Source organism: Strongylocentrotus purpuratus, unplaced genomic scaffold, assembly GCF_000002235.5.
Source record: "Strongylocentrotus purpuratus isolate Spur 01 unplaced genomic scaffold, Spur_5.0 spur5_scaffold_2, whole genome shotgun sequence".
NCBI classification, from domain to species: domain Eukaryota; kingdom Metazoa; phylum Echinodermata; class Echinoidea; order Camarodonta; family Strongylocentrotidae; genus Strongylocentrotus; species Strongylocentrotus purpuratus.
The window spans coordinates 7,017,089-7,071,293 of NW_022145605.1; the positions used below are offsets into that span (position 1 = coordinate 7,017,089).

Below are 54,205 nucleotides of genomic sequence, written 5' to 3' on the forward strand. Positions count from 1 at the left end.
GAAAGATAAACAGAGGAATAAACACTTAAAGACTAAAGAAAGGACAAAATAAGATTTAAAGGTAAAGACCAGTTATGGTCATGCGATTGCATTGTGAAAGAAACGTTGTGGAATCGATAAGAAAAGGTTGATCATCTAGCATCTAGCATCTGCAAGGTTCTGGAATCATCAAAATGATAAGAAATTTGGCCCATTCTTCGTAAAGTTAAAAGCACTATACACATAAAGAGGTATATGGGACTACCCTATATCTCTCACAGACCATGAGAGAAACAAATTTACCAAATATATGAATTAGTAGGCGGTTTCCCGGCAAATTTTTTATCATCATGTTTCAGTCAAAACGTATTCTTTCACATGATTGGTAATGAGAGCTTCCATTTCATTTTTTTAAATTGGAGCGTTTCCAATACTGGTCTTTACCTTTAACGGTTAGCATCATTACATGTTTTATGTCATTGGAAAGACCATTAACGTTTGAAATGCTGCAAAGGCTTAAACTGTTTGATCATAACAGCAGGTAGATTCAATGAATCGTCGAAAAATACAGTATCTTCTAAAGTAGAAGTTTTTCGAAAAGGAAGGTAAAAGTTTTTATTGCAGGGCCCTCAGAAAGAACAGTACTGATGAGGCTACCCTGTGAAGTAGACATGTTATCGTCATTATATTGTAATTATCATTATCATCCTTGTTATTGTGATTATATATTTTTACAATGTTTTTGTTTTGTAATTTAAATAGAATAAAATATTCATTAACATTCGTGCCATTTAATAGAGCCACTTCAATAAAAACTCATCAGTCCGTGTTTACTATTCACACAATTAAATAAAGATGGTATACACAACTCTCAATTTTTCCCTTGCACACTCTAATATTGTACATGATCTATGGTACAACTAATTGAATTGACCATTGCAGTAATGCTAAATATTGTGACATATATATGAATAACTATACTTTACAAAATGCAAACCAAATTGAAAAATGGAACGAAAGGACAATTAGAAATAATATTCTACTTCAGCACCATCTTAAAATAGTGTAAACATATAACATTCTGTTTCAGCTGTACAGTCGATTACAGTCATAGACGAACACAAATATCGCTATGCAATGAAATGATATACATTTTGTGAAATAAGCCTCAGAGGATGATATTGAATAATAATGGCTCTTTTAGAGAAACAATCATTTACAACAAACATACAGACAAACTACAACAAATGACGTAGGTTTCATTGCAAATTTACCAACTGTTCTATCATTTAAAAGGAAAGAATTGAAAACGTTACACTTTCAACTTACTCTACACTTCCTACTTGATGACCCGCTTTCCTTCCCCATTAATTTACTCTATTATTCCTGAATTTGAATTGAAAGATTCTTTTTAAAATCTGATACTATTGAAGTAGCCATCATGATAGAAGAATAATTTACACGATATCTTTTAGATATCTTTCATGTCATGCAAGGAATTTCCGCTGTTCTCGTTGCTTCTACCACTGTCAACGTCAACTTTTGATTTTCGACAGCAACAGTAAATAAGGCAACATGTTCCCTGTGGCCCGGATACGTAGCAAAGTGGCAAAAAGAAGAAGGTTCCAAATGACCAACTTACGGCGATGACAACTTCTAGTGCGATCCCGAGTTGATAGAATATCAAGACATTAGCTGGTAGCATCATGGCTCCTATCATAAAACTGGACAAGGCAGCCATGGTGTTTGCAGAAGCTAGGGTTGATAAAGAGTATTGAGCCCGATTCCGCCGGTCGTCATGCGGTGCTAGTCGGTAGGCGACCCCGTAATGAATGGTAAAATCAGTGGCTAGACCGACTGTGAGGATGATCAAAACAGACTCGAAGACTTTGAGCTCCCATCCAATCAAAACAAAGATGGCCACCGACGTGACTACAGAACCACCGATAGACAATGCAGCGTAGAAGGCAATTAGAACGTTCCTGTTAGTGATGAGCAAAACTATCATAGCGATGATCAGGGATAAACCAAGTGCAAGAGGCGTGTCTCGCTTGAGCTGGATGATAAGATCCACGTAAAATGGTTGAGCCAAACTTAATGTTCCAAACCAGCCGCCTTGTAAGCCAACGGGTGCCGTTTTTACCTTTTCCTCGACCCAAGCAAGAGCTGTGTCGTAGTATTCCTTGGCAGGAGCGAACTCCAACTGTGAAATTGCTGTGCTCTGGAACTGTATAAGGAAGGCATTGATGTTGTTTTCTGAGTCGAATCGGAAACCTGGAATAGCTGTAGGACAGCCACCACTGATGAATTCACAGGTGTACGCCGCGTACTTTGGCGCGCACAATTTCAATAAGTCCGCTGAATATGGAAAAGATGTCTGACCGCAACAGGGCGAGAGATCAGTTCCAATGCTGGAAGGAATACATGGAGTTTCCATGAAAATCTTCATCTTTTCAATAAAGCAGTCTTCATAAACAACCGATGGTGAGTTATAAAACCCTTGCTGCCGTACTTCCGAACAGAAATCGAGTAACCAGACCTGAGATTCAGGGTCGTCAAGATTAAAGGAATCATCCAACTGAACGTGTCCCCGACTACCTGGATCGAAGGGGTCTCCATTATCAACAGGAACAGTACCCCAGACAACAATGAACGGTAAAGGTGTCAACTTTGCTCTCTCTATATCGAATGTTGATCTAAACACCTGGTCATACCTCTCAAGAGGATGTTTCAATGTAAAGATTTGGAACTCTGTGTTTGCAGTGGATGCCCTTAGTTGAGGTTTCCAGAATACCACCATGAGAGCGCCAATGGATAAACCAGTAAAAAGAAGAATCCAAAGACAACGAAGTTTGAATGCAAGCATCGGAAGGTACACTTCAAAGATACGCCGAAGGAAATTCCGCAACGTGTGCCAGTGATTCCTCATTTTATGAAAACGTCTTTCCTTGCTAGCAGATGATGCCTGGAATAGAAGCCTTAGATGCCTATCATAGATGATGGCAGTTGCTGGAGACCAGGTCATTGTAAATAGGAAATTACACAACACCACTGTCCCAGAATAAATGCCGTAGAGGCGAATATTTGTTACGGAGCTGGCAACATTGACAAACAAAGCAGAGGCTGTGGTGAGACTTGTGACAAACATGGTAGGAAAGGCATGCTTCATTGTTTCCACCAAGATGAACTCTTGTTTGGCATCTGGATGCTTTCTCCGCGTATTTTCAAATATGTCATAGAAGATAAAAGCATCATCCGCTCCCACCCCCAATATCAGCACGATAGCAAGCATGTTTCCAAATGCAAAAAAGGTGAGCCGGAACACAACATAATAGAAGAAGTAGGCCAACGCCACAGAAAATATGATCTCAAAGATCACCATGATTGCAATGAAAAGTGAACTCAAATACACCCATATTAGCAGGATCATAATCGCACCTCCTACTCCAGCGTAAATTAGATCCTGCATAAGTGGTTCTGATATGAGGAAGTATTTAGCGAGTCTGTTCGTACCAATTGCTTCAATCTTAGTGATACCATTGTCCACGTTGCGTCTATTTACCGCGTCATTGTAGAGCGTGCGATCTCCAGCAGCTACTAAGGGGTTCAACGATACGATCTGTAAGGATGTAGTCAAGGTAAGGTCACCGGTCTCTGCAACCTGGATTGAAAAGTCACTCGGTGAGTTCGCAAAGAACATGAAGTAGATGGCGTTGTAAGTCGTGCAGTTTGAAGGCACCCCTGTGCAGTTAGTACCTGATCCACACTCGGCGGATAACGCACCAGAAGTGTAATATGGGGCACACTCCAACAGAAGCAACCTCGCGAAGGCAATGTCCTCAGCCGTCAGGTCGTAACAGGAAGACCTCCCGTTGAGGGCGCTGATGTAGTTTGGGATGGACCAAGAAGGGCAGCATTGGGATGAGGAATCAGATTGCTTTGTGCATACTGTCTTGAATGTTGAACTGTTACGTACAAATGTATCATCCTGCTGGCACATTGACAGAAGGGAGTCGAGCGTTAAGAGTTCCACTGCGGAAGAGGATGGCGCGTATACAGCTCTGAAGCTACTTGCACCTGCAGTCACTGTGATAAATTTTACGAACATCGATGTCAGACATATCCCTCTTGAAAATACTGTAATGTACAGTTCGTATAAAAAGTGTACCCAAATGTGTGAGTTTCTAATTATACGTGATAACATAATTATAAGGATGACTAAATAGCAGGCTTTTCTAAAAAGAAAACTCTCAAAAACCTCTTGTATGAAGTTTAGGATGAAGCAATGATTGAAGGTAAAAAGCCAAAAAAAAACTGCTCAATTATTAAAATTATTGACTGTTCGGCAGTTGAAGAAAAAAAGGTTCTTATATCAAGCAAAATGTATGATTTTCTCTTCGTTATGATGAGTAAAATCTTGACTTCATTCGCATCCCTTGTCTAAGTTAACCCTTCTTATTGAGTGATACAACATGGATAAAGTATATCTGGGATGTTATCTTTTTTTTAAATGAAAGTCTGCTGTTAATTTATTTCATGTTTATAGTCATATGTGTTTATTCTTGCATTTGGGCTTAGTAACTTTTCAGTATTCACACGCCATTCGACTTAAACACCTTGGGCTCCTTACGTATGTGAAATGGCGCGGTGGAAAAGTGAACAGAGATAACTGAGATATCATGAGACAAGAAGTAAGGAGGCTGTTTAAAATAAGTAAGGTTATCTAGAGACATTGCATCATTTTAAACAATGTAGCACTAAAGCTAGAGGCACAATATAATGTTTAAAAGGCTCCGGTGGCTTTGAAAATATTATAAATAGGGTATTATTGGACAGCAAATAGTTTAATCTTCCTTATGAACTCAATTTCAAAGCCATATTGGTTATTACTTTCTAATTAGGAGCTACGAAATTTGGGTACACTGTTTTGATATGTACTTTATAGAGCGTATTTACATAAAGATGTATAATCTGTGACGCAATTTACAACTACAGTAAATGGTTCCCATGAATAGCATTTTTCCAGATGGACAGAGTGGCAATTCCTGTACTACTATACTACTACTACCACTACTACTACTACTACTACTAATACTCTACTACTACGACTACTGCTGCTGCTGCTGCTACTAATAATAATATTACTACTTCTAGATACTTTTGCATCGTTTCACTGTTTTGAATTTACATTTTAAGAAAGTGATCGGAGTAAATTTGTAGTCACACTTTAACTGAAACTGCATCTATCTATCAAACCCTACGAATGTACTCACTTGGATTGCCACATATAGGTATTGAGGGCGTCCCTGCGGTATAAACCGTTGTTGAGTCCGTGGTCGAAGCGGTGTCACTGAGATTCAATACTAGATTCAACGACAGGTTCGGAGTTGGAGAGAAAACGACGTCCCCACGTTGAAAGCTTTCAAGTGGAATGATGCGATCATGGATGGGTGTTCCACGAGCTTCGATCCCCTATCAAATCACAAGTATTATGGCTTTATTCAGTAAACAAAGGAAATACGTAATATTGTGTATTCAAAAGTATGGCAGGACCCAACAAAAAAAAAACATTATTCAGCACATAAAACACGTAAAGCGTTTTCCCTATAAACACATTATGATTAAACTTTGAATAATGTTAAAATGCATGTAGCTGTAATGAGGGAAATCTCTTACGAGGAGCATTGACATTTTGTTTGTGCAATCTGTATCAAAATGGGGGTATAATATGTATTATACTCACACTGGAAGCATCTTCAAATGTTGGTGGTCCATGGATGTAAACAGTTAGGAAGGTTAGAAGAACGATCATTATGACTTGGAGGAGAATCATGATAAACGGAAACCTCGTGAAGAGACGAGCATGTCTGTAGTAAGAATAAGAACGAACGAATTGATAAACATTTCATAATGACATCTTATGTTTTATCTTGTCCTGATATGAATTGTTTTGTCATGTTTTATCATATGATGTCAGTTTACTGTTCTTTTTGTCACTTCTTGTCATTCTTTCATTTAATAATAAGACACTTTAAAATGGTTTATGAAAATATGTAATTATATTATATCTATTTTACTGTGATTATTAAGACACTTTAAAATGATTGATGAAAACAATGTTCATATCATATTTATTCTCTGGAAGCTACAAAAACAAGCTATGCTTTCCAATAGGTTCCTGTTTCATTTCATAATTTCGAACTTACTTTGTCAACTTATTCTTTATTGTGCAAACAATTGATATGAAATGGAATAAATTCGAATCAATCAATTAATCAATGTATATGATGCAAAAATATTTTTTTCCAGAACTCTTAGTGATGAATTATTCATGTTTTAGGTCTATGTATTTATTGATAATGATGATGATTATGTCGCATGTTTTTCATAATTATGGCACCAGGTTCCTGCTAAACTTCTTGTTATCGTTTTTTTCTTTTCTTTCTGCATATACTTATTTCTGGAGGTTGTGAATGTCCACTTTGTATATACACACATGATCTACTAATTTCTATCGAAACTATTTCACATGAAATACGGTTTTTGGATGGTGACGTTAAAGGTCGGTCCCCAGGCGTAAATAATCATATCTGATTGATACACATCTGTACACACACGCACACACACACACCCACACACACAGACGCGCGCACACATACACACATTCCATTATGGGACATATTGACGAACACCAACTTCTTCCCAAGAACACTCCGGGACTGGGATGAGCTCCCTACCAACTTCATTGAACTGCCCTCTGTGGAGAAGTTCAAGGGAGCCATCAGTGCCTAAATCATAGGAGGAACTGTTTTTACTCGCACAACTTGTATATACGCACTATGCACTAATCAATCATGACCACTATGAGAGACACCACATCACAATATTGGTAAATCAATAATGATAAATCAAAATCGATTTTAGCAACTGTCCACCAAAAAAAGTATATTCTATTCTCAATTGCATTAACTTCATCACATAGATCACTTGAAGTGAGTTTAAGAATATCCTAGGCGTTGTGGCGTGCGCCTGTAATCCAGCTAACAGTGGAAGTTACAAACTGATTCAGCCGAGAACGCAGGTTCGAAACTGAGTCACGTCTTTCGGATGGTGACGTTAAAAGTCGGTCCCCAGACGTAAATAATCATATCTGATTGATACACGTCTGTAAAAACCCAAATACACATACACACACACATCCTCGTTTAGTTGCTGAAAAGGCTTTTGACGAGTACCAGCATAGACATAGACATAGACACGCACGAACACATACCCACATACACACAGTTTGCATTATTTAGGCCAATGCATTTCAAGCCCACTCACCCAATAAAGTAGCAATCGGCCATAGGCTTATGACATAATTTGCGCCATGACAGAATAAGTTCGACGGCATATTCAAACAGACTTACATGATTGCAGGATTATAACAGAACCAGGTCCTTGAGGATTCCTTGGTCAATGGCTTTGGTCTGGCCTCTAAATTCATGGCGTCCATTTCCATTGCCATGACTACTACTAGAGAAAGTTCAGTTCTTCAGAATCATCAATTAGAATATGATATGATATACTTTCCGTATTATGTTTGATTCAGTGTGACGCCCTAATTTGATGTTGAATTCAAATTGAATCGTTGGAACGCTTATTCACGAATCCTCAAAATAATTTCATTTTTACTAAACGTCACCGTAGCCTTCACTACGACAAACAATGATAACAAGCCTACACCACTTGTTTCGGTCTTGAATGGCTGTATGCATGACCCGTATTGCAACCGCAGTATCGTTGTGACCAAATACAACAAAATGACCTTTTTTCAATTCTAAGGCACGATGCAAGTATTTAGTCATGCATGGCACACACCTCACTATTGTAACGGAAAATTGCCTTAAGGGCATATGCATACTGAGTATGGGGAGGGGCGGTGGCCATCACGATTACCAATTTTCGGGCAATTGCTACCTAATATACAGGCAGCGAGTTGACTTATATATTATTATTGTTATTATTATTATTATTATTATTATTATTATTATTATTATTATTATTATTATTATTATTATTATTACTATTATTATTATTATTATTATTATTATTATTATTATTATTATTATTATTGTTATCATTGTTATTATTATTATTATTATTGCTGTAGTATGGCGATACAATAAATGAGGCCAAAGAGACGTTGGTTACCGTAATTCTGACTATTTATTCATAAACCATTGATTCTCAGTATTCACGCAGAAATGAAAGCCCTGGAATTTCAATCATTTATAAATGTCATCTTCACAAAAACATGATTATCTTGATGAAATAAACATGAGTGGTATCATTTGAAAAGCTTTTCATGTACTTTTTTGTATTAAATCGACGTATCAACCTTGTCCTAAATTAGATTCTTACGACCTTTGTGATTGTAAATTTTAGTGCTATTGAACTAAAGTAGAGTCATTATGTCTCATCGTTTACGACACAATAGAATATCGCCTACGCATAATCGTCAGGTACACCGCTGTCTCCGATTTCACACCCACCGACTCCTGAGCAGGGTTTTACGAATCCGTCAAGTACAAATTCGCCGACAACCCATTGAAACGCGTGTTAGGTTTTCAGTGCGTTTCAATGGGTTGTCGGCGAATTTGTACAGTTTGCATTATTTAGGCCAATGCATTTCAAGCCCACTCACCCAATAAAGTAGCAATCGGCCATAGGCTTATGAAATAATTTGCGCCATGACAGAATAAGTTCGACGGCATATTCAAACAGACTTACATGATTGCAGGATTATAACAGAACCAGGTCCTAGAGGATTCCTTGGTCAATGGCTTTGGTCTGGCCTCTGAATTCATGGCGTCCATTTCCATTGCCATGACTATTACTAGAGAAAGTTCAGTTCTTCAGAATCATCAATTAGGGTACTCTCATGAGACGACGGTAAACAAGAACACATGCAGAGTGTTGTGAGTGAATCTCAGGAAAAGTAACGTCTGTTTGATGATATACTTTCCGTATTATGTTTGATTCAGTGTGACGCACTAATTTGATGATGAATTCAAATTGAATCGTTGGAACGCTTATTCACGAATCCTCAAAATAATTTCATTTTTACTAAACGTCAACGTAGCCTTCACTACGACAAACAATGATAACAAGCCTACACCACTTGTTTCGGTCTTGAATGGTTGTATGCATATAACCCGTATTGCAACCGCAGTATTGTTGTGACCAAATACAACAAAAAGACCTTTTTTCAATTCTAAGGCACGATGCAAGTATTTAGTCATGCATGGCACACACCTCACTATTGTAACGGAACATTGCCTTAAGGGCATATGCATAGTGAGTATGGGGAGGGGGCGGTGGCCATTACGATTACCAATTTTCGGGCAATTGCTACCTAATATACACGCAGCGAGTTGACTTATATATTATTATTATTAATATTATTATTATTATTATTGCTATTATTATTATTATTATTATTATTATTATTGTTATCATTATTATTATTATTATTGCTGTAGTATGACGAGACAATAAATGAGGTCAAAGAGACGTTGGTAACCGTAATTCTGACTATTTATTCATAAACCATTGATTCTCAGTGTTCACGCAAAAAAAAAGCCTTGGAATTTCAATCATTTATAAATGTCATCTTCACAAAAACATGATTATCTTGATGAAATAAAACATAGTAATTAATTAAATATCATGTAAAGTATTTCATATTGATCTACAAATCAAATCTGTTTCATCTGGATCTGGTTGGTCAATGAAATCAAATGTCATGAAAACAGCTGATGCTGATGAAGCTTACATGGGTAAACAAAATCATTATTATTATTATTATTCTCATTATTATTATTAGTCATGTAATTATTATAATAATTCTGAAGATATTATGATCATACGAATGGTTCTAGGACACCTACCCCCTGGACATCCATCCCGGATAACCACCCCAGTCAACTCCTAGGGCAACCACCCTCTAGGACGACTACCCCCGGGACAACTACCCTCGGACAACTACCCCCGGACAACTACCCCCGGACAACTACCCCCAGACGACTACTCCCTACGACAACCATCCTCTAGGACAGCTACCCCGGGACAACTATCCCAGGGGGTAGTTTTTCGGGGGTAGTTGTCCTAGGAGGTAGTTGTCCGGGGTAGTTCTCCTAGGGGGTAGTTGTCTGGGGTAGTTGTCCTAGAAGGTGGTTGCCCTAGGGGGTAGTTGTCCAAGGGGGTAGTTGACTGGGTGGTTATCCGGGGTGGATGTCCAGGGGTAGGTGTCCGGATACGCATACGAAAATATGCTATAGGAGCGTGGGGGTACTGAGGCCCATTCCCTCAGTGGCATCTGAATAATCACCTCCGTATCTTTCACAGCAAGAACTCCTTTCCGCATGAGTGGTATCATTTGAAAAGCTTTTCATGTCCTTTTTTTTATTAAATCGACGTATCAACCTTGTCCTAAATTAGATTCTCACGACCTTTGTGATTGTAAATTTTAGTGCTATTGAACTAAAGTAGAGTCATTATGTCTCATCGTTTACGACACAATAGAATATCGCCTACGCTCATAATCGTCAGGTACACCGCTGTCTCCGATTTCACACCCACCGACTCCTGAGCAGGGTTTTACGAATCCGTCAAGTACAAATTCGCCGACAACCCATTGAAACGCACTGAAAACCTAACACGCGTTTCAATGGGATGTCGGTGAACTTGCAATTTGACGGTTTCGTGAAACAATGGCAATGCTAATGACTTCCATTATAATTCAAATGTTTCGTTTGGTCTTGTCGGTCTAGTTTTATTTCGTCGGTGTGACTGTAATAAGCCAGTTTGCATGTTAATAGCTTCGGAACTCGATCATGACCCCCAAATTCGGATCTTTTACACAACCGATACGTCCCACTAGCTTGCGCATTTTAGAATAATCACTGTCGAAGTGATGGAGGTGCTTCATGAATACCATTTGTTTGCCCTCTTGGGAAGAATACTTCCACCTGTGTATCAGAAAAATGTACTGTCGGTACATAAATGAATACTAATTACAAAACTTTCATGAGCACGATACGAGTATTCGTCTCAATGGTTGACCTTTATCTGCACATGAGCAAATCCTAATTACGAACTCGCTTATACTCCTCGAACTTTTTAGGTCAATTCAACGACATTACGAAACAGTTTCTGATCTCAGGGGTGACGATAGTCCAGAATCTGGCCTATTTAATTTTGATCTCCACCACACCAACGCTAACCTCTCCCTACTTATTTGCTACCAGCCGATGATGGCGTGATCATTAAATTAAGGCGCCGGCTGGCTGGGCTGGTGAGCATAATTATGAGTTTGTTGATAAAGCCATCTTCGACGGCTTGAATCAAGTGTAGGGAAATTATAAAGGACCGTGCAGATTCTGGACTAGGGTGACGACTGTGTGTATCATTTATTATCCTATTAAAATGCAATCAAATATCTCCACATTATACCTGTCACCTATATCTTGCCATTCTGTTGTTTATGCATGCCATACACTCCATTGCTACTATGTCTCCATCTTCCCCTTTTCTCTCCTCTCTCGCTCTCTCTGACACACGCTCACATACGCACACACACACACACACACACGCACACACACACTGACACACACGCAAAGTTTCTCTCTATTCCCCTTCCCTCTTGTTACCCCTCTCTCTATAATTATATCTCTTTCTCGATATCACATTTGTTTACCCCTATATCTATGCCCCTTGGCTTTTCTCTACCGCAATTTATTCTCCCTCTCCCTCTCCCTCCCTCTCTCTCTGTCTCTCTGCCTCTCTCTCTCTCTCTCTCTCTGTCTGTCTCACTATTTCTTTCTTTTCCCGTTCCTTTGACCGTCTTCCTCTATATCTCTTTCACACTCTCTTTCCTATACGGACATTTACAATACAGGTCATGGCGTAAATGATTTTATTGATTTTAATTTTATTTTTAAAAAGAATTGCTCCTGAAATGAAGACTGTTTGTGAGAAAACGGACTGGAACTAATGTAATACTTGAAAGAAAGAAATATAAATAAATCCGTTTTTTTTTGTAAACAGATAAATTTGGATTCATGCTCAATTTCACCGTCAGGATGGGAATCGAATTCCAACAAATTGCTTTTCACTAATTCAAATTCATTAATTAGAATCCAAACATGTAGGATTGTTCTCAATTTTCTTTTTTACTAAGGTTAACAAAAATCATAATTTTTAAGTTGAGTGCAAAATGTCAAAATTACAATTGACAAAAATATGGCCAGCAAAAAAGTACGTTCTACTTCATTTACACAATCACTAAAAGATACAAATTCTACGAACTTTAAATAAAGATATTGATAAAGTATAATAATGCACAAAACTTATAAAATGTAGAAGAACATTAGGCCTATGATGTAACAATCCATAAGTCTAAAATACGAAAATTATCTATGTACGAAAATAATATAATATGGTCAAACGAAAGCGTAATTTAAAGCAAGGAGGACAAGACGAAAGAAAGGAAGATGAAAGAATCTAGTGCTTATTACTATATTTTCCGATTGTTTCCTATAATGGGACTCTTTTGGGAAACCATAGAAAGTTCGTTTCGTTTCGTTTATTTTATTTTAGCACGGTGGCATACTTCAGCCATGTGGCTGTTCTTCAGAATGGCCGTGAATATATAAAAGCAATCACAATTTTACTTTACATAGAAACATACATTAGATTAATATGGTTTACATACAGTATTGTACAAAGGTAAATAAAACATACACATTCATATATACATATTATGGTCAGAAGGCGAGAAATATTCCAAACAGGCCCTAATTAAGAAAAACAAAGAAAAGGAACAGAAAAAAGAGAACAATAAAAAAGAGAAGAAAAATAAATCAGTTATTTTGTTACCTAAAGTCAAACATGATATCACAAATATCATAAACTTCTTTTTAAAGCAAAGTAAGTTGGTTTACAGTTAGTTTCTACCGGCAATTCATTCCATAGTTTTTTAGCATAATAACTTAAACTTTTCTAATAACTTAACTTTTCTTTATTCAGGTATAGTGCGAATCTTTATGGCACATTTCATAGAGCTTAATGATTTCCAGGTATTCATATTAGTGATATTAAATAAAGTCCATGGAATCAGAGTCAAGTCAGGCTTGAAGACATGATGATTTTTCCTCTAGGTCGTCCATTCCAATATCATCGTCTCTTTCTTTATCCAATAACGAATATGAGGCGCCATTTCCCGACGTCAACGACCGACCCTGACGAACAATCAACGCAGTCACATTGTATACTACGATGAGAAGGAGGATGTTTACGAAGAGGTGCCATGAGAAGAACACCGCAGCATATTCGTGATCTATTGCTTCATCACCCCAAGGGTTCTTGAAAAGGATACAGGCCATCTGCATGAACCAGGTTCCTTGCTGGAGGATCGCAACTGTCCGGATGTAGGAGAGTTCGAGTAGATGATTCTTTGTAAACACTTCACACAATGTCGCAAAGAAGCACACGAATATGGGGATAAGAAGAAGAACGTGAGGAACCATTCCCTTCTTGGCCTTATTATCTGGTAAGACAATATGGCAAACAAATATGAATCCTTCGACACCAAATGCCAGGGATGCGATTAGCATTTCAAACTTGGCGGCGGAGGGTAGGCACGTGTGTTTTAAGAGGTTAACAACAGAATATAAACCAAAGAACATGGCCATCGAGCAGTGCAGCCAAACGTTACCGTACGGCTCCCAATTTCCGGATTCGTCGACGATTCGCCATTTCAGAACAGGGTGAACATTTTCGCCGACGATGAGTCCGATGCAACAAGCAAGCATGAACGCCATTCCAAGGATTGGTAGACGCCGTGCGTGTTTACACTGAGAAGTTTTACCATGACGCAAACTAGCCGAAGCCTGAAGATATGCATGGTGTATCATCCATATTATCGCGTACCCGATGAAAAAAACACCATTAGCAGCATGCCCCAAAAAGCTACCCATCCTTCAAAAGGTCTGCTCGCACTGTGATCACAACGCCGTGAGATGCAAACTCGCGTGAACCGCAAGTGAGTGTTTCGATACAATAGTTTTAATTGAATGCAATATAGCTTGCATTCAGTCTAATATCAACATAAACTTTACAGTTTTGTTCTCCATATATGTATCAGTGGACAATCTGAAGACTTTGCAAACTCTTGTGACGGAAGTTATTAATAACCGTAACACACTTTACTGCTCAGCTCTTATGGGATCAGAGTTACTGTTTACATACAGCGATATAGAGGCGGTTTCTGGTCCATTCTAAGGAGCCACGACGATGTTACGGTTGAGTTGTTTTGGAGTCCCGTGTCGGGATCACAGAACTGGAGAGAAAATATATGCTGAACCAGCTTTACATTGTAGTCGTTTATTTATATTGCGAACTTGAATTGTTTTGGGAAACAATAAACATGGAACTTAACAATAATATCGAGTCTATCAAATTTTATTTCAGGATTACATGCCTACATGGAACAGTCTGTATTACGTGTAATTTCCCTACTTCTCTCTTCTTTGTATACTTTTTCCCCCTTATTGTTTGTTTGTTTGTTTGTTTTTTGTTGCTGTTGTTGTATTATGTAAATACATGAAGGTGATTGAGTAGACATGTGCTAGCGTTTTGTGACATGCTTACATGTGTGCGTATGTTTGTGTGGAAGGGGCTTGTGCTTTAAAGTTTAAAGTTTCCATCAGTACGAGAATACACCCGATGGTGGCCTGTACTTATAGCGAAGAAGAAGAAGAAGGACGCATTCAGGAAGGAAATCGTGTCAATGTTCCTTGTACATTAGAATGGAACCGATGGAGAGGCCATATGAAGTTTGAAAGTGGGAGGGTGGGGGTTGAGCATGTAAATGATAAGACAATACTGCTGGAGTGCGTAATGTGACTCAGAAAGTTTCTAAAAACATTAAATGAAATTAAACAAATATTTTTTTCACTCTTTCTCTCCTCTTACAACATGTCAATTTCCTAGTATCTCTCCTATTACTCTCTCAATATCACCGTAGCCTACACTACGACAAACAATGATAACAAGCCTACATCACTTGTTTCGGTCTTGAAGGGTTGTATGCATAACCCGTATTGCAACCGCAGTATTTTTGTCCCTAAATAAAAAAATGACCTTTTTTCAATTCTAAGGCATGATGCTATTAAAATGACCTTTTTCAATTGTAAGGCATCATGCTATTATTTAGTCATGCATGGCACACACCTTACAACATGTCAATGTCCAAGTATCTCTCCCAGGCGCGTACGCAGGGGGGGGGGGGGGGGTTGGGGTTAAACCCCCCCCCTTCATTTTTTTTGTATGTGTATCTTTTTTGAGAACCCCCCCCCCCCCTATGAATTTAGAATTTTTTTTTTTTTGAAATCCTAATGGACGGCCTAAAAAAGATGACCTTACCCCCCCCCCCCCCCCCCCCAACTTCGGATTGATTGATTGATTGATTTTTATTCGACAAGCTTCCAACATACAACAATATACAATAATAACAGATCAAAAATAAGTCAGCTTGAACAGGATAACCCACGAAAGCTCGAGAGCTTATTTCCAGTGGGGTCCCTTATAGACATGTATAAAATTAATAACTTAAAATAGTAATAATTATTTACAGACAGATAAGAAAAATAAAAGAATTACTTATTAAAGATAATAATAATAAAAACATTAAACTGACGATAGAAATGATAATAAGTACAATAAGAAAAGGAAGAAGGAGAAGAAGAAAAAGAGGCGGAGGAAGAAGAGGAAAATAATGATGAATTTGTAGAATTTCTAAAACGTACGAAAACATAAGTATATACAAAATGAGAAAGTATGAACCGGCAGAAGAATACAAATTTCAATCATATAACATGTCATTTACTTCTCTTATCTGACTGTCAAGTATTAGGTATTCCTTTAATTTCCTCTTAAAATGAGCATAGTTTTCTATTTCCTTTACACCATTGGGAAGGGAATTCCAATGTTTTATGGCATTGTAATAAAACGAATTTCCAATACTACCTACTCTTTCTGGTAAGTTAAAGTTGAATCGGCTATTTCTTGTATTATAATCATGTAAGTCAGTAACAAGATCGAAGTTGGATCGAATATAATGATTCGACCTAGTATGATATATTTTATGCACGTGATGCAATACGAGTTGTTTTGATCTTTGGTCGACTTCAAGAAAACCAGCTTTAGAAAGTTCGCTATAGCCAACATGAGTTCTTGGACCAGAAAAGTTGATAAATCTCACCATTTTGTTCTGTATAATCTTCAACTTCTTTTGATCTGACTTGTTTATGTTACTATACCATGCAGGGTTAGCATAGTCAAATAAACATTGAATAAGAGCAAAACAGAGTGTACGTCTTGCTTTTAAATCCATACAACTTTGATACCTGTACACAAATTTCAGACGAGAATTTGCTTTTTTTACAACTGATTCTACTAAAGATGAAAATGAAATTGCGCTAGCCAACTCAATGCCTAAATACTTCACAGAATCTTTTCTCTTGATTACTTGATTATTGTGTGTCACTTTGTATTCAAATGACTTTTTAGAACTACTTTTAGAACAAAACAAAATGCTTTCTGTTTTCCCAAGTGTAAAGAAAGCTTATTATCAGTCATCCAATCGACACACGTAGACAGCTGTTCACTGAGCTTTTCCTCAATATATTTAGGATCAGGATTTGAATAGAGTAGTACGCTGTCATCTGCGTACAATAATAGTCTAAAGTCTTTTATACAAATACACATATCATTTATATAACTTGAAAATAGATTTGGGCCTAAAATGCTTCCCTGAGGAACACCGCATGTTATAGGCATTAGTTTGGAACGAATATCATGAATGGCCACTACTTGGTGTCGATTAGATAAGTAGGATCTGAACCAATCTAAACTTGCCTTATTAAAACCCATTAGTTGTAACTTCTTCAATAAGACGCAATGATTAACTGTATCAAAAGCTTTTTGCAGATCAAGGAGCATCATACCAACAAAGCGCCCTTGGGAAGTTTCTGTCCTCAAATAATCAGTCAAATGAATTAGACATGTTTCAGTCGAATAATCATGTCGAAAACCAGATTGAAATTCATAAATTATATCATTTTCTTTGAAGTATCTTTCAATTTGAACACAGAGCGATTTTCTAGAATCTTTGATGCTACGCTTAAAACACTAATAGGTCTATAGTTGCTAACATCAGTTTTATCTTTCTTTTTATAAAGTGGAGTCACTTTTGCTATTTTCATATCCTCTGGAAAAGTACTCGTCAAGATAGATAGGTTCATCAAGTAACTTAGAGGCTTAAATAAAACCTTCGCACCATCTTTTAGGAATTTAGCTGGAATCATGTCTAACCCAGTACTTTTTGATACATTCAACTTACGTAACTCTTTGAAAACAAATTGTTCACTGATTGGTAATAACTCGAAGCTGTTTTCACGTACACCTTTTCTTTCGTAATAATCACGAATACAATCATTGTCTGCGCTGAAAAAGTCTTTGGAAGGGGGGAGTTTGTCTACTAATTTGGCAGCCACATTTGTGAAATGAGAATTGAATTCATCAGCGATGGCCATCTTATCATGACATAATTCCCCATCAATTTTAATGACAGATTCTTGTTCTTTTCGCTTCTTATTTTTTAATCCTAAGCTGTTTAGATTCTGCCAAATTGTAGGGACCCCCCATAAAATAAATGTCCTCACACCCCCCCCCCCCCCGCTTATTCAGCGGCTGGTTGAGTCGTTGCGAAATTTTTGGCCCGATTTCAAAATGTTAACCCCCCCCCCCTCTTGAAAAAATCCTGTGTACGCCACTGATCTCTTCTATTACTCTCTCTACTCCCCCTTTCCTTAAATTCTTATTTTCCCGCTTTAGTTCCCCCTTGCCTCTTCTTTTTCCGTTGTCTTCTCTCTCTCTCCCTCTACCTAATTATATGTATTTTTTCTTTCCACCCCCCTCTCTCTCTCTCTATCCTTCTCTGTCTCTGCCATTTTTTCCTCTCTCCAGTTTTTCTTTTATCTCAGTGGGGTGAATTTAATCGGTTTTGAAGTAACAAATGTATTGTTATCCTTGCATTTTCAAACCACGTGATTCCTGCAATTTTTCTGTGACATGTTATACGGCTATTGTGATTTTAATATTTTCATATCTATTTGATCATTTTGCGCCTCGGGGTCATATCAGGTTGTAACGTCCCAGTGAGCCTATAGAAACAGCGATGCCTCTCATAACTATATGTAATATGTGTGCATTCGAGCGTATCCCCCAGCGCGTTTGACGTCCCTATCTGTGGTCCGGATCTGCGCTCTTCTAACCACAAAAAGGAAGGAAAAAACAAGTGTCATGTAAAAAAAATATGAACAATGTAATGTGAACAAAAACTAAATCACATTTCAAGGTACGTTTTACGTTGTAGGCCTTTTTTAAAGACACCCTGCGACTCACCATTGAATGTTCTGTTAGCCACCTGTACCTTGAAAGCTCTGTAAATATTTTTAACACATGGAATATGATTGATTACGATATCGCATGTTTCTTTTTATCTTGATACGAATTTGTATTCCCTGATGTACACAGTTCAAGATTGTGGGCTTTCTGCATAAGATTCATTCATGTCAATATTATCATGGCAATCGTTATCTTTTTAATTTTGTTAACGATTTCTCTTCCAGGAACATGATTTTCAGCCTTTTCATGAATACGTATGACCCACAACACACTCACTAATTGTAATTTTCTCTTTAAACTAAAATATAACTTTACAGGGAAAACTTTATCTCAAATTTTTTAGTTAATCATATTCAGATGTTACCTAGAAGGTTGATTCCATTTATTTCGGATGTTAACCGATGACCAAGACTAAACTACATCAGTGCGATATAAAAAAAAAATTAAAAAAAATATTATATGGCAAAATTGTTCCCTGCATCGGGAACATTAACGAAGATCTAGAGCAAAGGTTCTCTGTCATCGTCTCGTCGTAGATGGCGTAATTCTTGAGTTGCAACAATGACACATCCAACGATGACTCTAGTCGACAAAGCAGAGCCCTGTTTCACATGACTTAATTAAGTCCAAAAATTATTAAGTTATTTAGTACCAAAATTCATAGTTTTTAATACGAAGTGCCAACATTCAATCACAAATTTGCTTGAAGTCAATGAGATGCAGTTATTTCAGTATATTATAACAGTTTTTGTAAGTTGTTCTTGATAGCAATTTAACTAAAACGGGACCTAATGGGGATACCATCAGAGCAAGAGGCTAATTCTTCAATAACATTGTTATCCGCAAATTTCAACTGTGCAACCTTTGTCTCTTTTCAATTATGGTAAAACATTCACGGCTCCGCCCCCCCCCCCCCTCCCCTGCCCGATTCAAATTGTTAGGGGAAGCAGCAAATGTGCAATTATTACAACAATATACGCAATGAATTCGAGGGCCCGGTAGTTTCCCAGGGGTCATTAGAGGTTGCTGTAGAGTGAGAGGGTTAACAGACTAGAAATTACCTAATCAAAGAATGACACGTCAGGCCTATACATGATGATTTCAAAGTCGTGACATCGTGGGATAAACGCTATCTGATCATACTCCAATTATTCAAAAGGTAAATATGAAATGTCAACAGCTGCGTGTACTTTTCAGCGAGTCTTATATTTAACTAATTGATAAAACCCTGGTATAAAGACAATGATAGATGATGTGCATGTATGCCTACGTGCCTAGTTAAAGGGAAAATGCTTTGCATGCAATTTTTTAATCAATATAGTATCATAGGTCAAGAAGGAAAAAAGTGTTTTCTGGGTCAAACCAGTTTTTTGTTGACGTAAGGGATTGATTTTTGAAGTATAATTTAATAAATGATTACAGGCGTCGAGGGGTGGTCTTGCGGTGCGGTCAGCTCTCTGCTTTCGCTTCCAAACTAACTTTGACGGACCCCGGTTTTTTCGGGCGGTGACGTTAATGGCTGGTCCCCAGATCGACGTCAATGATGCACATCTATAAAATAGTGATTGCGAGTGGTCTGTATAGGAAATCAACGGACTGTGGATTACAAGGACGGTGGATCGAATCCTAGCCGTTGCACTTACATTCTTATTTCCTGTGCCATATGCTCTGCATGCACGAATGGGAACACTGCAAATTATAGAAGGCATTCTCCCCCATGGATTGGAAAAAAGGTGCACAGTTGGGCTCTGGCGGATGGGGGCACCCCCAGCCTGTGCCCCCTGAAAAAACCAAAGTGCCCCATTTAAAAGCAATGCTTTAAAACTAGGCGTTGTGGCGTACGCCTGTAATCCAGCTAACAATGGAAGTTACAAACTGATTTAGCCGATGACGCAGGTTCGAAACTGAATCACGTTTTCAGATGGTGACGTTTAAAGGTCGATCCCCAGACGTAAATAATCATATCCAATACACACACACTCACACTAAACACTGCTTAAGAAACAAAGACGGAAAAAATGTCCCCCCTCTCAAATGGTCGTCCCATATGTTTTGGTTTTTTTTTACTTGTTGTTGCTTGTAAGAAATTATTATTTTTGATGGTAACCCCTCCCCCTCCCCCCTCCCCCCCCCCTCCCCCCTCCCCCTCCCCCCCTCCCCCCTCCCCCCCTCCCCCCCCCCCCCCCATTTCCCTTCAAGTCTAATGCATATCGTACAAATAATCATTAGGGTAGCTATTTCTTTAATTCTATATACTGTATGCATAGATCACATTTCATAATCGGTTTAGAGGAGTAGATATCAATTAGAGGACCATCAATCGATGCTTTTCAATATGTTGGTGAAACACTCAATGATATCAAGCCTAAAAATCATAATGAAATGTTTCTGAGAAGTTATCTGTTATCCTTTGAAAAGAAAAACAGAATCTGTTAAATAATCATTTCAATAGGTAGATGGAAGCAAAATCATATGGATAACGAGAATAATTTGGAATGCCTTACAAGTAATTCTATCAATGATCGGAATCTTATTTCTATTTAAGATTTTGGGTCATTCATTTTGTACCGGGGTTAGAAGGAAACTCCTATTACATGTGGTTTTAAAACTAATTTTCCTCTGCTAAATATTGATCAGATTTCTTCAGATTTCTTCTTTTTTTGTCTTACATTCTAAATTCCGTAAATGAGAACTCAACACATTTGAAGTTAGCGAATGTCGAATTAGTTTAATAAAAGCATATTGATTTTCAATTTTCAAAGGCTTCGTTCAATGAAAGGAAGAGACTACTTTAATTGCTTTTTGTATCATCTTTGCCAGTCATGTTTAAAATATTCCATCTATAAATGTATTCAAAAGTCAATAAAATCAATCAATAACTTCATCCCAATCTAAAAACCATATGTTAGGTCTGTTTGCTAGAACTTGACAAGTTCAATTAGCAAAAAACAAAACCCTTTTAGATGATCATTTATGACAATGTTATCTATCTATGATTGGGCTATATCTGTTTTCTACCATGTTTAATCACCTGCTACAACTCTCACGAATGCCCTAAGTTTTCCTAATAAAATACAACACGCTGGCAAGAGACAAATCATCTTCTCCTTGGCTTCTGACCTAAAGAGGTGAGTCTTTTTGTTCTAACGAAATTCACTAGGTAGGAAAATTGTAATTAGTAAAAAGACAAGGTGTTTTCTAATAGAATTTAATTCTTAAAGTTATAACTTATTCATACAAATATACAGTCGAAATTAATACGATAATATATAAAAGTAATTTATTTCATTGTCGTATTTGTTTATTTATTTTCGACCAAAATGTAAGATTAGAATATAGATACAAATTTTAGAGAGATACATAACAATTATGAAATGATTTACACAATGAACTCATATCGGGGCAGAGCCTGTGTGATATGCGGTTACAGCATTCAAATCATATTCTTTATCAAATGTTAATAATGACTTTCTATATGAAGCTTATATTTATTTGCTTTATTTTCTCCACTGAATGTCTTATATTCTTGTGTTCTCGTGATGACTTTGATTAATTCATTCACCTGTAGACACTAGTTTTGTTTTCTTAGATATCAATGAAACTCTTCATGCTGTTGCTGAGAATTTCTTATTTGTCATGATATAATTTTCATTTCGTACTTTGGTACGCAGTCTTTTGTAACCATATGACTAATTAGCAACATATATTATAGATATTAACTAGAAGCACTAAAAGAGCTGGTCTTTTGATTTAGTTGTTTTACATTCCATCTTTACATATATATATATATATATTCTTTTACTTTGGTAAAGTTAGATAACTCGAATTCGTAATCTCCTCCAGAACCGTTAGTAAACACGATCGCAATGACTTTCGGAAACCCAAATCAAGGCAATTTTCATAACCTTATGTGACACGTATTTAAAAAAGCTGACAAATTACGTAATCCGAGGGAATACAATCTTGACATAGGGTAGTCTTAAAGTTGATTCTTCAAAGTCTTTGCGATCATGTCAATGTTGTTTCATCATGTCTTTATTTCAAATGATTGACCATACCATTCCGGACTCATGGCAGGTTATGCGAATTCTAATACACCAACAATTTTTTTTTTTAAATATATAATACACTTTGTGTTACAGTTACAGTTGGGTTACTTATCGTAAGGGCTATACAAAAAATAAACAATAAATTATTTGATCGTCCATTTATGTAATATTTATGTTTTAAAAACTGAATGTATTTAACTTTGCAGATTGTGAATCCATCAGCCATGTTGCCTTTAATCTTGTTAGCGATCTGTCTGATTTCCACAGGTAAGATATAAGTAAGATATAAGCTACATGCAACAATATGACACTTGTGCCGATAAATTGATTTTGAACCTGAGTTCAAGATCCGGGATGACGGTGAAACGTTGGATGATTGCAGATTTGTTTAATGATTACATTATTACGAGGAGGGAAATGTGATTTTGTCAATTACATATCTTGGAATTTTCCTAAAGAGTCAAATTAGTACCTCCGAAACATCCAAAACACTTTCGGCTAACGCTTTGTGAAATGCGACTTTGAAACATTTTTACTAACGCACTCACGGATGAGTATTACCTTTAACATTTACGGTATTGTTAATCGCATTTTTATTTTTAATATTCATTGAATATTATCATTTCCGTTCTTTGTTCGTCCAACCAGGCCAAGCCTACGACTACAATGACGTTATCAAAAAGTCAATCTTGTTCTTCGAGGCCGAGCGATCGGGTGATCTGCCGAATGACAACCGCATCGACTACCGCGGTGATTCTGCTATGGGGGACAAGGGATTCAACAATGAAGACTTGACTGGTGGATGGTACGATGGTAAGTTGACATAATTGATAATATTGTCTTGTGAAAAGCTTGATATGATTCTTATGAATAACAGACAATTCTTCTGGATTTCCATTATTTATTTATTCCAAAACTGAGAAAGATAAAAATGGGAGCCTTAGTCTTTAGTATATAACAGTTACAAAAAAAAAAATTGGATGGGTATTAATTTATTAATCCTCACTCCCTCCTCCCCCCCCCCCATTTCTCACTCTGTCTCTCTCTCTCTCTCCTCTCTCTCTCTCTCTCTCTCTCTCTCTTTCTCGTTCTCTCGTTCTCTCCCTCTCTCTATCTCTTACTATCTCACACTCTTACTATTTCCTCTTCCTTCCCCTCTGTCTCCCACTCTCTCCATCAAAACCCTGCTATCTCTCTCTCTCTCTCTCTCTCTCTCTCTCTCTCTCTCTCTCTCTTGCTCTGCTCTATGTTGTCTGTTGCTGATGTCTATGGGGCGGGGGGAATGTGAAGTTGAGGGGTGTGGGTTGGGAGGGGATATGTTGGGCTTTTAATTATATTGCTACCTACTGGAGAGTTTGTGAGAAGAAATTACATTCTGATTGAGGTTAATTTCACCAAGTGATCATAGTTTTTCTTTTCTTTGTTAGGAAAATCAAATTCTCGATATGGATGGCACTTTCCTTACACCCGAAGCATTTAGGAGCAGAGTTCGGTCTTAGAATACTTTGAGGGTGCTTTTAATTCAGATTGTATACACCCTTTTCCCCATAGAACCTTGTCTTCTTTTATAATTTGTTTGATGTACAGCTAAACTTTATCATCTGACATAGTTTATCCATAGATTTATATGAGTATTTAAAGGGAAAGAATATTCCAGTCTTGTTTTCCTTTTTTTTAGCGGTGTCTGACAACCTTTCCCGAAGTAAATTTTTGTCAGTTTTTCTTGTTTGGAGTGTACTGGCAAGTTTGTGTCAATGGTAGAGCTATCGTGGTAAAGTAGTAGTTCATTCCCTTCACTCTCAATACAATGGTTGAGGGTTCGAATGTAAGCCCGGCACTTAAGTCTTCTAGCATGACATTAATCCACATTTGCCACTCTCAACCCAGGTTTAAATTGGAATCTGACAATTGCTGGGGTAATAATAATTGCAGGGCCCACAGTTGGAGCAGTTATAATACCGGTGTGGTCCTAAATAAGATCCCATTATCATTATCATTACTAAGGACTCGAAGAGTTTTCAGGGTTTTTTATCAAGAGATTGTGGCTGGGTTGACAACTTTTCAGTGAGTGACTTGAATTGTCTAATTAGCAGAAAGTGGTCAAATATTACGGACTCTATATAAAGACTGACTACTGCAGGGTAGGTCCATTGCTCATCCTGTACTTGAGCTGTATCAACATGGCAATTAACTTCCTTTTTTGTTTTAAAACCTTTTCCGGGACCTCTTCTTCTTTTCGTCTCGTTCACGGCCCTAATTTCACTGAAAGGAATACTAGAATTAGGGAAATTGAGAAATAGATACAAAACAATGTTTTATTTTCTTCTTCTATATATTATAGCTGGAGACCATGTTAAGTTTGGCTTGCCCATGGCTTCCTCTGCCACTCTACTTGCCTGGGGTATCATCGAGTTCGGAGGAGCTTACAGTGCTGCGGGCCAGTACAATAACGCTCTTGACGAGATCCGATGGGCCACTGACTACTTCCTCAAATGCCACGTCTCCCCCAATCAGCTCTACGTCCAGGTTGGTGATGGTAATGCTGACCATGCATACTGGGGTCGTCCCGAAGACATGACCATGAGCAGACCAGCTCTGAGGGTCACTAAAACAAATCCCGGCTCCGATGTTGCAGGAGAAACAGCCGCTGCCTTGGCCGCTGCTTCCATTGTCTTCAAGAATAGTGGTAAGATGTACGGCACTTGATTATTACGCCAATTAAAAGTTTATACTACGTCCAATCCTCCTTCCTTTTGTAGCCCTGCATCAGTTGTTTTTTCTTCTTTTTGTTGATATTTGTATTATTTAAGGAATTTACATCCCCTTTGGCGAATTGTAAAAGATTTTTAAAAAAATAACATTTTGCATGGCTTCTGGTACAGCGCCGTTCATGGCGTCTGCTCTACAATACTTTAAATATATTTATTCTCTTTCTAGACCGAAGCTACTCGAACGAACTTCTTGATCACGCAAAGACCCTCTTCGACTTCGCCGACCAGAACCGCGGAAAATACACCGACTCCCTCTCCGGACCTGGCAGTTTCTACAGGTTAGTGCCGGGTCTTCTTTTATTCGTATTTACCCCCCCCCCCCCCCCCTCCCCTTCCCCCAATACAAAAAATGATAGTGATAATAAATAAATAAATTTAAATAAAAATGATAAATTGTTGTTATTATATAATGGAAGATGGATAAATGAATAGATAAATAAACAAATTATGCAAATAACTTATCCGTACTCCTTTTCTGACTTACTAGAGTAAAGGTGGTTTTGCTTCCACCAGTGCATAGGTCCACTGCCTTGACCGTTTCCGTGTCGCGCGCCCAATCACGGCACAGAATTTACACACCTCAACGCTCGCATTTACGACTTTCGACGGGTGCATTTTCGGGGACGCGCGATCTGTGTGGGATGCTTTTTATTGGGAGGACATAGATGATGGAAGAATTTAGAAAAATGTAAAAACGGACAGAACCTGGACTACCACCAGCGATGATCCGAAGACTAGGACTTATAGTCCCAGACCATCAACTTTCATGTTTAAATTCAGATTAAAATCATCAACTTTTTTGTAATCATGGTCCCGAATCAATGAAAGTTCCCCTACTGTAATGGCAAAAAAACACCAATGGGGGTTAAAAGAGCAAAGGAGAGTAGCAACGTTGTAATTGTTGTGTGTACCGCCCTCGACAGATCCTCTGGCTACAATGACGAGCTTGCATGGGCTGCTATCTGGCTCTATCGAGCTACGGGAACACAGTCTTACCTCACCAAAGCCAAGAGCTTGTATAGTTCTGGCACACCCTGGGCCCTGTCCTGGGACGACAAGAACGCCGGTGTACAGGTAACGTTTCTTCATTCTAGAGGTGTTGTGGTTAAGTGGGTAAGACGCGGGACTGTGAACAACAGGGTTCGGGGTTCGGATCCCTGTCACAGCATTAACGTCCTTTTGGGAATACATTAATCTACATTTGCCTCACTCGACCCAGGTGAGGTAAATGGGCAGGAATTGATTCCTTTAAATGCCAGAGAGCCATAATGACAGCAATACTGAAACAGGGGTAAAGATTAATGTGGAGCGCAAAATGTGACAAGTTTGACAGACATGAGGGCTTAAAAGAACCCACTTTATTATTATTATAATTATTTTTGTTTTAATTATTATTGTTATAATTATCATTATGATCCTGGTTGTTATTATTTTCATGACATAATAATGACATGAAAGTAAACTCAACCACTTTTGAAGGGCAATCATTCAGTCCAAGTCCTTCGTGTCCAAATGAAAATCTGTTGTAATCTCTGTGGCGTAAGAGTTCAGTTTTGCCATGGGGGAATATTGTAAGCTATCCAATTTTCAAATATTGCTAGGGAGGAAAGCAAGCAAGCAAAATTCTTACACTTTGATATAGTGACAATGAGATTTCATTGAAAAAAGACAATTTTATTCTGAAGATTTCAAGTAGTTACGGTGTATCAAAATTCCGGCCAGCCATTACCCAAAACATATAATTCTAATTTGTATGAGATAATTTTTTTAACCGTGACCCCAACCCCCCCCCCCCCCAGGCGCGGATCCAGGATTTCTTAGGGGAGGGGGCCCAACTTTTTTTTTTTTTTTGCTGCCGAAAATTTGAAAATCGCGCCGGCCGAAAAGTCGCTCAGTGGGGGGGGGGGGGTGGGTTGTTGTCATACAGAGCACATTTTTTTTTTTTTTTTTTTTTTTTTTTTTTTTTGCTCCCGAAAATTGTAAAAACGCGCCGCCCAAAAATTCGCTCAGTGGGGGGGGGGGGGGGGGGGGGGGGGGGGGGGGGGGGGGGGGGGGGGGGGGGGGGGGGGGGGGGGGGGTATTGAGCACATTTTTTTTTTTTTTTGATCCTCAAAAAAATTTCAATTTGCACCCCCCCCCCCCCCCCCTTGAGCGCCAGGGGGGGGGGGCCCAACCCCCCAAAAAGGTAAAAATCACGTGATTTTACATGAATTTTTTCTCAAGGGGGGGGGCCCGGGCCCCCCGGGCCCCCCCCCCCCCTGGATCCGCCACTGCCCCCCCCCTAAACAAAATAAAAAAATCTTGAATACAAATAAATTCAGCAGAAGAAAATGTTTAAAATGAATGCAAGAACCCCCGGCTTTATCAGTTACCCGGCTTTCCTTGGTAAATATTTCAAGAAGTCCATCTTCTTTGTCATTAAATTATGAATGAGGGAAATGAATAAGTTTAGCCCGTAACACTGTGATATTTATTTTACTGGAAAAAAATCATGAGCCTTCATTTCTTTGGATTAAGAGTGTGCAAGGAAAAGCTGAACAAAAGCGCTTAACTGTGGAGTGAAAGAAGGGGCGGGGTCCAAATTATTTCATAGGACGCGTAACGTAAAGCCCAAGTCCACTCCAAAAATAACTTACTTCCAATAGAACCAGAAAAATCAGACAAACCAATCAAAAAAAGTTTGAGCAAAAACGGATAACTTATAAGAAAGTTATGAATTTTTAATGACATGGAAAACTTTAAAAATCACTACACAAATTGGCAACTCACTCATGAGTCTGTGACGTAGGGTCCTCACTATCCACTAATTATTTTCTTTATATTGATAATATAAATTTCCTATTTTCACCCTAAGAATCTTATTTCTTCACACCAGCATCCAAGTTAGATTGTTAGTAATATTTGTATGTGTGGATGCACAAATAAAGAGTAATTTATGTCCAGATCATAAAAATTGAATTTTGATAAACTATTTATATAAAAATCAATAATTATGAAATACAATATTAAGAAAATAGTATCAATTCTTCAAAATTCTTAAAAGTTTTTGGGAAGTGTCATGCACGCAATATGATACAAATCATATAACCTGGGCAAAGGCATGGGGAAATCAAGTTTTGGGGGATAAAAAGGGAAATTAATGGGATTAAAGTATATAAAGCAATTGATAAGTTGTGAGGACATGACGTCACAAACTGATAACCATCTTGGCAAATTGTGTTGTGATTCTCATTGTTCCATAGTTTTACATACTTTTTCAAAAATTCATAACTTTCTTATTAATTATCCGATTTTGCTCAAACTTTTTTTGATTGGTCAAGTTGTCTGATTTTTCTGCTTTTATGGTAAGTAAGTTATTTTTGGAGTAGACTTGCCCTTTAAGGCTCCATGAAACTCATCGAGACATAATATGTCAACACAAGGAAGAATGGAAATAAGGCATTAGATCGCAAATACCCGTCCTTTAGCTTTCAAATATTGAATGCATATTGTCGTCCAACATTGATTTCTTCATCCTGCAGCCTTGGTGAAATCAATGGTGAAATCAATGGTGAAATCAATCGGGAAAATGTAAATTTATCGGCTCACCTGTATGGTTGTATTGAACTCCAGACCCTTGGATACAGTGGCGTACCTGGGATACTCCGTCAGGGGGGGCAAGCGACCGAAACAAACAAAAAGGCGATGCTAATTTTCACTTCTGGCGAGCGAGCGAGCAAAACAAAATCTTTAAGTAACGTTTGGTATATAAACTGGTATTGTTGCAAGTTGGGGGTGGGAACATTCACTTGTTAGCGACGTTAATTTAATTTTTTTGCAAACGAGTGTAGCGAGCAAGAAAAAAATCTTTTTTTTAAGAATTGCCACTTAAACTTGGTTCAAATTATTGTCCCATGCAGGGCGCGGGAACAATATTGTGTTTAGGGTGATTTTATACCCATTTTAGCTAGCGAGTGAAAATACATCTTTCTCTCAATGAATTGCTATATAAAATTTGTTTCATTGTTGCAGGTAGTGGGCGGGCACAATCGTGTTTAAGGCAATGTCAATCCCATTTTGGCGGGCAGGCAACCCCCTACATTTCTCTTTTTAATGATATTGTGGCAGGTTAGTGGTGGGCACATAATTCCACGAGCTAGCGAGCGTAGCGAGCGAAAAAAAAAAATCACTTCTCTTTTATAGGGAAAATATGGTACATAAAACTTGGGTTCATTGTTCCATGTCAGGGACGTGATTATTAAAAGCGGTGTTATTTCTATTTTGGCGAGCGAGCGTAGCGAGCGAGCAAAAAAATCACTTCTCTTTTATAGGGAAAATATGGTATATAAACTTGGATTCATTGTTCCATGTCAGGGACGTGATTATTAAAAGCGGTGTTATTTCTATTTTGGCGAGCGAGCGTAGCGAGCGAGCAAAATTTTGTGATGATAATTGGTTCATAAATTTCAGATTTTTTTGTTGCAGGGCAGGGCTTACACAATCATGTCTAAGGTGATGTTAATTCCGTTTTGGCGAGCACGAGCACACCAAAACTTCTTTGAATAACGTTTGGTACATAATTATTAAGTGGTTGTTGCAGGTTGGGGCAGGAACGTTAGCGGTGTCAATTCCATTTTGGCGAGCGAGCATAGCGAGCAAGCAAAAAAAATAAATTCTCTTTTAATAAAAATTAATAAATAAACTTGTTTTTATTGGTGCAGGTCAGGATGGACGCAATCGCGTTTAACGCGATTCAATTCCTTTTTGGCGAGAGGGCGAAAAAACTCTCCCATTTTTAATGATATTGTTGCAGGTCAAGGGTGGGCACAATTGTTTCCAAAGCAATGTCTATTCATTTTATTCGCGAGCGAGTGTAGCGAGCGAGAAAAATGAATTAGTCTCTTTTAGTAACATTTGGTACATATATTGTGTGTTATTGTTGCCATGGTTGCAGGTTGGGGCCCGTCGGGGCAAGCACAATTGTATTCTAGGCAATACTAATCCTTTTCTTTTTTCAGGGGGACGAGCAAGTGAAAACATTTAATACAAAATAGGCTAGCAAGCAGTTCTATCACTTATATTTTCCTATTTTCATTTGTTTTAATTTTCAGGGCCGTATGCGGAATACTGCCCCCCCCCCCCTTGGTGCGTACGGCCATGGTCTTTTTTTTTTTTTTAAATTTCCCCATTTTTATTCCTTTCCTTTTCTTTTCCCTTTTTCTTCCTTTTCTCTTCTTCTTCCTTTTTTCTTTCCTTTTTTTTCCTTTTTTCTCTTTCTTTCCTTTTTTCTTCCCTTTTCCTTTTTTTTTTCTTTCCTTTCCTTTCTTTTCTTTTCTTTCCGCTTTTTCTTTTTTCCCCCTGGAGCCCGTCAGGGGGGGGGGGCACTCTGCCCCCCTGCCCCCCCATAGGTACGCCAGTGCTTGGATATAAGTATAATATTACATAATAGTATATCAGTATCTATAAATGTCTCTTTTTCAGATGTTAATGTACCAACTTACAGGATCGAATGACTACAAGAATGCTGTAATCGGATTCCTAGATAGTTGGCAGCCTGGTAGAATGACTTACACACCAAAGGGTCTGGCATGGCGAAGCGAATGGGGACCACTCCGCTACGCAGGTCAGTCTATCCAACCAAATTACTTCATTAATATCTCTAGTCTTGTCACTCATTTTCGTTTGTTAATATGGGCTAATTTAGGTAAAAATAAAACCACAATTTGTATTATCATTATATTTATTGTTTTTATGTGTGTGTCACGTCCTTATGTGTAATGGGCGTTCCCCACACGAGCATTTGCTTTCCGGGTTTTCCCCTCCTTCTACTTTTTTAATATTTATTTACAGAACTGTTTATATGTTTACTGCTAATCATATTTTTTTATAAGAAGGGAAGAAATTTGAATTCCGGCCTATTCAAAATTTCGATTTTCCAAATATCCATTTCGAATTTTCAATTTTCCAAATATCCATTTCAAATTTTCAATTTTCCAAATATCCATTTCAAATTTTCAATTTCAAATGTCAACATTTCAATATTGGTTCAATTTTAATCATTTATCCACTGCAGCCAACACTGCTTTCATCGCTGCAATAGCTTGCCGCGATAATATCAACGGCAATAAATACTGTTCATTTGTGGAGCAACAGATACACTACATGCTCGGTTCCACCGGCCGAAGCTTCGTCGTTGGATTCGGTAACAACCCCCCTCAACGTCCTCATCATCGATCAAGGTTTGTTTGTTTGTTTGATTGTTTTTTTGTTTGTTTTTTTATCATAAAAATTTCTATTTAATCCCATACAGTTATGTACTAGTTCTAGTAGCCAGATCAACACGTATTTAGGTTCGTGCAGATATATGCGGTAAAACGCCGCCGCCGCCGCAAAAAAAAAAAAAAAAACGCCGCGGTTTTTCAAAAGTGTAAATGAGTGGCAACTACACGCAATAAAGTTCCAATGCGTATTCACTAAGCTCTATATGATTGGTTAGAAAATGTGAAACGTATTTGACGTCTTCATTAAAAGAAACCGCCGCGCTTTACCTTTGCATATCTGATCAATGCTTCTGTCTGTTCTGTTCTTGTATCAGTCGCTTAGAAGTAATAGCCTGCCTATCTGTCCTTGATGTACCTGGAGGCTGGAGTAGATATTTGCGTAGGCTGCAATCTTTACAGCATACAAAGGGTTCATGATCAGTAATTAAAGGTTCTTGATCTTGTTTATTTTCAAACTTTATGAGCAACGAATGCCATTTACCTGTAGATATTCCTAGAGTACACAAAAAAGGAATGCCCTTGAAAAAATGTCTTATCATTTTTTTTTAATGAATGAGCAATACAATTGGTGATGGTTAAGGCCATTGAAGGCCACTGAAATTGCATGAGGTTGATTTTTCGAAATTCTTTACGATCTTTCTTCGTCATCCTACCTATTATGACTGCAGCTCCTGCCCCGATCAGCCCCAATCCTGTAGCTGGAACGAGTACAACTCTGCGAGTGCGAACCCCCAGACTCTCCAAGGAGCCCTGGTCGGAGGTCCTGACCAGTACGACAACTATAACGACAAACGTGACGACTACATATCCAACGAGGTCGCCTGCGACTACAACGCCGGCTTCCAGTCCGCTGTTGCCGGTCTCAAGCAGCTCGTCATGGATGGCAAAATCTAGTTGCTCACCTCCAAGCCCTTTCGACCATGCTGGAGAAAGAAATTCGTGTTAAAATTAATCGTTGGCAATATTTTTTGATTTATCTGACAGAAAACGTGTAAAAATTATCGTCTCAGTGAGAAATTAAACCATCGTGTATTTGTATTGTGTTATATCTTTTATATTCATTTACATGGGTATGAAATATATCCTCTATAGATCCCCACACTCGATGTATAATTCCTGCATGTACACTACATTATTTTGTCTAACATTATCCGAACTTCCTGGATTGAAATACTTAATTTCTATGGTTACATGTTACATAATTAAGCGACTAATACGTATATTCTATAAATCGATTTAAATATTAACTTTGTGGAATCTGTACTCGCCCTCAAATGGATACAATAAAGTAAATATTGCAAAAAAAAAAGAATAGTTGTATCAGGATTTTATTGAGAGGAGGGGGGGATAGTGTAATAGTCATAAGGATTACATTCATTCCTTTAAAAATAAACAATTTAAAATAAACGTTATGGAATTTGTACACCCTCTCAAATGCATACAATAGAATCTTGTTTTGTTTTCACATTTTTGAAACTCGTTGTAACAAGGACTTAGTGACCATCAGGTTAACCTGTTTTATATCACTTGGTATAATTATATCAAAGCTCTTTATAACGAGTTTCCACTGTATATCAGGAACTGCCAGGTGGAATGGAAGATGTTGTCATTTCCTGCTCTCAATGAAACTTTTTTATACTCACTTCTCTAAACTTTATTATATTCACTTCTCTAAACTTTTTTATACTCACTTCTCTAAACTTTATTATATTCACTTCTCTAAACTTTTTTATACTCACTTCTCTAAACTTAATTATATTCACTTCTCTAAACTTTATTATATGCACTTCTCTAAACTTTATTATATTCACTTCTCTAAACTTTTTATTATATTCACTTCTCTAAACTTTGCCAGGGTATACACACGTGTTGGTGAAGCTGGAATGTGCGTGCAGTTGTGAGAATGTCCAGGAAGAGGGTGGGATCGAGATACAGAAAGATCGAGTGCGAGAAGAGAAGACGCAGAAAAGAGGGGGAGAGAGCACGATATTTAGAGAGAGAGAGAGAGAGAGAGAGAGAGAGAAAAATGTAAAGAGAGATAGAGGAATGGTAGAACAGAGATATATAAGAGATATGGCATGAGGGAGGAGATATAGAAGTTCAAATGCAAAGGAACATGGATTAGAGGGATAGCGATATCCATGTGAAGTCTTAGGGGTAGAGCATCGCATATTCTTTTTGATCTTGATACTTAATAATTCTTCCTGTACACAGCTCTTACGGGCTTTCCAGTCAAGATTAATTCATGTCATTGCAAACATGGCAATTTTATTTATTTATTTATTTTATTCAGCACTTTCAAGAAATATAACAATGACACAATATAAACAAGGTGATTACAAAATTAGAATGACAACAATAATAAAAATACAAATTTTAGTAGCAATATTCTGAGTGCAACAGACGGCGGCCGAGGAAAAGGAGAGCAAACTTAATCACTGTAACCGTAAAGGTCCCTCTGCCCAACCAACTGATGCAATCGAAAGACTGGCAATCGTTATCTTTTGAAATTCTGTTTAACGATTTCTCTTCCAGTACGTATGAGCCGCAACACACTCACTAACTAAAATGTGATTTTACATGTGGTTATGGAATTTTTTCCATAACAAAATCCTCTGTACGGCCATGCATTATGGCTCAAGGCATGGGCACACAGGATTTTTTTTTTCTGTTGGGGACCGGGGGAAATTTAATGAATTATTGATAATTTATTGCATTTTCTTTGGTGTTTTTTTTTATTTGTGGGAACTGCCCCCTACCCTAGCCCCCGCTGCGTACAGTCATGGTTCAGTGGCAAAGCAATGGCCTCGTAACTGTGAGGCCCCAGGATCAAAACAGTGTCGATGTGCTATATTAGTGCCATTTTGTTGAGCATTAATCCTCATCACTGTCATTTACGACTTAAGGGAGTAGGTCCCCTAGCTGATAAGCATAGTGGCAGCTTTAGCAGTCACGCAAACACACTGGCAAATTATTATTCAATAAAATCTGAGAATGTTTACTATTATCTAGATCTATTAGGAATAAATCATTGTCAAAATAATTCCATAAATTGAGGTAAAAAAAAATGAGCAACAGTGTACATCGAGACTTAACTTATCTGGATTTTGTTTTAAAAAAGATGATAGATTATTATTTATTTATTGATTTATTTATTTATTCATGTTTTCTTTATAAAAAGCAGGGTAGTCCCATTCAAGCCGCAAGGCCTGCTTTACAAGGGAGCCCTGCTGTACACAAATTACATTTCAAATATCTTACAATACACATACAAATATACAAAATATACAATAATTAAAAACAACATAATATAAACAAACTATAAAACATTTTATACAAATAGGAGATTAGATGAAAATGGAAGAGGAGAGAGTGTAAACGAAAGAGAGAGAGAGAGAGAGAGAGAGAGAGAGAGAGAGAGAGAGAGAGAGAGAGAGGGGGTGGTAGCAATACTTCATGTGAGCGATCGCAAAATCAACTCACTTGAATTGAATTTCACGGACATTACATCAAATGAGGATGGGAAAATGCAAATTAAACTTTTACAAATTCAGTATTAATAAACATGAAAATGGCCTTTGTAATTTTTGTCATGAAACTGAAACAATTGAACATTATTTAACGGTCTGTAAGAAATATATATGAGAGAGGAAAAGCTGTTTTCAAGGCTGAAAATAAAAAAAGAGGAGTTTACATAATTTATTGGGGATAGAAGATCATCTGCATGCTCTGATGGATTTTTATAAAGCCACATATAGATACCACTCATTGTAGTTGGCGAGTTTTAACTAACTTTGCCAAGGTGATGTAAAGAGCAAATTGTATTGTTTATTTTTTTAAAGATACTATGTCCCTTTTGCAGCCAACACCAAATTATGTAGAACTTTGAAGGTATTATGAATATGTCATGTATGTCCTATCTGTGAAATTTAAACGTTAGCAGTGTCCTAATATTCAAATTATGCAACGAAACCCGTTTACTTGCTAGACTTCACTGGCAGACACTATTGAGTGACTGACTGGCTTTTTTCTTTTTTGGTAATAACATACATAAAACGAGCTGTAAAGGGTACATGAGCATTTGTCTACATCAATAACCCACTTCTTGTGATGGCCAAAATTAATCTGATTGAATCTTTGCGCAGCATAAAACTTACGACCATTTGGTTCAATGGTCTTAAAATCAGACTATTACTTACTGGCTCTATAGCTCTTAAGTTCGTTCGACAACTAATAGTCGTTATTCCCCCCCCCTTTTTTTTTAGGGAAGTTCTAAATTAGTATTATCTTTCAAATACTATTGGAATTTAACCTTTTCATTTTTTTGGCTAGCAAATGGGACATAGTACCTTTAATGTGTTAATTATATATAGGCCTAAAAGACAAAGTTTTATTTAGTACTTATATTATTTCATGTTCACCTGCTCTCTCTCTCTCTCGGAGAGGAAGGAAAGGAAAATTATAGTTTAGCACTGCCTAGTTAACCTTTATTATTAATACTCGCACCCTGTTCATGGTTGACACCTAAAATAATTATTGCCCATGCACACCATCGATTGAATGGAAGCTGTGAAACTCATTGAATCAATAATTTTGAGCTAGAAAAAAAGAAACAGCGCCATCTAATCATCATTGATGAATAATTCGAAAAACAGTATTGCCAGGCGGAAATAATCTTTTCAGATTGGACAGCCTTAAAACCCTAAAACAACAACAATGACACATTCAACGCTGACTCTTATCATCAAAGCAGAGCCCGGTTTGATATGGCTTAATTAAGTTCAAAAGTTATTAAGTTATTAAGTACCAAAATTCAAAGTTTTTAAATTCAATCACAAATTTGCGGGCAAATTTGCTTAAAGGGAAATCTTACCTTGATAGCAAACTTGTCTAGAATAAAGCAGAAAAATCAGAGAAGCATAGCCTACTGATGAAAGTTTGGATGACATAGGACAAAAAATGAGAAAGTTACGAACTTTTGAAAGTTGCAATTACTATAGGTATGGGCTCTAGATCTTCAAATTGGCTGAATTGATAATGTCCAAGTGACGTACGTACAACTTTCCCACTTGCTCCAATACACAAAAGGACTATAATTTCAAATTTTCATAAATGTATGACTCGGGATGGTCTGTTCTTTTTAGAAGACCTGTCATAATGTACTGTCCGTAATATATGTTGAGTAGTGCCCCGCGGGTGAAGGCACTTGGAAGAAAAACAGAAATATCTGATATTTCGGCAACAAACGGGAGAGTAATCCGTCATACGTCACAATCCACTGACAAAATTGCTGATTGGTGTAGTGATCTCATATTTCAAACAATCATAAATTTCTTAATATTGGTCCGATTTATTTCAAATTTTCGCCATTCTGTTTCTCTGATTTGTCTGCTTTCATTCAAAATGAACTTATGAGAAGGGTTGGATTGCCCTTAAGCCAATGAAATGCAATTATTTCAGTATATTATACCAGTTTTTTGTACTCTCTTAATGTAAAGGAGTGAATTTCTCACTCTACATTAAGAGTGGATGAACGTGCACTCCTAATAGAGTGATAATGCACTCCCGTTTGAGTGAGGGGGGGGGGGGTAGTGAGCACACCTTTTTTTTTTTTGGTCCTCGAAAATTTTAAATTTGCACCCCCCCCCCCCCTCCCCCTTGAGCGCCAGGGGGCCCATCCCCCAAAAAGGTAAATTCACGTGTTTTACACGTTTTTTCCCCGGGGGGGGGGGCCACACCCCTTGGATCCGCCATTGCTTGATACTGAGTTGATGATTTCACTCCCAAAGCGGTGAATTGTCTCCACTCTGTCCACATGAGTGATAACATTTTCACTTTTTAAAAGATTGGTGTTTCACTCTTTCCTGAGTGAAATAGTGACCACCCCTTTTTTCATTCGAAAAAGATTGTCCTTCATTTGACTCCTTATGAGAGTGGAATTTCACTCTCTTTTGAGTGCAATTTCACTCTTTTACATTTAGAGGGTAAGTTGTTCTTGATAACATTTTTACTAGAACGGGAGCAAGAGGGTAAATCTTCAATATATATTAAACATTGTTGTCCGCAAATTTCAACTGTGCAACCTTTGTCTCTGTACACATTATGGTAAAACATTCACCCACCATCCCCAAACGTTGTGTATAGTCGACTCTGGTCATGAGTAGGGACATGTCATTAGCAACCAATGGCTTTAGAGATTGCTGTAGAGTGATAGGGTTAACAGACTAGAAAAACTACTTTACCTGATTGTTTTAATAATTATTTTATTTTTAATAGAGATATAAATCAATATAGTACTAGAAATTCACACAAACTTTATGTTCCTTCATTTCGCTATATAATTTGTCAAGAACAGTAATAAAATATAAAGGATCCATTATTTGGAATAACTTACCAGATTCTCTCAAAGCATGCCCAACATTATGTAGTTTTAAGCTTAATTTTAAACACAAACAAATATCAAGTTACAATATACTTTTTTTAGCTTTTATTAATTCTACCTGTCCTTGTATGTGTGTTTATATGTCTTAGTTAATGTAATGTCTATATTGTCAATGTTTTGCTTTTAATTACTGAAGATTTTACTTTTGGGGTTGTAGAAAAAGGGGACCAGCCTTGATAGGTCAATGGCCTTTTCTGGTCCCTCACATCCCTACTCCACCCATTAATAATTTTTAGTGTTACTGTTGTTGTTTTATTTGTTCTTATTATATTTTATATATATTGCATTTTGTATAATTGTATTTTGAATGTTATAATGATGTTTTTATTGGACCAATGAATTTAGAGATGGTTGTAGAGTGATAGGGTTAACAGACTAGAAAATACCTAACGCAGAGCATGACACACGCCTATACAAAATTATGATTTCAAAGTCGTGACATCTCGAGATAAACGCTATTTGATCATACTCCGATTATTCAAAAGATAAATATGAAATGTCAACAGTTGTGTGTACCTTTCAGCGAGCCTTAAATTGATTAACAAATTATGGTAAAACATTCACAGCCCCACCTCCCCCCGCTCCCGGCCCTTCCCCGATAAAAATTGTTTAGGGAAGCAGCAAATGTGCAATTATAAAAAATATATATATATACGCAATGTATTTGAAGGCCCGATTGTTTTCCAGAGTTCTACACAACATAGCATCGTCGCACGTATACCAAGTATATTTCAACTATTGATGTCATTTAAAGGCACTCGTCAGCATAATGAAGAAACGTTATCAAAGCAGTCAATCAAAACTACGCAAAATATTCAAACACGAACTTAATATAAATCGAACTAATGGCGTTTTTTACATAGAATATGTTTGGCCAAGTTCAGTTCGTCACAACATATGGTGTACATTCTTTTGTTTCGAGCTTGCCCACCAAAGTAGTACTAGCCAGGCGCGTACGCAGTGGGGTGGTTTTGGGGTTAAACCCCCCCCCCCCCCCCTCCCCTCGAGTTTTTTTATGTGTATGTTTTATGTATGTTATTTTGGAAAACCCCTCCCCTTTTGAGATTTTTTTTGTATTATTATTTTTTAAATTAACAAAAAAAAAAATTGCCAATGGCTGACCTAAAAAAGGTGACCTTACCCCCCCCCCCCCCAACTGGACAAAATGTCAAAATTGTCAAATTTTGAGACCAACAAAAAAAAGTGTCCTCTTACCCCCCCCCCCCCCCCCCCCCCACCGCCCCCCCCCCCCCCCCCCCCCCCGCTCATTCAGCGGCTGGCTGAGTCGTTGCGAAATTTTGGAAAAAACCTAACGCAGAGCATGACACAGGCCTATACAAAATTATGATTTCAAAGTCGTGACATCTCGAGATAAACGCTATTTGATCATACTCCAATAATTCAAAAGATAAATCTAAAATGTCAACAGTTGTGTGTACTTTTCAGTGAGTCTTATATTTGATTAATTGATAAAAAAAAAAAAAAACCAGCTACAAAGACTATGGAAGCAGCTGTGTATGCGTACGTGACTGGTAAGAGCTGTACATAGGTCGAATTTTCTTACGTAAGGGATTGATTTGTAAAGTATGATTTCATACATGATTACAGGTGTCGAGGAGTGGCCTAGCAGTACAGTCAGCTCTCTGCTTTCGTTTCCAAACTGACTCTGACGGACCCCGGTTCGAACTACGTCACGTCTTCCTGGTGGTGATGTTCATGGTCGGTCCCCAGACGTCAATGATCAGATACGTTTGATGCAAGTGGTCCGGACTCGTGGACCAAAAGGTCGGTGACTCGAATCCAAGCTGTGGCACTTACATTCTTATTTCCTTTGCCATGTGCTCTGCAAGCACGAAAGGGAACACTTCAAATTAAAGAAGGAATGCTTCCCCATGGATTGGAGAAGGCCGGATGTACACTTGGGCTCTTGCGGATAAGGGCACACTCGGCCTGTCCCCCTTGTAAAAACCAATGTACCCCCTTTAAAAGAAATGTTTTGAAACGTTAACACTGCTTGAAGAAAAAAAAACCCTCTCAAATTGTCGTCCCTTGTCGTTTTTTTTTTTACTTGTTTTTTCATGTCAGAAACTATTATTTTAGATGAGGCCCTACCCCCCCCCCTCCCCCATTTTTATTAACGTCTCATGCATATCACAGATATACTCATTGGTGTAGCTATTTGTTTAATTCCATATACTGTATGCATAGAATACATTTTAATAATCGGTTAAAAGGAGTAGATAAAATTCATAGGACCACCAATCGATGCCTTGCCATATGTTGGTGGAACATTTAAATATACTAAACCTAAAAATCATAATGAAATGTTTTTTAGAAGTTATCCTTTGAAAAGGAAAAAGAGCGTGTTAAATAATCACTTCAAAAAGTAAAGGAAAGCAAAGTTATATGGATATCGAGAATGATTTGGAATGCCTCGGAAATTATTCTATCAATGATCAAAATATTATTTCTATTTAAGACTTGGGGGTCAACAGTACCAGGGTTGAAACGGAACTCCTATTAAATGTGTTCTTAAAACTAAATTCCCTCTGCTCACTATTGATCAGATTTTCTTCAATTTCTGTTTTCCTTACATTCTAAAATACATAAATAAATACCCAACAAATTTGAAATTCGCGAATGTCGAATAAGTTTTTTAAAAAATTGATTGTTAACTTTCAAAGGCTTCGTTTACTAAAAGGAAAAGACTACTTTCATTGGTACTTTTCCATCTTTGACAGTCAGGTTCTATATCTTCCATCAAAAAATGTGTACAAAAGTCGATTAAATCAATCAATAACTTCATCTTATCCATCCCATCTATAAACCATATGTTTATTAGCAAAAATAAAACGTTTTTTAGATAAAAATTAATGACAATGTTATCTATAGTTGGGCTATTTTTTTTTGTTTCTTTCATGTTTAAACACCTGCTACAACTCTCACGAATGCCTACCCCTAAGTATTCCTGATAAAATACACGACGCTGGCAAGAGACAAATCATTTTCTCCTTGGCTTCTGATCTAAAGAGGTGAGTCTTTTTGTTCTAACGAAATTACACTAGTGAGGAAAATTGTACAAGGTGTTTTCTAATAGAATTTATTTGTTAAAGTTATAACTTACTTATACAAATATATAATTGAAATTAATTTATTTCATTGATTCATTTGTTTTCAAACAAAATGTTAGATTAAACTATGTATAAAAATGTAGAGAGATACATTGAAATTATAAAATAATTTTCACAATAAACTCATATCAGGGCAGGGTCTGTGTGATACTATGTGGTTACTGTATTCAAATGTTGTTCTTCATTAAATGTCAATAATGACATTCGATGAAGAATATATTTATTTGCTTATTTTTATTTTATTTTATTCACTCAATGCCATATATTCTTGTATTCTCATGATAACTTTGATTAATTTATTCACCTGTATACACTAGTTGTAACCTTTCTATTTAATATACTTCGGGTTACAGTTACAGTTGTGTTGCATATTGGAAGGGCTGTATGAAAAAAATAAGCAATAAATTATTTGGGTTTATATTATTTTGATCGTCCATTCAGTTAAGTAATATTTAAGTTTAACAAATATTTATTTATCTAACTTTGCAGATAGTGAATCCATCAGCCATGTTGCCTTTAATCTTGTTAACGATCTGTCTGATTTCCACAGGTAATTTTCACTTTTACCTTCTGATATATTATGATGCCGTATTACGTATTCCAAACGTGATTTCTTTGGGACATACAATCATGATTGTTGGGTATTGAAATTGAACTTGAGTTAATTTCTCTTAAGTCTTTGCATAAATTCAATATGTACATGAAAATGTATACTTAAAATCACTTGGTGTAGAATAAAAACTTTTCGGATGGAGACATCTCTATAAGTTTCAAAATATTTTCACATTTCACAAAATATGATCACAGTGAAATTTAAGGTATCAAAAGCATTGAAAAACAATACCTTTGAAGGAAGTCAGAGGTTACGTTAAAAAAATGATTAAGGTAAGCTTCCAAGTAAGATATAAACTACACGCAACAACATGACATTTTTTTGACCGTGAGTACAAGATCCGGGACGACGGTGAAACGTTGGATGGTTGCTGTTTTTTTTTAATAATTTCATTATCTAGAGGAGAAAATGTGATATTTTTTTCTTCAATGACGTATCTAGGAATTTTCACACACTGAGCAGAGGTACGTCCGAAACAGCTTTCGACTAACGCTTTGTAAAATGCGGCTGTGGATAATTCTTACCAACGCCCTCACGAATGAGTGTTACTTTTTTACATTTACGGTATTGTAAATCGTATTATAACTTATAATATTTTATTATATACTATCATTTTCACTCTTTGTTCGTCCAATCAGGCCAAGCTTACGACTACTGTGACGTTCTTCACAAGTCAATCTTGTTCTTCGAGGCCGAGCGGTCGGGTGAACTACCGAATGACAACAACATCGACTACCGCGGTGATTCCGCTATGGGGGACAAGGGAAACAATAATGAAGACTTGACTGGTGGCTGGTATGATGGTAAGTTTGCTATTGCATGATCGGCGCGCTCTGCATGTCACACGAGCCAAGCAAACTTTTTTTTCTTTCATTTTCGATTTTTTTTTTTTTTTTTTTTTTTTTTTTTTCCATTGTTTTTTTCATTTTTAATTTGGAAATGCTGTCTACAAGGAAATATTGAATCCGTCGGAATCTCTCTTGCGTAAACTACAGAGTGAATTAATTGCTAGATCTCTCAATATTGAGCAGAACGTCCTTAAATAGTCAAAATATTGTCTTGTGGAAAACCTAAAAACAAAAGTATTCAACCAAGTTTCCACAGCGCATTTGATATCTATTCATTCTTATGAATGACAGACAATGATTATTTCGTTCCCTCGCAATAATTGTTTCGTTTCCTCGCAATATTATTTCGTTCCCTCACAATAATATATATAATATAAAATTGACGTTTCCAGGACACCTACCCCCTGGACAACCACCCCTGGATAACCATCCCTAGGATAACCACCATCTAGGTCAACTATCCCCTAGGGCCTAGGGCAACCACCCTCTATAGGACGACTACCCCCGGGACAACTACCCCGGAAAACTACCCCCATGCAACTACCCCCGGGACAACCACCCCCTAGGGCAACCACCCTCTAGGTCAACTATTCCCTAGAGCCTAGGGCAACCACCCTCTATAGGACGACTACCCCTGGGACAACTACCCCCGGAAAACTACCCCCAGACAACTACCCCCTAGGGCAACTACCCTCCAGAACAACTACCCACCGGACAACTACCCCTGAACAACTACCCCTGAACAACTACCCCCTAGGATAGTTGTCCGGGGGTAGTTGTCCTAGAGGGTGGTTGTCGTAGGGGGTAGTTGTTCTAGAGGGTGGTTATCCTAGGGGTGGTTATCCGCGGGTGGATGTCCAGGGGGTAGGTGTAGTGGTGTCTGAAGACTTTGGCCAGTTTTTCGTGTTTGGGGTGTATACTGTCATGATTTTGGCAAATTTGTGTCCAGGATAGTTGTATCGTGGTATAGTAGTGCATTCCCTTAAATGGGGGCACGCTACAAGAGTCCTATCTCGCACCCCGGGGCAACGTGTCTGACACGGCCGGTTGTAGCAACTACTCCGAAGATCAAGATTACCGTAATCTTGATCTAAGGAGACACGAACGAACGAGTGCATTCCCTTCACTCTCGATACAATGGTTGAGGGTTCGAATGCCAGCCCGGCACTTAAGTCTTCTAGCATGACATTAATCCACATTTGTCACTCTCAACCTAGGTTTAAATTGGAATCTGACAATTGCTGGGGTACTAATAATTGCAGGACGCGTAGTTAGAGCAGTAATGATACTGATGTGGTCCTTTTGAGTAAAAAAGACCCAATTATCATTATCATTATTATGGATTCGAAGAGTTTTCAGGGTCTTTTATCGAGAGCTATGAGAGCTGAATATCGACGGTTGTGGCTGGGTTTACAACTTTTCAGTGAGTGTCTTAAATTATCTATTTCGTCTCGTTCATGGCCTTTTCACTGAAAGAAATACTAGAATGAGGGATGTTGAGAAGTCGAATACAAATAATATTTGTTGTTCTTTTGCATATTAGCTGGAGACCATGTTAAGTTTGGTTTGCCCATGGCAGCCTCGACCACTTTACTTGCCTGGGGCATTATCGAGTTCGAAGGAGTATATAATGCTTGTGGCGAGTACAATCACGCTCTGGATCAGATCCGATGGGCCACTGACTACTTCATCAAATGCCACGTCTCTAACAATGAGCTGTACATCCAGGTGGGTGATGGCCATGTTGACCATGCATATTGGGGTCGCCCCGAAGAAATGACCATGGACAGACCGGCTCTGAAGGTTACTGCCTCATTGCCCGGTTCCGACGTGGTGGGAGAAACAGCCGCTGCCTTGGCCGCTGCTTCTATTGTCTTCAAGGATAATGGTAAGATGTTCGATACTTGAAGTTATTAAGCCAAATAAAACGTTATCCTACGTCCAATCCTCCTTCCCTTTTTCAGCCCGCCTCAGTTTTCTCTTCTTTTAGTTGATATTTGTATTCTTTAACTTGGGAGAATATGAGGAAACCTGATCTACACAGATAACACAGGTAACAAAAAAATAATCAATTATCTATATGTTGCCTTTCATCTTTATTCGCTATGAATGCAATATAAATGGAAATGGAAATATAAATGAAATCAAAATGTACAAATTTTTGTTGATATTGACACAATAGCATTTTTATGTACAGGGAAGAAAAAAAAGAACATATATATATATTAAACAACATGGAATTCCCTCCTACTACTTATGGAAAAGTCCGGAGGAGAACCTGTGATTTAATTATACTTGGCCTTATGAAGCCTTATGAAGATGGTGATGATGATGATGAAGATGACGAAGATGATGGTGATGATGGTGATGATGATGATGATGATGGTGACGATGATGATGAAGATGACGAGGATGATGAGGATGGTAATGATGATGAAGAAGATGATGACTTAGATGATGACGATGGTGACGATGATGATGATGATGAAGAGGATGATGATGAAGACGATGATGATGTCCGGTGGTGTTATTCATATTCCAGTGGTAACACATAATCGTTATTGGGGTTCGAAAATGACCCCTATTTGAGGACTTTCAAGAACATAATGGCTTCTTGTATAGCGCCGATATCCGTTCATGGCGCCTGTTCTACAATTGTTTTAATATATTTAAATCTTCTTCCTAGACTCAAGCTACTCAAACGAACTTCTTGATCACGCAAAGACCCTCTTCGACTTCGCCGACCAGTACCGCGGAAAATACACCGACTCCCTCTCCGAACCTGGCAGTTTCTACAGGTTAGTGCCGGAACTTCTTTTATTTGCATTTACCCCCCCCCCCCCCCCCCCCCCCCGTTCCCCATAAAAAAAAAAAAATTATCCATTTTTTAATTTTTATTATATACATATTTATTTAGTACATGAATAGATAAATGAATAAACGAATTATGTAAATGACTTCTCCCGAAATTTGAAAATTTGACCGTTCAATATTTTATTTCCGTAGGGGGGGGGGGGGAAGGTTGCCTTTTTTAAATTAAAATAACAAAAACAAAATACAAGGGGGGGGGTTCCTCCAAAACACATACATAAAAAACATGAAGAGAGGGTTAACCCCCCCCCCCCCCCCCATTTTAATTTTACTAGAGTAATGGTGATTATACTTCCACCAATGTATAGTCCACTACCTAGACCGTTTCCGTGTCGCGCGCCCAATCAGCTGAGAATATAACACACCTCAACACTCGCAAACGGCTTTCGACGGATGTATTTTCGGGGACGCGCAATCTGTGTGAGGTGCTTGTTATAGGGAGGAGGACATAGATGATGGAAGAATTTAAAAATATGTAAAAACCGACTGAATCTGGACTACCTCCAGTGATGGACTTTCTTGTTTTCATCTCATAGTTTACATTATAATTAAAATAATTTACTTTGTTATCATTGTCCCAAATCTATGAAAGTGTCCCTACCGTAAGGGCAAAATAAATTGAACAATGGGGGGTCAAGTTAGTAGCAAAGGAGAGAATAACAAAGTTGTAATTTGTATTTGTACCGCCCTCGGCAGATCCTATGGCTACAATGACGAGCTTGCATGGGCTGCTGCCTGGCTCTATAAGGCTACGGGAACACAGTCTTACCTCACCAAAGCCACGAGCTTTTACAGTTCCGGCACACCCTGGGCCCTGTCCTGGGACGACAAGAACGCCGGTGTACAGGTAACAAATTTGATTTTTTTTTGTAGAGGTGTCGTGGTTTAGTGGGTAAGTCGCTTGACTGTGATCAAAAGGGTTCGGGGTTCGAATCCCTGTCACAGCACTAACGTCCTTTAGGAATTCATTAATCTACATTTGCCTCACTCGACCCATGTGAGGTTATGGCTTTCTATTTTTTCATTTGAATGCTAGAGCGCCATAATTACAGCAATACTAAAGCTGGGGTAAGAATAATTGTGGAGCGCCAGGGAATGACAAGTTTGACAGATATGAGCGCTTAAAAGAACAAACATTAGTAATATCATTATTAGAAATATTATTGTTTGTTCTTCAAAATTATTATTATCATAATTATCATTACTATTGTTGTTGTTTTTATGATTATGACATAATAATGACATCGAAGTAAACTCAACCACATTTGAAGGGCATTCATTCAATCCAAGTCCTTAAAGTACAAATGATAATCTGTTGTTACCTCTGTGGCGTGCGATCGAGTACAGTTTTGCCTTGGGGGGATTTTATTAACTATCCAATTTTTAAATATTGCTAGAGAGGAAAGCAAGCGATCAAAAATTATTACACCTTAATATAGTGACAATGAAATGTCATATATAAAATTACAAATTTATTCTGAACATTTAAAGTTGTTACGGTATATCAAAATTCCGACCAACTATTTCCTTTTTTTTTTTTTTGGGGGGGGGGGGGGTAAGGTCATCTTTTTTTAGGTCATCCATTAGGATTATTATTATTTTTTTTTAATTAATTTTTTAAAAAACCCTCAAAAGGGCGGGGGGTTCCTAAAAACATACACATTAAAAAAACTGAAGGGGGGTTAACCCCCTCCCCCTGCGTACTCGCCTGGTTGTATTGTACCCCAGATCATTGAATATAATCATGTATAATATTACATTAGAGTATCTATAACTGTCTCTTTTTCAGATGTTAATGTACCAACTTACAGGATCAAATGATTACAAGAATGCTGTAATCGGATTCCTAGATAGTTGGCAGCCTGGTAGTATTACTTACACACCCAATGGTCTGGCATGGCGAAGCGAATGGGGACCACTCCGCTACTCAGGTCAGTCTATCAAATCAAATTACTTCATTAGTATCTCTAGTCATGCCACTCATTTTCTTTTGTTAATGTAGGCTAATTTAGGTAAAAATAAAGCCACACTTTTTATTATCATAATATTTTTTTATTTTATGTGTGTGTCACGTCCTAATGTGTAGTCGTTCCCGACACGAGCATTTGCTTTCCTGGTTTTCGCCTCCTTCTACTTTTTTAATATTTATTTAAAGAACTTTTTTATATGTTTACTGTTTATCATATTTTTAATAAGAAGGGAACAAATTTGAATTCCGGCCTATTCAAAATTTCAATTTTCCAAATTTCCATTTCAAATTTTCAATTTCAAATTTCAAAATTTCAATATTGGTTCAATTTTAATCATTTATCCACTGCAGCCAACACTGCTTTCATCGCTGCAATGGCTTGCCGCGATAATATCAACGGCAATAAATACTGTTCATTTGTGGAGCAACAGATACACTACATGCTGGGTTCCACCGGCCGAAGCTTCGTCGTTGGATTCGGTAACAACCCCCCTCAACGTCCTCATCATCGATCAAGGTTTGTTCGTTTGTTTGATTGTTTTTTTTTGTTTGTTTTTTTTATAATAAAAAGTTCTATTAAATCCCATACAATTATGTACTAGTTTTAGTAGCCAGATCAACACGTATTTAGGTTCGTGCAGGTATATGCGGTAAAACGCCGCCGCCGCAAAAAAAAAAAAAAAACGCCGCGGTTTTTCAAAAGTGTAAATGAGTTTTTTTTAAATCCTCTATACGGCCATGCATTATGGCTCATGGCATGGGCACACAAAAGATGTTTTTTTAGTTGGGGACCGGGGGAAATCCAATGAATTATTGATAATTTATTGCATTTTCTTTGGGTTTTTTTATTTTATTTCTGAGAACTGCCCCCTACCCTACCTAGCCCCCACTGCGTACAGTCATGGTTCAGTGGCAAAGCAATGGCCTCGTAACTGTGAGGCCCCAGGATCAAAACCGTGTCGATGTGCTATATTAATTCCCTTTTGTGAGGCATTAATCATCTTTACTATCAGTTATGGCTTAAGGGCGTAGGTCTCCTAGTTGATAAGCATAGTATCATATACATGTTTTAGCCACGCAAAACAAACACTGGCAAATTGTTATTTAATAAAATATGAGAATGTATACTATTATCTAGATCTATCAGGAATAAATCATTGTCAAAATAATTCCTAAAATTGGGGTAAATATAAAAAATATTCCAACTTTATGAGCAATAGTGTATATTCCTAGAGTACACAAAAAGAGAACGCCCTTGAAAAAATATCTTATTATTTTTTAAATGAATGAGCAATGTAATAACCCTGTGAATATCCCATAAAAATAATGTTCAGATTACGTAATACGTAATTTGTTTATGATCTCTCATTTCAATGGGTGATAGTTCAAAAGGGCCATTGAAGGCCACTGAAACTGCACGAGGTTGATTTTTCGAAATTCTTTACGATCTTTCTTCGCCATCCTACCTATTGCAGCTCCTGCCCCGATCAGCCCCAATCCTGTAGCTGGAACGAGTACAACTCTGCGAGTGCGAACCCCCAGACCCTCTATGGAGCTCTGGTCGGAGGTCCCGACGAGTACGACAACTATAACGACGATCGTGGCGACTACATATCCAACGAGGTCGCCTGCGACTACAACGCCGGCTTCCAGTCCGCTGTGGCCGGCATTAAGCAACTCGTCACGGATGGCAAAATCTAGTTTGCTCACCGGCCCCCGAGCCTTTTTGACCATGCTGGAGAAAGAAATTCGTGTTAAAAATCATTATCGGCAATGTTTTTTGATTTATTTGACAGAAAATGAGTAAAATGATCGTCTCAGTGAGATATTAAACCACCGTGTATAATTGTTAACGCTTTCACTTGCAGACAAAATTTGCATTGTGTTATATCTTTGATATCCAACATGGGTATGAAAGATATCCTCTATAAATCCCCACACTCAATGTATAATTTTTGCATGTAAAATACATTATATTGTCTAACATTATCCGAACCTACTGGACTGTAATAATTAATTTCTATGGTTACATGTCACATAATTATGTTACTATTACGTATATTCTATAAATCGATTTAAATATAAACCTTTTGGAATCTGTACTCGCCCTCAAATGGATACAATAAAGTCAATATTGCAACAACAACAAAAGAGTTTTATTAGGCTTTTATTATTAGGAGGGGAAATAGTGTAATATTAATAAGGATTTCATTTATTCCTTTAGAGCGAATTAAAATAAACGTTATGGAATGCATTTGTACACTCCCTCAATGCGTACAATAAAATCTATCTTGTTTTGTTTTTACATTTTGGACACCAGTTGTAACAAGGACTGAGGGACCAACGGATTAACCCGTTATGTATATCAATGGGTATATCTCGTTATATCATAGCTCTTTATAACGAGTTTCCACTGTTATCAGGAATTACCAGGTGGAGTGGAAGATGTTGCCATTTCCTGCTCTCAATGAAACTTTATTATATTCACTTTTCTAAATGTTGCCATGGTATACTAACGTGTTGGTAAAGTTGGAATTTGCATGCAGTTGTGATCGAGATACAGAAAGAGAGAGCTAGAGCGAGGAGAGAAAATGCAGACTAAAAAGAGAGAGAGAGAGCAATATAGTTAGAGAGGGGAGAGAGAGAGAGAGAGAGATGTAAGGGGAGATGGAGGAAGGGAAAAAAGAGATATACAAGGGATATGGTATTATATAGGCAGGTGATTTGGAAATTAGAATGCAAAGGAACACAACGCTTTATAAGGGTTACTCCTGTCAGTATCTGTCTACTTTTTATTCATTTTGAACAACAATATCAACATTTTCACTTAAAAAAAGATTCAATCAATGATGATCAAATGGCCAGGTTAAGTTTGAACATAAGTGGTGAGAATTCTTGGAAAGACAAATTTAATTTATTCAACAATCACTGAGACACGAGTGATAATTTTTCCCGGCTCAGTAGCTTTCATAAAATCAAGAGGGGGTAAAATAAGCTGTGACGTCTGAAATGCAAGTGATAATTTTCCTAGGTCAGTATAGGTTTCATAAAAACACGAACAAATTGTAAAGTGTGACGTCTGAAAATGATGATGAAAATGAAGATAAACATTATTCACGCAAAACAAGAAAGAACCAAAATAAATGGCAATCCGAAGGTAACCATGTCTAAAAATGCATCATCTGCGTAATACACGTTACGTAACAGTACGTGATTAACCCCTTTCATTGCGACAACATTGTGACGTAGGCTGTTCTCTTGTTTAAATCATAATGAGAAAAATCACGGCGGTCTGTTTATCAAAGAATAGGGAATTTTAGATTTGCACGACGAGGTGTGGCATCCTTTTAAGGCAATGTGACGTCTTTTAAAGGCACTAACAGTGCCCGGCAGTGCCTTATAAGGAGGTCACATTGCCTTTAAAGGATGCCACACCTAGCAGTCCACGTTCTCGTCGTGCAAATCTAAATGTCCCAAGTAAAGGAGATTTGACGACTTCGCAGAGTAAATGCAATGACCACAATCACCCGGATTGGCGGAGGTTAATTGGTTCCTACGGAAATTCGGTGTCACTTTGGCGCTCATGGCTTCAAAAGAGAATTAATTAATATACGCCAGGATAATATTGCTTTGATGAAGAGATTATCAATTTCTGGCTTACATAAAATGACTAATTTGATACAACTTACTAGATTCAGAGAAAGTATTGTTTTCTTAAAATACTATACATCAAATTCGACTTTCTCAATTATCAAAGCAAATAATTTTCAGAATTTAAAAAACAGGGTAGATTAATGAAAAAGATGAGTATAGATAGTAAAATAGTAATAAAGATTTCTGATGCAATAGCCTTGGATCCACCCTTTTGCCCTCCAATCTAAATGGTTTGATTATCTTGAAATCAGGGAGAATGTTTTTGATGTATTTCAGCTCGTTTGTGTACTGAACGTTGCTCAGCAGATCATGATAGTGCTTAACCCATGCAATGATTACTGAGTTAGCCTGATACACAGCAGGGAAAGCGCGTTCACCATCTTTGTTGATGCTATGAATGATAGCACCAGACACATCGTTGATCATTTGTACCGTATTGCAACTACTCTTAATGGCAATCGCTTGACTGGATGTCATCGCAAACATAATGCCATAGTTCAAATCCACTACACTTTATCTCTCTACTTGTCCTCCCACCTTCTGGCTTAAATACCTGTATTTTATAGCATACATCGTATCCTTGTCTGCAGTGAGACCGCTAATTGTACCGTTCACAACACCCACTGTCTCAAACGTTACATCAAGCTGTTCAAAAAGCTCTGTGTAAAAGGAAATTATGTTATTAGTGTCGCGTATGACGTATCCACCATCAGACATGAAGTGTAAGGCACGAACTTCAACAGATTTCCCAACGGTATATTGTATGATGCCCTCAGAAGTATTTATGGCTATTCCTCCGTTCCAACAACCAACAGCCATCTCATTGTTTGATGATATTACCATCCCGCTCATGCTTTTTTCATCAGGCAGCGGATCTTCCTTGCGCAGAACCCATTTGGACTTCCTTTGTCTTAGGTGGCCCAACTGGAGTCCATTCGATCCCCGGTACTCCTGAAGCCAATTCTTTCACCTTCATCAGCAGTTCTTCTGGGCAGCTCCTCATCTGGCCCAATCCGGATTAGAAGCTCTTCCAGCTGTGGACCCATTGCTCTATATGAGGTCAGAGCTCCTGTCTGGAGAGGAAACTTAAGACCACTCTTAACCAAGTCCCGAACCTCCTTAATCTTGTCTATCTGATTACGACCCGACTCCTCCATGTCTCCTAATGAAGTCTTAGGTTCACCTAGCTTGAGCCCAACTTCATTTTCCAACACCGTCTCTTTTTTCTTCAACTTCTGAACAGATTTCTCAAAACTCTCATCCATTTCATCCTTGAGTTGTTCCTGTACGTATTGCACCCTTTCACGTTGGTCTTCAACGACTGTAATATGCTTGTCAACGTCGCCTATCTTTGCATCCGCTTTAGGTGCAAGTTCCTTGACGTGATTCTTTTGCTCAGTTTCATGTACGCCTGCTTCCAGGATAGTGTGAGCATTCTTTACATGCTCTAATATGGCACACTTGCAGCAGACATATTGGGTACAGTTAAGACAAAAGCATTCTTCATCGTAACTCGGATGTTTTTTACATTTTTCCCATTTTTCTTGCACTGATTTTTCCTCTTTGTTACAGTTGAAATTGCCCTGGGTCTTCACATCTTCAACAAGTGATCTGACTGTTATGTTCGATTGCAGTCCACTCAAGTTCCCACCAGGAACCGAAGTCTCCCTCCTGCACGTAGGACACAACAGGACGTCATTGTTCCAATGAGATTCCAGGAGAGTCTCAAGACAACCCTTGCAGAAGGTATGTGAGCAGGTCAAGTTCTTGGGATCCTTGAAGAAGCTCAGGCAGACAGGACACTCTAGGTTCTTATGGACTGCCTGCTTCAAGGAAGTAGCCATCGCACATGACCTGCGAAAAAAAACATCGGTGAATTAATTCAAAAGTGTGAAACATTTTGTAAATACTGAGTTGGCTAGTATTGCACTGAAAAATATGCAACATAATACATTTCATGAATAATAGGGCCTACCCGGTACAACATTATGAAATTGCTTTACGCTTCTTCTTTAGAACTTACGTTACGAAGTTGCTCTAACGGCGCCTATGCTTTCAGTAAGAGGCGTATTATAATGTTTCATTCAGCAATGCAGTTGTATGAGCATAATTTTGTTTAGGGATTGGGAATTCTCACTGAAATTCATAACAGGAAGTGTTGTGTTTCCCCTTTGCATTTGCGATCCTTCCGCTTAACCGAACCGTTCACCCACTTACATGTCACCAATCCTTCTCATTTTAACAAGTGAAATGAGTATGATTTTTTTCCTAAGGGTTAGGAATTTCCACTCATATTTCTTAGGTAACTTAACACTAGTACTATCTCGTACTGTCTGGTACTGTTTTGTTAGGGTCATGTGTATTTGTATAATTCACTTATGCCATACTCGAGTTATGCGTACCTAATAAATGTTATTCAATGTGGGATATGTACATTGAAACTCAACTTGGTGAAATAGCATAAGTCCATTGTAAGGAACATCACCGTATCACGTATATCTAATTGCCACTCTCATCCCAGTGGCGGATCCAGGGGGGCCGAAACGGCCGCGGCCCCCCCTATTGGCGGCGCAAAAAAAAGAAAAAAAAAAGAAAGGAGAAGAGAAGAAAAAAAGGAGAAGAGAAAAGAAAGGAGAAGAGAAAAGAAAAGAGAAGAGAAAAGAAAGAAGAGAGAGAGAAAGAAAAAAGAAGAAGATACCCCCCCCCCCCCCCCCCACCTCACTCCCACTGCGGGGTTGGAGGGACTGATTTTGTGTTCCCAAAAGTTCCGATAAAGGGTTACTTTTCACGCAACAAAGTCCGGCCCGTAATACACACAAATCCGGCCCGCACTGACTTTACACACCGAAGATAAGGTGCTTTTAAACTAAGAGAGGGAACATAAATGCGCGTACCGTAGATAACACTGAGTGGGGGGGGGGGGGGGGGGGGGGGGGGGGGGGGGGGGGGGGGTGGGATGGGGGGGAAGAAAAAAGTCGGGTGAGAAAGGGGAAAGACAAGGAAATGGCGCTTAGTGACAGTAACGACGAATATTAGGGAAAAACTGTAATCGGGAGATTTGGGGTCATTCCAGAAGGCTTGGAAAACGTTAATGAATAGAGA

General features: G+C 37.9%; 4 protein-coding genes across 6 annotated transcripts; 1 reads left to right on the forward strand and 3 right to left on the reverse strand.

The window, feature by feature from the left end:
* Positions 1-831: 831 nt before the first annotated feature.
* Positions 832-9,180, reverse strand: LOC592970 (protein dispatched homolog 1). 3 transcript variants are annotated; one of them, XM_011672891.2, is made up of 4 exons: positions 8,755-9,180; positions 5,723-5,846; positions 5,253-5,451; positions 832-4,065 (listed from the first exon to the last, which is right to left on the reverse strand). In XM_011672891.2, exons 1-4 carry the CDS (start codon positions 8,850-8,852, stop codon positions 1,451-1,453), a joined length of 3,036 nt encoding a protein of 1,011 aa, XP_011671193.2. In that variant the 5' UTR covers positions 8,853-9,180; the 3' UTR covers positions 832-1,450. The 3 variants fall into 3 exon arrangements, with proteins under 3 accessions (XP_011671193.2, XP_797561.2, XP_030847389.1); XM_792468.5 differs by lacking the exon at positions 8,755-9,180 and adding an exon at positions 7,392-7,952; XM_030991529.1 differs by lacking the exon at positions 8,755-9,180 and adding an exon at positions 7,306-7,377.
* A 2,759-nt stretch (positions 9,181-11,939) lies between these two features.
* On the reverse strand, positions 11,940-14,300 carry LOC762599 (transmembrane protein 45B). Its single transcript, XM_011672890.2, has one exon. It carries the CDS (start codon positions 14,001-14,003, stop codon positions 13,152-13,154), a length of 852 nt encoding a protein of 283 aa, XP_011671192.1. The 5' UTR covers positions 14,004-14,300; the 3' UTR covers positions 11,940-13,151.
* Positions 14,301-21,593: 7,293 nt separating this feature from the next.
* On the forward strand, positions 21,594-49,600 carry LOC577189. The gene is made up of 18 exons (XM_777433.5): positions 21,594-21,623; positions 22,751-22,811; positions 23,193-23,357; positions 24,886-25,230; positions 25,482-25,593; positions 26,239-26,389; positions 30,776-30,917; positions 31,368-31,533; positions 32,244-32,458; positions 41,039-41,049; positions 41,638-41,698; positions 42,400-42,564; positions 44,153-44,497; positions 45,296-45,407; positions 46,177-46,327; positions 47,270-47,411; positions 47,801-47,966; positions 48,925-49,600. Exons 2-18 carry the CDS (start codon positions 22,769-22,771, stop codon positions 49,148-49,150), a joined length of 2,718 nt encoding a protein of 905 aa, XP_782526.3. The 5' UTR covers positions 21,594-21,623; positions 22,751-22,768; the 3' UTR covers positions 49,151-49,600.
* A 2,085-nt stretch (positions 49,601-51,685) lies between these two features.
* Positions 51,686-53,212, reverse strand: LOC100891674 (E3 ubiquitin-protein ligase TRIM13-like). The gene is made up of 2 exons (XM_003725514.3): positions 53,127-53,212; positions 51,686-52,957 (listed from the first exon to the last, which is right to left on the reverse strand). The coding sequence occupies exon 2, from the start codon at positions 52,945-52,947 to the stop codon at positions 52,015-52,017; it is 933 nt and encodes a 310-aa protein (XP_003725562.2). The 5' UTR covers positions 52,948-52,957; positions 53,127-53,212; the 3' UTR covers positions 51,686-52,014.
* Positions 53,213-54,205: the final 993 nt, after the last annotated feature.

Bases quoted from the DNA above. Each gene is read 5' to 3' on its own strand.
- LOC762599 (XM_011672890.2), bottom strand. From the start codon at position 14,003: ATGGGTAGCTTTTTGGGGCATGCTGCTAATGGTGTTTTTTTCATCGGG.
- LOC577189 (XM_777433.5), top strand. From the start codon at position 22,769: ATGTTGCCTTTAATCTTGTTAGCGATCTGTCTGATTTCCACAG. The intron at 25,594-26,238 runs GTTAGTGCCGGG...CGCCCTCGACAG, and splicing joins GGACCTGGCAGTTTCTACAG to ATCCTCTGGCTACAATGACG. The intron at 26,390-30,775 runs GTAACGTTTCTT...TCTCTTTTTCAG, and splicing joins ACAAGAACGCCGGTGTACAG to ATGTTAATGTACCAACTTAC.
- LOC592970 (XM_011672891.2), bottom strand. From the start codon at position 8,852: ATGGCAATGGAAATGGACGCCATGAATTCAGAGGCCAGACCAAAGCCA. The intron at 5,452-5,722 runs GTGAGTATAATA...GTGATTTGATAG, and splicing joins CATTTGAAGATGCTTCCAGT to GGGATCGAAGCTCGTGGAAC. The intron at 4,066-5,252 runs GTGAGTACATTC...AATTTATCACAG, and splicing joins ACCTATATGTGGCAATCCAA to TGACTGCAGGTGCAAGTAGC.
- LOC100891674 (XM_003725514.3), bottom strand. From the start codon at position 52,947: ATGGCTACTTCCTTGAAGCAGGCAGTCCATAAGAACCTAGAGTGTCCT.